Raw genomic sequence first — 72,089 nt, 5'->3', positions numbered from 1 at the left:
TGCAAGCATACCAACTAACAACACACAAGGGTAGGCATTTGGGTGGTTTCGCCAATGTTCATGTGAAGTTTCTGTTAATGTGCTGTCAAACATTGAAATCTTTATTTGCAACATTTTGCGTTCTTGGACAGATTTGTGTGTACCTTTGGAAGTGTAGGGGGTGGCGGCGGTGCCGCCTGTTGTCGCCTGGTGCGTGCGTGCGCCCAGTCAGTTATGCCTCTGACTGTTTTGTGAGCGGTTCGAATCACTCCCACACCCCTGGGTTCTAGACACTGGACTTAGGTACAAGACGGTGGTACAGAGAAGACTCGAGTAGACAGGTGGTTGGATGTAAAGCAAAACCAAGATTTTATTGAAGAGGAAAACTTGATACAATCTTATGGAAAAATTACGAGTGTACATTTCTACAGGCAAAAATTACAAGAGAATCATAATAATACTTATACTTATACAGGGAATGGGGAACACACAGCACATCAAGAGAAAACAACTATCTTAACAATCCCCTTATCCTTATCCCACCCCCTATACCTAATTAGGTTAAGCTATGAGGGGTCAGAATTCATGCTCACCAATCAAAAGGGTTTGTTAGACTCAAAACAGCGGTTGGGTTCGGGGTTCGCTCTTGGTGCTCTCTAGAGCCTGCCATCGTCACGTGGGCTCCGGGCGCTGCAAGGGCGTTGTCCAGGTTCGAGTACCCCAAAGTTAAAGTCTCTGCTTGGGTACTTTACCTTGCAGGGATGGTCCTTCGTCGACAGCCGACACCTTGAGTTTGCATGAAGATACTCACAGGTTGGCTGAGGCTGAAGGCCCGATGATTCGAAGCCTACCCTCAGTTGGTCTTCCTCGGTTGGTCTTCCCTCCTCCCCTCGTCGCGTCCCGCCTCGCCTGGCCAGAATTTGTCCGTGTCCGCTCGCTGTAACGCCGGGGCCGATGGAATGGCAACAGGCACGGGCAAAGGCCAGGGGGTAAGCGCGGGACGGGGAAAGAGCGGCAGCCACGAGGGCGGGCAGAGGGAGAAGAGCACCAGCACACACAGCGACAGAGAGCGAGATTGCTACCTGGGGGCCTTCAATTATACCTTTGTCGAAAACCCTTATCTGCGCGCCAAATCAGGTTAGTTCTTTGTTTTAATTTTGGCGGGCTAGTTTAAAATAATGGTAGCAATTCATACTAACTGGTTTTTAGATGGCCGGTAATCACATCTACCGGCCCGATAATTGACTTGTATTGTCCTGAAAGTTCCTCGATGGGCCTGTCCAGCCTCGATGGCTGTGTTAATCTGTTTCCAATAATATATGCAAACTGTTGATGGCCTTCACTATAGGCCTAACTGAATTTAGATTTTGTCTCCAATTCGGTCTAATGCATAATTCAGAGTCCTGTCTGGTTCCAAAACACAAATGCTTCTTTTCACAGAAAAGCCTGCAGCCTTAGTTTCGATTTCTCCCAAGCTGTCTGCGTTGCAGAATCCATTTTGGAATCCCACCAGCTTTCTGCCACGAGGCATGGACGCCATCTTGGGTACCCTTTTTAATTTAAAATGTCCATGCAGAGTCCCGTTTATTAATAACAGCCTTCGGGGAAATGCAGAAATTTTGTGAATCTTACATTCCCCCTGTGATACTAAAATTTGCTTGAAGTATCATACATCCAAAGTGAGCAAAAATTTTCTGGCCCTCCATAGTCAACCTTCCCCTGTAATTATCTATCTAATACACCCATGACACATGCACCTCCCATTCTGCGAAAATGTAGCGTACATCAGCATACAGAGAGTAAAATTACAGACTTTACACACACATCCAAGCATGGAGGGGATCTAACACCCCTGCACCACTTGGTACACATATCTTTATTAAACCGCGTCGCAACAAAAACAGCAAAAGGAAAACCTTTAATTAAAAATAACAAACACAAAGAAACAACAATTCTTTAATCAAAATACAGGGAAAAAGACTTAAACCGACATATCTTCCTCCACCTTTACATAGTGTTCTTTCCAAAACTTCTGGTTTCAGAATTCTGACCACTGACCTTTTCCCTTACACTGAACACAAACTAAATACAACACTATCCCTAACTGGCACACCACGAGAATGTGGGAAGCCAGTCTGATCCACGAAGGGACCTCTATATTACTGAAAATGTTCCACCAGGGTGGAGTCACAATATCCACTATCTTCTTTCCTATCTCTACTGTTTTCTGTTCGAGTGTATAAAAATGTTTCTGCGAAACTATAACGGCTTTGAGTATTTTGGTCAGATGTTCAGGGAGAGGGGGAATTTCATAGCCAAAGTGCGCTACGTACTTTTGCAAGTTCGTAAAATTCTCCTTCACAGTGAGGTGAAAAGTGGAGGGTTCAGGAATGGGGACAATTCGCACCTGGCCACTTGAACTTTTGCCTTGGGTTTGAAACAGAAACTGCTGTCACTAACCAGACACCAGCTATGCTGTCCATGCTGGTAGTGGGACGCGCCGGTGGTGACACAATATGTCCCACCCCCTATATATGCTACCTGCGGGGGAACATGACCTTGTGCCATTGCCTCCATGGTACAATTTATAGGCTTCGCGTCAGCAGCTCTGAACCCACACTGCGGTTTTGAAAAGGCATTCAAGTGCTGGGGACACAGGATTATGTGTGCTCCCCAGCTCCGGCACCCTGAGAGGTCAGTACCTGTCATAGCGTGCTCCCACTTAATGACGTAAGGCGGGACCACTGTGAAACGAATGTGTGCACCCCCTTTAATGACTCCAATGTTCTCAACCCTGTATACCGGGGCGGGTCGGGCTGTCCTACCCATGACCGGCATCCTAACTACTACTCCCATGATTGTGTGGTTGGACCGCCCACAATCCACGGGGACTGGATAGGCTTCGGAGGCTAGCCAGAGTTGGCATGGGCTCAATGCATTCTCAAAAGGGTGGAGGGCTGCGAGGTGCTTGTTGCTAATCCAGGAGGGGACCAAACCTTGTTTTAAATCCTCCAGATTACAGCAGCCCTCGCCCAGTTACCATGCCCCGTATAACACGCACACCTCATTCTGCGCAGCCTGGTCAGAAGCATTTCTGTCCTCCCTTATGAGAGCATTTACCATCTTTGCATGCTTTTCCAACCCGGCTATGATCTCCCTTAAATGGACCGTCATGGCCTGGTCCTCATGCAACTCCGAGCCCACTAACTTGTTCTCATCCAGCAATATCCTCTTTAACTGTGTTTTTAAACCGTTTATCTGGGTCTGCAGCTCTATGTCATCCAAGCTGTTGATGACAGAGGACCCAGTATTAAACGCAGTAAAAACATCATTCCATACACCCCTTCTTTGTCTCCCTGGGTTACCCAAAAATTCTCGGTGTGTGGTGTAGAGTTCGGTCTTGTCCACGTGGGCAAAATCAAACTCGTAAAACTTTCTGAACATGTCCTTTAATAGGGCCTGGTATAACTGCTCTGTTTCTGTGGGGCACCACTCTGGTAAATGTACCTCCGTGAGGTTTAAAATCACGGGGGCCACCGCGTAGTGTACCCCTGGCACAGCATCTGATCGGTGGGGACGAGTACCAAACCATTCCCTGGTCCCTTGGTGGCGGTGGGGCAATCTTCCTTGGATAACCTCGCTGCCTGCGCTATGGGCGGGGCACAAGTTCAGTGGCATTAACTGGGATCTGGGTGTATGGGACTGCACACACCTTCAGGCTGGTATCCCACCTTATCCCCTCCCCGGCGTCTTGCCACTGTCGGTGGAAAACAATGGATATGCCTGCGAGACAGACCTTCTCTGACCCCCATATACAGATGTAAATCCCTTGATCCGGCTCCCACCATTTGTCCCAACACACGCTTAGTCCTCCATGAGTCCCAGTAATTGCCCGATGGGTGTTGTTACCCAAACGTTCCCATTTGACTTCAGGGTTCCTCGTGTCCTTGCTCAACTTCCTGAGCCACCACCATCTATCCAGTGGAATGTGTCCTTTACACGTCAAACATATTCGCTTTCCAACGGTAATGCTGACCCTCGTGGTAACGACTCGCACCCGGGGGCACAGGAGGGAGGCTTCCCCGTACGTGAATCCGGTTTGGCTGGAGTACTGAGACGAATTGGACCCCAACCATCCTGGCCACCTTCCCTCGTGGAAGTAAATGGCGGTCTCCTCTGCATCCCATTCACCGCTCCCATCGATCGCCAGGGGCGCCGTGTCTCCCGAACACCCGTAGATGTGGGAGTCCTGGACGTCGCCCCTCCTCTCCTTACTCATCCCGATCAGGGCGAATAGGATCACGATCCATTCCACCCTGAAAATCTTTCTGCAAAAAGATGTAAAAACACGCAGCCAGGTCCCCAAGAGACTCTCTGGCTTGGTGAAGCATGGTCGGGTCCCGCGACCTCGACCCAAAAACACACTCTTAACAGATTACTTACATAAGACTACCCATCACCTTATTTAACTTAAATTATAAACCCTCAAACCTAAGCTAAATAATTACACCTTAAAACTTAAACTTAAACAAACTATGTACATCCGCCACCGGTCTCCGGGCGGCCAGGCTAATCCCTGGTCAGACTGCGGCTCGCCGCTACCCCTGGCGTGACCGCACCGCCCTTGACTGTTGGTCCCCCGCAGCCCGTGGCTGCTGGCTGAGGACCTCTGTCCTTGGACCTCTCCCTGGCTCGAGGGGTGGCCCTTGGTAACTGGAGGGCTGGTGACCATGGCTTTCTCGGCTGGGGCGTCCGTGGGGATCTTCTGGGGGCTTTGGCGGGTGGGGCTGTCTTGGCCGCTGGGCCTTTTACCTGGACCGCTGCTCCCCCAGGCTTGACCCCTCCCGAACCTGGGCTGGGGGCAGGTAACTTTTCACAGCCTGCTGCTGCGAGCTGAGAGTCTCCGCCCCCAGGTCCCATGGCTGGGTCCGGGGCGGGGTTTTCGACCTCAGGTCCCTCCCTCTCTACACCTGGGTTAGGGGCGGGGTTTTCGCCCTCAGGTCCCTCCCCCTCGTCTGGATCCTAAAAGAGTGGGGGAGTGTCCCAACCGATGGGCGGGATGGTCCCTCCCTTCAGGCAAGCCACAGCGCCTGCCTGTGCAGTCTGTGAACTCGCTCCTGCTGCGGGCTGAGGATCTTTATCCTCAGACCTTTTTCTAACTGGCTGTTTTCCCCTTTCAGGCTGAAACAGCTTACACTGGTTGATCTAACCAGCGGCTTGCTTTAAAACCTGTGCTGAAGGCGCGCCCGCTGCCCCGAGCGGATCTTCAGGGTGCTGTCTTTTCTCCTTCCTCACCGGGACGGTCTTACAGATGGGATCTTGGGTACGGGCCCGCTTTGGGTCCAGGGCCAAAACTACCCCCTGTCTGCCTCCTTTGTCCCGGACTGCGGCTTCCGGACCTGCCCGATAGGGGTCCTGGGACTCTCCTTTCCCAGCCTTACCTATGGCCCTTTCTCCAGCGCGCACGGTCAGGCCTAGGAATTTCACCTCCTGCTGGCCGATCTGCGCCTTCTTGGGATTTACCTTGAAACCCTTCTGTCCTAACAGCTCCAGCAGTTCGGCCAATAGTGGGCCATGCTCCTCTTTCGAATCAGTGAACAGGAGCAGGTCATCCACATATTGGGACAACTGTCTGGGCTGGCTAAATTCCTTCAAACTGTCGGCCATGCACTGATGGAAAATGCTGGGGCTGTTGTGGAAGCCCTGTGGCAAACAGTTCCACGTGTACTGTTGCCCTTTAAACGTAAAGGCAAACTTGTACTGGTCCTCCCTTCTTACAGGGATGGACCAAACCCATTTGAAATATCCAGCACCGTGAAAGTGGTCGCGGATGCTAGAATACTCCCGATGAGGTCGGCAACTGCTGCTACTGTGGGTGCGCAGGCTGGGATGTTGCTATTGAGCACCCGATAGTCCACCGTGGCCCTCCAGGAATTGTCCGGCTTTCTGACCGGCCATAACGGAGAATTCACGTGGGTAGCTATCGGTCTCAGAACTCCCTGCTGCACTAACGAGGACATGGCTGCTTCCATGTCAGGCTCTGCTTCCCTGGGGAGGTTATACTGTTTCTGTGGTTGGGCCATGGGGTCCCCGTATACGCTGGACTGAAACCCTGTGACCCTCCCGCAGTCGTGTTTGTGAGTGGCAAATGTGGCCAGGTGGGCCTGCACAAATGCCTGGAACTCTGGTGGGGTGTTGCTGACCATTAGCCCAAGGTTATAATCCTCTTTGGGCTTCATGGTGCAGAGGGTCCCCTTCCCTTCCTTACCCGGGATAACTACGATCTCACCATCCTTTACTTTTCCTGCCCCCGAAAGGCAGTGATTCCTCAAATCCACTAGGATCCCGTGACCTACAATAAAGTTGGCCCCCAGGACCCCTCTCCCATCCTCCACATCCCATTTCAGCAGGACACACGTCCACTTGGAGCGGAGCGGTCCTATCTGAATGGCGAGCGGGATGGAGACCGAGCCAGCCTGTTCCCTACCCATGAACCCCGATAGACTGTATGGGACCCCGCTGGAGAGCGGTGAGGCGATGGGATTAGCTGAGTAGATCACGGTGCGTGATGCCCCCGTGTCCAACAGATAGGTCTGAAATAAAGAATAGATTTGCCTTTCTAATCTAGGCTTTATTAACTTAAAAATCCTGTAGCACATCTTCAACACCCAGTCCCAACTAAAGGCTGGAAAGAACTGAATTTAAGATGGCCACCACAAATCACATGACATCAACTACCAATGAGATTACAGCATATATCCCAAGGCAGGAAACAAACAACCAATCACAATACTTCTTGCTAAACATAGAGAATAATCACCACATTCACCCCTCCTTTTAAAATATACTCCAACCTAAATAACCTTTACAATTTATAATTAATTATTTACAGCTAAAACTATGCACAGACAAAATAAAACTATTCAACATGACACAATACTAAGTGAGCAACAACAAATAGTAACATTGCACATAAGTATTAAGTATCTCTCAACTAAAACAATATAATATAATATTTCAACAATTTTAAAACATTACTATCAATTTAAAAGTCCATTTTCAATCGGTCGACCGGATATCTTGTTCGTGTCGACCTTCTTAACCTTGGTGAAATTCCTTGCCCTCCCACACCAGGAGACACAGAAGTATCTTCTGCAGGAAGGCTATCCATATCCCAATTTTCAACGGTTTCTGGATTAGAAATCCCATCAGGAGGTAAACTGGGACGGTCATGAACATCCATCGAGGGCTGACTAATAGAAGTATAATTATCTGCAGTCGGATTGGAAATATTCATAGTATCTGTAACAGCATCCACATTATCTGAATCATGACTATTGTTAATATCCTCAGAAGAGGGCTGGCCACCACAAGGAGCCAAGTCTTTAATTGAAACGGTACTTTCTTTCCCATCTTGGAATCGAATATGAGCATATTGGGAATTTGCCTCCAACAGCTCCACCTCCTCCACTAAAGGATCATATTTTGACAATCTAACATGGCGTCGAAGCAGCACAGGTCCCTGCATAGTAAGCCATGAAGGTACCGAATATCCCATAGTAGATCTCCGTGGATAGTTAAAGAGCCTTTCATGGGGGGTCACATTAGTAGCCGTTGAAAGCAATGATCTAATGGAATGCAGGGCATCAGGCAGTACCATTTCCCACTGTGTATTCTTAAGGTTCCGGGATGTCAAAGCCAACATAACTGCCTTCCAGATCACCCCATTGTATCGTTCGCACTGTCCATTACCCTGGGGATTATACGGGGTAGTTCTGCTAGTAGAAATTCCCCGACTCTGAAGGTATTCCTTCAACTGGGAAGACATAAAAGAACTTCCCTGATCCGAATGGATATACGCAGGCATCCCAAAGATGACAAAAAGTTGAGTCAGACATTTGATAACTGTAGCAGCTGATACATCTGCGCAAGGAAAAGCAAAAGGGAACCTTGAAAACTCATCCACAACAGTAAATATATATCGGTTTTGAGTAGTTGAAGGAAGAGGCCCCTTAAAATCAACACTCAAACGTTCAAAAGGAGAAGTAGCCTTTATAAGATGAGCTCGTTGAGGCTTAAAGAAATTCGGTTTACACCGAGCACAGATAGAACATGATGAAGTCATCCGCTTGACGTCTTCAACTGAAAAGGGCAAATTCTTACTGCGTACGAAGTGTATCATCCTCATAACCCTAGGATGGCATAAGGCATTGTGAAGATTAATAAGCGTATCTCCGTGAATCACAGAACAATAAGCCCCTCGACAGCGCATCAGCAGCAACGTTATCCTTCCCCGGACGATAAACTATATCAAAATGGTAACATGCCAACTCAATCCTCCACCTCATTATTTTATCATTCTTAATCTTTCCAAAATGTTTGACATCAAACATAAAGGACACAGACTTTTGATCAGTTACCAACGTAAAATGTCGCCCCGATAAATAATGTCTCCATTTACGCAGTGCTTCTACTATTGCATGCGCCTCTTTCTCTATTGAAGAATGCCTTTTTTCACTATTGTTCAAGGTACGTGAGAAAAAGGCCACAGAAGCGTCCGTCTCAATCACAAAAGGAACCTGCTCATCAATAGAATGCACAACTGCTCCAAGGATATCCTTTTTAAAATTATCAAAACACGTCCTGGCCTCCCATGATAGAGGATATGTCGTAACCCGAATAAGAGGCCGGATCTTCTGTGAAAAATTTGCAATCCAATTAGAATAGTAAGAAAACAGTCCAACAACTTGTTGCAAAGCCTTAGAATTAGTAGGACAAGGTAAATCAATCAATGGTCGCAGACGTTCTGGGTCTGGTTTAATCTTGTTTCCCGAGATAATGTACCCCAGTAGATTTACCTCAGTGGTCGAAAAGGTACACTTCTCTTTATTGAAAGTTAAACCAACTTTTTCCGCAGCTTGAAGGAATCTTTCTAAATTAGAATCATGCTCCACCCTTGATTTGCCACACACCGTGATGTCATCTAAGTATGAAAAGGTGTTAGAGAGAGAGTTATCACTTATAAAAGCATCCATTGCCCGTTGAAAACAAGCAACACCATTAGTAACACTAAATGGTATTCGGCAAAACTGATACAGCTTTCCACCAGCCTCAAAGGCCGTATATGGTTGATCCTTCTTAACAATAGGAATCTGATGATAAGCACTCTTTAGGTCAATAGTGCTAAAAACCTTATACTGAGATACTTTATTGATACGCTCACCAATCTTAGGCAAAGGGTACGCATCTAATTGAGTATACCTATTAATAGTTTGGGAATAGTCTATCACCATTCGTTTCTTATGTCTCTCGTTAGTCGTGACAACTACCTGTGCCCGCCAAGGCGAACAACTAGGTTCAATGATTCCTTCCAATAAGAGACGTTGAACTTCAGAATTAATAAATTCTCTATCCTGACTGCTATACCTTCTTGACTTGGTAGCAATTGGCTTACAATCCGGCATCAAATTGGAAAAAAGTGATAATGGAGAAATGGATAAAGAGGTTAATCCACAAATAGATAAAGGTGGCTTAGTACCTCCAAATGAAAGACTAAGAGACTCGTGTAACTGAAGCACATCATGACCAATCAAAATATCCGCACAGAGATTAGGCAAAACAGATAGGCGTATATCAGTATACATATTACCTAGAAGAATCAATTTCACACGGCAACAACCAGCTACTTGTGAAGTGAGAGTCGTCTGAGCCATACACACCTGATAGGAAACAGGCGAAATTTTCAAATGCTTCTCCTTTGCAAACTGAAGACTTATAAAACTCTCGGTACTGCCCGTATCTATAAGGGCCTTCACTTCCAACCCATTAACTTGGGCCGTAACTATAGCTTTGTTTAGGCCATGAGCAAATGCAGCAGAAATTGATGCAATAAACGCCCTATCTAAAGGCTGAATAGTCACAGAGGAGGTAATTGAACCTGATGATTTACACACACGTGTGTAATGACCTCTCTTGCCGCATTTACTACACACAGCCTCCCGAGCAGGACACTTCAGACGAGGGTGCCGGACGTTCCCACAAAAATAACACTTCTGAATCCTAGAAGCAACAGCCGCTGAAGTAGAAACTGTTTCAGAATCTAGTAAACCACTCCTATTAAGTCCACATAATTCCTTTTCATCCGGAACTGCTGAAACCACAGTCACAGGCCGATTAAAAAGAGCATAAGAATCCGAACTTCTCTGAGCCACATCCAATGTAGAAGCTTGCTCAAAAGCACTCTTAAGATCCAAAGTCTTATTTTCTAACAACCGCTGACGAATTGATCTAGACAGTAATCCATTAATAAAAGCATCCCGTACCGATTCTTCCTTATATTCTTCAGCTGTCACGGCCTTATAATTACAGTTAACACTAGGGCACCGAAGTGCTTGTAAATAAGTATCCAAAGATTCTCCCACCTGCTGCCTACGGGCAGATAGAAGGTGACGTGCAAATACCTCATTCTTTGGTTTAACAAAAACCTTTTCCAATGTAGAAATAGCCACTTTGTAAGTTTTACAGTCCAAAATATACTTATACACATCCGGAGCAATGTAGTTGATCAGCATATTCAGCTTATTTAGAGACTCTTGATCCAACACACCCAAAACGTTTTAAAATGTACAATACCAATGTTTCCATTTATCATCCACTCCTGCAGAATTAGGGTCAGCATTGAATCGTTCTGGTTGAAGATATCGCTCCATTCTGACATAAAGTTAATAAATTGAAATAAAGAATAGATTTGCCTTTCTAATCTAGGCTTTGTTAACTTAAAAATCCTGTAGCACATCTTCAACACCCAGTCCCAACTAAAGGCTGGAAAGAACTGAATTTAAGATGGCCACCACAAATCACATGACATCAACTACCAATGAGATTACAGCATATATCCCAAGGCAGGAAACAAACAACCAATCACAATACTTCTTACTAAACATAGAGAATAATCACCACAAGGTCCCTGTCACCTTTTCCACCTCCATCTCCAAAAGGGGTCTCCTCCACTCATCATATCGGAGCGAACACAGATACACAGGCTGCGCCGGCTCTAGTCACGGTTGTGGGTTGGATGGGGCTGATGGGGTGAGAGCACCGGTGGTGGCTGCTACTCTCCCCTGGCCAGTCAGTAAAGACCTCATGGCGTCCAGAAGTGACTTGACCTCTGCGGAAGGGGTCGCTACCCCCGCCTTTTGGGCTGGGGCTGTGGGATGCTTTCCCTTGTTATCCTTCCAGGGGTTCTTACACTCCTTCCGCCAGTGACCATCCTTCCCACACCCGTAACAATCGGTCTTAGTGTTGGGGGGATTACTCCCTTCCTGGTGCCATTCCTTTCTATTCTGCACTCCTGGTTTTATCTCATGCACCTTCCCCTTGGGTGGGTGTGCATCGGTACCCCTGACATTTTTGTAGGCTAGGGTTAGCTGCCTGATTACCGTGAGCTCCGTGGTCTGGGGATCTTTGGGGTCGAACCAGGCTTCTGCCTTGGCTCGGACCTGTGGCAGGGAGTCCCTGTTCAGGAACGTCTGGCCGGGCATCCCCGGGCAAGCCTTCCGGTACACCAGCCACAGCCGGTCCGCAAAAGCCTGCGGGGTTTCCCCAGAAAGCTGGATCGTCTTCTCCACGCAGGAGAAGGGACTTTCCTCATCCATCCCCATGGCCTCTAGAACTCCATCTCTAAGCTCCTCATACCTGCTCTGCCCCCTTTTACACTCATCAGAGAGGGATTGGAGGAGATTACTCTCCAGGGAAAATAGCAGCATTTTGGCCTTCTCAGCGTCATCACAGTCGTTGACGCTGGCGGTCTGCTGTATTTCCCTGAAGTGGATCGAGGGGTCTCCCTTGGCGGAAAGCTTCGGGATATGGTTGACCATAACCCTGAGCTGTTGGGTGTTAAAGGGTAATACGAACTGGTTTTGGAGGGGTCCCTCATTGTCGCCATCGGCGGGTGGGCCGAACCTCCGATGCCATGCTGGGCACATCGGTCCTGGCTCTGGCCTCTCGGGCGGGGTTTGCTCTACCTCCGCCTCCACCTCTGGCTCCGCTTCGGGTTCCACCACTGGTTCCACCCCCCCTTGCTGCCAAACCTCGCTGAAACTTGGCGCTACGGGTGGTGGCCGTGAGGTCTCCTCTCTCTCAACCGGGTCATCCCTAGGCACCACCGGTGACGTTGGAACTGTCCTCCCCTCATTCCCCATAAAATCTGCCTGGCCTGCCTTTGGGCTTATGAGGCATACCATGTCTTTTGCCCTCCGGAGGGCCCGGCTCAGATTTTCTATCCTCTCTTTACAGGGGCCGTGGTCTGCCCCCTCAAACCCCTGTTCATTAGTTAGCTTATAAGCGACTTTTACCTCCTGTACTCTCTCTTCCTGTTCCCTGATCTGTCTTGCCAATCGGGCGTTTTTCTCCCGCAACCTTAACTCATTTCCCTTGGCCTCGGTGACTTGGCACCGTAGGTATTCCAACTGGGCCTTGTGTTCTCCTACTAAATGTACAGGAAACTTTGTGTTATCCGGAGGCTAAGTGTAAAGTCTGTGGGTTGTTTAGTTAATTAATACACAGACTACCAGAGTAACTTAAAACAGGACTTTACTATTCGAAGGTCAGGGCGAATCTGCCAAATAAATCCTGACACAGCACTTATATACCGGTGTGGTCACCGTCAGTATTACAGTATACAGAAGCCAACAAAGTAGTGCCACACCTAAAATAGTTCTCTTAAAGGTGAACGGTTACATACAATGGTTTTCTTAAAGGTAGACAGATACATACACTACAATCCTCCCTTTTTAGCTTACAACATACTTAGTCCCCCATTAAACATAACGGCCTAGAAATTCAGTTGCGTTTGCACCCACTTATTGGCTATAAAGTGGTTTGCGCCTAAAGTTTTTTACTGCCCGAAATTCAGATGGACCCTAACATCGGCGTTAGCCGGTAGCGTTGCGCCGGCACCGATGACGTCATCGGTGTGCGCAGTGCCCCGGTTGCAATGCTATTCCGGCCCGATGGCCAAATTCAGTTGCGGCCGCCTCGCCTGTGGCAGCCGCAAACAGCGTTTGTGAAACGGGGTCTTGCAGCTCCGAAAGGCCGGCGCATAAAGGTGGAGCGGCGGCCGGCCGCTTTCCCGGCGGCCGCCTGCCCGCACCTCCCTCCCCGGATTCCTGCACCACCCCCCCGTGGCACTGATGTCTGTGTCCCGTGAGCCCGGCACTCCTCCGTGGTGCCGGGCTCATTTGCCGGGGGAATCCACCGGTGATCTGACGACTGCAGGCAGCTCCTCCTTAAGAGAAGGAGGAGGCCTGCAGTACCCCAGCCTGCCGCACCGCATCGGGTGCCGCAGCGGGAGCTGAACGCCTGAAAGTGACATTTAACGCCCCTAGCGAGGCGGCCAAACCCTGCAATAGCGCCCGCCGCCGTCTTGGCCCGTCGCAACTGAATTTTAGGCGGGCGCTATGGGAATCCTGGCGAGCGCTAAATTTCGGGCGCAAAAGACCTGGCGGGGCCATACCGAATTTCTAGGCCAACATATATTCAACTTCATGTAAAACAATTCACAGGTATAATCTATGCGGGAAACAGTTTACAGATTCAGTCTCTGCGGGAACAGTTCACAGATTCAGTCTCTGGTCTTGACTCGGTCCGAACAACATCTCTGTGGTGTAGCCGGTTCACATTGCTAGCGTGACTCATCCAATAGTCTTTCCCTTGACTTAACAGCTTGAACTTCCGTCCTGCTGAACCAGCAGTGCTGACTTTTACAAACAGCTGGACTGCCTTGGTAATTTTTCCTACTTGCCAACTGATTTGGCTCCCTTCGTGGGGCCCACGTACATGATCTGGTAGAAGTGATAATGATTTAGATGGTTATCACCTTCTGCTTCGTCTTTTTCTTTTCTGCTTCTTGGAGACTCTCGGGGCTCCCTTATCAGCTGCCAGCTGTAGCGCCACCATCTCCCTATGTTCCTTAGACTTTAAGTGCTTCATCCTGATTTCTGCACTTTGGGAGTTTTCATCACAAGCTGGGCAGACCAAGTCCTCGTAATATTCCGTGTCACTCAACAGGTCATGGTAATATTCGGTGTCGTCCTGAACTAGTCTAGCGAGAGGGCCTGCTACTTCTTCCTTACCCAACTGGATGTTAGCCGACTGTTGTTCCCTCCCTAGACATCTTTCCTGAAGAGACTTCTTCATGCGTTCATATTCATCCCGCTCTTCCTGGGTTTCCTGCAAATCCTTCACTAATGACCTCATTTGTGATTTCAATACTTCCCCTTCCATCGGGGATTGATTGATCGGGCTATTCAATCCTTCTACTGGAGCAGCTGTTTCAACATTCTATTGTTCACATAGACGTGATTCAGCGTACTTTTGGCATCCCAGTAAAATCTGTGTTGCAACCTCAGCTATTTCCATAACTTTTGAGAGCTCCGAACTCCTTCCCTTTGAAGATTGAAGCTCGTGTTCAGATTGTTCCCATTGCAGTCTTGTCCCTCAGCATATGAAGGAGTTGGCTGACCGTTAACTCTTCCACGGGAACACTGTGGATCAGAGTCTTCTCCATTTCATCCACCTTTTCCTCCAATGCTTTCACCTTCTTTTCCTCTTGTACTTTGGCTTTCAGCGCTCGGAGAAGTTGCGCCTTGATGCTCTCTAGCTCATGTTCAGGGGCCATTCTTACAGTCTCTGTGTTTCTTACAGTTTCCTTTTCTTCCACTGAAAGGATTCCCAGTTGAATCTGTTCTTCAAGTTGTTGAACCTCGGTCATTGCCGCCTCATATTTGTCTTGGGTTTCCTTCAATATTTTTATGAGTTCTTGGACATCTTGTCTTTCATGTTCTGCCATGTCTTTCACCTCTAATTTCTCATCTATGGATGGAACTTCTACCGATGAGTCTGTCTTGGCCTTGAGCTCATCAAGAATTTCCTGCAGCCTTTGGACTTCTTGCTCATGTTCAACCTTTAGTTGCTCATATGCTTCTACTGAAACTAGCTTTTCGGAGGTTGCCGAGTTAATCCCCTCCAGGATTGTAGCCTGGGCCTGTTCATACTGTTCCTTCAACTTCTCAAACTCTGCTTGTAAGGAGTCGTAGAGAAGAACGGGAATAAAATCCTGGCTTCCTGAAGATTCCTCTTCATTTGCTCTTTCCTGCAAATATTCTAACTCCTGAACAGCATAAGGGAGATGTGATCGGTAATTGGTCACAATGGCTCTATGGTCGCTCTCTGCTTGAGCTAGCTGCTTCTGTTGTCTTTCCAGATTCTCCCATTCGGTGTCATAGAACTTTTTCATTGTTTTCATCTCTTGTTCGAGATGGTAACTCACTTGTTCTACTTGCTGTCGTAATTTGAAATAAAGTTGAGTCCGAGCTTGGTGTTCGTCAGTCATGGATATGTCCGTAAACTGAACAGACTCAGAATTCTCTGTCAAACTATGTTGTCGTTGTTCGGTGGAGTTCTGTTCTGAAACTTTGTTCTTCTCTGGAGCATAAGCCTTTATGCATGCCTTCGTTCTTCCAACCTTAGTCGGCAAGTCCATTTTAGCCTTGTCTTTCATATTTGGGTTGGTCTTATCGTCATCCGTTTCAGAATCTGAGCTGATTGTCTGCACCGAGTCCTCACTCGTTATGGCTTTTAGATAGTGCCATTCCATGTCTATTTTCTTGATCCACTCCTGTCCCAGAAGTGGTGGTCCTCCCTCAGGTAGTACGTATAAGTTCATTCTTGGGTGTTCTTTACCCCCATCTCTCACCTTGACTCTTATCTTCCCCATGGGGTATACTTTATGCCCCGTGTATGTCTGCAATACGAACTTGGTATCTCTTAAGGGTATATGTGAGAATAGCCGGTGGTAATCCCTTCGATTTATGACTGATAGAGCTGATCCAGTGTCCAACTCCATTTTCACTTGGACTCCAGCTATTTTTAGCATGACCCAGATAGTTTGTAGGTCAGCTTCCTTACTCACATTGTGAATTCTCAGACTGCCCAGCTCCTGGCCGTTTGGGTCTGAGTCCGAATTCTGTTCGTCTGAACTCTTCTCAGCCACCTTGTGTACCTTGTTGTACTTTTCCTGTGATGGCTTCCTTTGGTTGTTGGTCTTCTTCCCTGACCAGCATACCTTAGCTATGTGACCCAGTTTGCCACATTTCCTACATTCCTGGTTCTTAAACCAGCATTGGTTCTGGTCGTGCGTTGTCTTCCCACAACGATAGCATTTTGTTGTACTCGAGGTAATTTGATCCACACTGAGTGCCGCTGCCTTTAGCTGCATTTCCGCAGTTCCCTTCGCTGCGGCTTCGTGCGATGCTGCAATAAGGACAGCCCTGTCAAGTGTAAGGTCGTACTCTTCGAATAGTCGCTTTTGCGTTCCTTCCTTTGACAACCCGCACACGAACTTGTCTCGCAATGCCTCTGTCAGATTCCCTCCAAACTGGCAGTGTTTCGCTAGTCTATGCAGTTCGACCAAGTATTCTGCGTTGCTTTCATCTTTCCTTTGCGTTCTCGCATAGAATTTGAATCGTTCCGCCAACATCAACGGTGTGGGGTTCAAGTGATCCTTCAGAACAGTCACAATATCATCGAAAGTCTGATCCGCCGGTTTAGCTGGTGCTAGTAGATGCTTCAAGAGCCCGTATGTCTTCGCGCCCATCGAGTTTAGCAAGGTTATAGCTTTGTCATCTTCTTCTATTTTATTGGCCTCACAATAGATCTCAATGCGTTCCACATATGTGGCCCAGTCTTCTACCTCGGAATTAAAATCGTTGATGTTACCACGCTTAGGCATCTTCCTCTCTTCCTGATAACACCACGAATTATTTCTTTAAATTTTCTTTTCTTTTTTTTCCAAGATGGCGGTTCCCGCGAAAATGGCGGTTTCCCGCGCTTATCTTCTCTCCCCGCCCACTTCAATGGCGGTTTCCCGCTTCTATCTTCTTCCCCGCCTAATGGCGGCTTCCCGCGTTTCTTCCCTAGCGGGAGGGGTACACTTTCCCCACGGGCGACGGCCGCTGGCTTTCAGGTTCACAGCCTACGCGTCGGCTTCAGTGCTTTCCCTTTTCTCGGCAGGGCAACCGGCGCTGGGTACACCCCGTTGACGGCGAACAGTTTCAGCCGCTGGGCTGGCTCTCGCTCAGTTCCCCTTGCTCGGGCTCTGTCTCTCTCCCGCTCGCTTGGCTCTACCGGCGCTGGGTACACTCCGTTGACGGCGAACAGTTTCAGCCGCTGGACTGGCTCTCGCTCAGTCTCCCTTGGTCGGCTCTGCCTCTCTCGCTCGCTCGGCTCCCAATCGCGCCTCCCAGCCCTCTCGCAGTCCGGTGCTTCCCTCCCCGGCTGCGGCTGAGTTTTTATATCTTCCCGCGCCTACGCTCCCGGTCGCAGCGCTTCGTGGCTTCGGTCGCTGCCCGGCCTTTTTCGCCGGTCGTGGTCTAGCTGTCTCACGACGCCGTTGCGTCCCCAGCCTGTCTGTACCGCGGCTTCCTTGCTCCACGCTGCCACAGTCTCAGCGCCTCTGGGCCCGACTTCTGTCCGGCTCCTTTCCCCCTCAACCGTGGTCGAGTGCACCGCCGTTATCCTCCGGTTATTCTTTTTACTTTTCCCTTACTCACAGTCACCGTGGCCGGCTTGCTTCTCGTGCTGATCGGCTCACTCCTCACCGTGGCAGAAGGGACAGTCAGTGCCTGTTGCTGATGGAAGTCTTTGTCTCTGAATTCTTCCTCCTTTCCAGCTCTGCAGACTCGAGTTTTCTCCCAGCAGAATGACGAGGGCAGTTGCCTCTTCTCGACGCTCGTTAACTGCTTCGGAAGTATTGTTGCCGCAGGGTACGATCGGACTCGTCGCCACTGTAAAGTCTGTGGGTTGTTTAGTTAATTAATACACAGACTACCAGAGTAACTTAAAACAGGACTTTACTATTCGAAGGTCAGGGCGAATCTGCCAAATAAATCCTGACACAGCACTTATATACCGGTGTGGTCACCGTCGGTATTACAGTATACAGAAGCCAACAAAGTAGTGCCACACCTAAAATAGTTCTCTTAAAGGTGAACGGTTACATACAATGGTTTTCTTAAAGGTAGACAGATACATACACTACACTAAGTGTCTGGCAAGCTCGAGCCACCGGCAAAAATCAGGAGCCGTTTTGTTAGGTTTTTTTTCTTCTCGTGGTTCTCGTGGCTTTTTTTTCAACAGTCAGGCTCTGGAAAGTCTCTCTGAAGCTGTTGCTAAGCTACAGAGACGCTTCCAAGGTACGGGCCGACTGTTTAGAAGCTGTTGCTAAGCAACAGTGTTTGTTGTCAGATACGGAGATGAAAAGCTCCGTATACTTCAACATTAATGCTGGTGTGTCCGGCAGTTTTGAGGGAACGGCAACAGCTCGGTCCCGTCAGTGCCGGATAGCACAAAGTTTCCTGTACTCTCTCTTGGTTTAAAGCCTGCAAAGCTACCAATAACTTTTCCCCTGTGAGAGCCTTATCCTGGATGTCCAGAGCTGACTCCCTTAACTCGACAGCGGGCTGACTCCCTTAATTCAACTGCCTGTGCTGCAACGAGCCCGTGCAAGAGCTGGACCTGCTTTTTAAAGCACATCAGCCAAACTGCCTTCTCTAAGGACTTCTTGTGTTCCTTTCCCTCTGTCCACTTAGCTGCTGCATCTATCGAAAGCCCAGCCCTTAACAGAGTGGTGATCCACTTCTTAGTGATATTCACCTTGCTAAACACATAATCAGAAATCCTTTCCTCCATCACGGTTCGCTCATCCGAACCACTGTCTACTGTATCGCAACCTTGTTGCCGGTGTCCTGCCGCGGTTGCCATTTCTGTAGGGGGTGGCGGCGGTGGCGCCTGGTGTCACCTGGCGCATGCGTGCGCCCAGTCAGTTATGCCTCTGACTGTTTTGTGAGCGGCTAACAAGGAAAGGGACTACACATTAAATGGTAGGGCACTGAATAGTGTAGAGGAACAAAGGGACCTTGGAGTGCATGTCCACAGATCCCTGAAGGTAGCAGGACAGGTAGATAAGGTGGTTATGCAGGCATATGGAATGCATGCCTTTATTAGCCGTGGCATAGAATACAAGCGCAGGGGGGATTATGCTTCAACTGTAAAAAACACTTCTTAGGCCTCAGCTAGAGTACTGCGTGCAGTTCTGGTCACTGCATTACAGGAAAGATGTGATTGCACTAGAGAGGGTGCAAAGGAGGTTTACAAGGATGTTGCCGGGAGTAGAGAATCTTAGCTATGAGGAAAGACTGAATAGGCTGGGTCTGTTTTCCTTGGAACAGAGGAGGCTGAGGGGAAACCTTATTGAGGTGTATAAAATTATGAGGGGCATAGATAAAGTGGATAGAAAGGACCTATTTCCCTTAGCAGAGGGGTCAAAAGCCAGGGGGCACAGATTTAAAGTAATTGGTGGAAGGTTTAGAGGGGATTTGAGGGGAAATTTCTTCACCCAGAGGGTTGTGGGGGTCTGGAACTCACTGCCTGAAAGGGTGGTAGAGGCAGGAACCCTAACCACATTTAAAAAGTACTAGGATGTGCACTTGGGATGCTCTAACCTGCAGGGCTATGGACAAAGAGCTGGGAAGTGGGATTAGGGTGGATAGCTCTTTGTTGGCCGCCGCGGACACAATCGGCCGAAATGGCCTCCTTCCATGCTGTAACTTTCTATGATTCTTTCTATGACGATTAGAACAGAATGACCAAGCAGGTAGATGCGATGCTCTTCATTGGTGTTGTTTGAGAAGCCAAATAGGATTAGAGCACCCGGTCTGAAAAAAGAGACTTTTTATGGACTATGGAAGTTGAAGGACTCCTTTTGAATGATGGGTTATAACATTTTATGATATTATTTCATTAGTTTTTTTGAATTAGTTTAGGTGGATTGAGTAGTTCTTCTTGATACTGCATTTAATTAGTAGGGATATATCTCTTTATTATGAGCAGCTTTGTAAGACTTTAATTGTGCACTGTGGCTTTGGGAGAGAGACTTTTTAATTGATAAAGATAATCTTAGTGTAAGCTATTCACGGATCATTCGACTTACTGAAGAATTGGTAGCTGAATATACAGGGGTCGGTTTTTATCAATTAACATTCCCAGCATGGAGCTTTGTGGCAGGAACACGCACCTGGAATTTGGCTATGGAGAGCAACACCTCATACAATGCATGAATAATGGATGGGAAATCATGCAGGGTGTATTGACCTTGACACCCAAGTTCCCAATATGCACTCCCATTGCATGATTTCCTTTGCTGTGACCATTAATTTGTAAAGTCTATCCCACTCCAGAGACTTGAGCACATAATCCTAACTGACACTCTAGGACAGTGCTGAGGGAGTGCTACATTGTCGGAGGTGCCGTCTTTTGGATGAGGTATTAAACTGAGGGCCCCGTCTGCCCTCGCAAGTGGATATAAAATATCTCATGGCATTATTTTGAAGACAAGCAGGGGAGTTGTCCCCGGTGTCCTGACCAATATTTATCCCTTAACCAACACCACAAAAACAGATTATCTGGTCACTACAACGTTGCTGTTTGTCGGACCTTGCTGAGCGCAAATTGGCTGCTGCGTCTCCTCCATTACAACAGTGACTACACTTCAAAAGTACTTAATTGGCTACAAAGCGCTTTGGGATGTCCTGAGATCGTGAAAGGCTCTATATAAATGCATGTCTTTCTTTATATTCCTGCGCTGTACAGCTAATTATTAAACAATGAATCTAATATAGTAAATTTGCCAACCATGAATATTTCCAACTCCTTTTGCCACTAATTAAGTTTGCCAATATAGTTAAATCAATATGGTAGAAACTGGCCAGCCATTACACTCCCCACCCGATATTCAATTCCATTGACTTGAATAGAACTGAATATCAAGCAGGGCGTATTACAGGTCATTGCGATATCACCTGTTTAGCGCTACTGCCCAGGATTAATTTCTACCCCAATATGTTTAATATATTTTTATTTTTTAAAGCTGGGATGGGCTTCCAATATAAATTGTTTTAAAATGCCCGATGCATTATAATTCATCTTGAAGCAATACAAATGATTCTTTCACACACTGCCACTTTTTCCAATTTGTGTAACAGACATAGGGGCACATTTTATGAGGTGGCACTCCTGGCACACAGCTTCGCATGGTGGGAATTGGGCGCAGTGGTTAGCACCCCAGGTTCACAGCCTCCATGATGTTCCATCCATTCAAATTAATTTTCCAAGTTCTAGCTTGCAAAACCTCCCCCATATTGTGCTTCAGTGTATTGCGACCATTCATTAAACTTCAAACCTTAAAATATATCAATTTTTTCTGCCAGAATAGTAGTGCACACATATGTCGTTATTTTACTATCTGAAATAGAAGTAAAGCGCTATCTAAATCAGATGCGTCCTTTACATTTGTGAAGTTAATTTTCAGTAAAATTGAAGTGACGTCAAACTGTAGGATCCCAACGGTGCAGGTCATCAGTTATTGGTAGACATTTTTGTAGTATCATCACCTACAGCGTTACGTTCAACCTGGACAACCATCTGCGGTATTGAGTGTCATCTCCACCAGCCTATGCTCAATCATTGTGGGCCTTGAACCAGCCTTCTCCACTGTCCTCTTTGTCACCTTCATCACACTGTCAGCCTTTGTTCCTCCTATCTCCAGGTTCTTCAGAAACTCGCCATCCATGCTCCCACAAATCCTCAATACTCCACCTTCACCATATGCATCAAGACTTAGGTCCTGCCTCCTTACACTCGGCCACCAGCCCTAAATATTTTAGCAGCTTGCTGGAATGCACGTCCTCCAAACTTCAGTCTAAGCTGACATTTCAGTGCAGTACTGAGGGAGCGCAGCATTATTGGAGGTGCCATTTTTCAGATGGGCAGCTACACCAAGGCCCATGTTGTCTGCCTGTTCCCATTGCACTTTGTTTCCTTCCAGGCCACGCTGGAAGACAGTATTAGCACACCTCACCTGAACTCAGCTCAGATTCCAAATGAACTAACTAGATTTATTTACAGAAATAAATCAAGTATACAAATAGCACGAGGTTCTGTACAATAGCAGCAGTAAATGGCCTGATCTTTTAAACCTACACTGTGCTTTTGACAGCAGTGAATGCAATGACAACCTCTTAACCAACACATTCCAGCACCCGCTCCGCACTTTCATTGATCAGTCGCTCTAGTCTTGTTCGTGTACAATGAATGAGAATTGTGCCTAGGTTTTCCAATCATAATACAAACAGTAGCTCGTTCATTTTATTGAGTCGGTGATAAGATAAGAAAACCTAGGCTGGTATGTCTGTGATTCCATTACCAGGCGTGTCGAAAGCTTTAATATATAATGCGACTTTTTCCAACATTTTGGCAGAATTTAGATGAAGGGGGGTGAGCCTGGTGGCTGGAGCTAGTTGAGGCTGCTGTGTGATTTGTCTATCCTGGGAGCCTTGATCCGTCTCATTACGTTGCAGTATTTGCACAGGCAGACTGCATCATATCCGGGACTGCTGAAAAACACAATGCAATTATTGCGTTACCTGGTTGCTATGGGTAACAAAAGGGAGTATGCAAATTGTAAAGAGGACCGGGGACACACAACTACATTCGTATTCATTCTATTAAGGGTGCACTGAAAAGACTTCTCATGATAATTTGTACACAGTTGACAGCTGGTGCAGAACACTTTACTGGCATAATGTAGCAGCAAGAGTTTATAGCCCTAGAGATTTAAGCATAAGGAAGAGCCAGCTCAACGCGTATTTAGCATTGCTTTATTGCTATGGCTTAATGGCTTTGCTTTAGGTTTATGTGCATCCAGATTTCATAGCAACCTGAGCTAGATTTCCCTTCATATGATTGCACTTCTGCCTTCAGAGTGATCCTGACGCGATGTGCAAGATCGCTGGGGGAGAATGTAATCCTTACATTCTTTGAAAGAGCTATTCAATTCGTCCCCTTCCCCTGCTCGTTCCCCGCAACACGATAAGGAAAAAGCAGGGGAGTGGGACTAATACAGTTCCTTTCGTTATATATTTTTTATTTTGAAAAGAAAACGTTATTTCTCCCCCAAAAATACACGCCTGGGAGGGGTAGAGGTAGATTGATCAAGCTGAAATCACTGCCGGAGCTGTAACCTTTACAATGCTTTTGCTCTGGTAGTTTTTCCTTTGAGCACACGTGGAGCTCACAACGTGAACCATTGAGACAGAGTCAAATCCTTAGATCAAAAATCAGAATGTATCTAAAATGGCAGAAGTTACTGTTCTTCCTGGAAAAAAAATAGGGAAAAGTGGGCAGCTTAGAAAGCAAATTCATGTTCACTGCCTCTCCAACCATTCTAAAACAAGTATAGCTTTACAGTTTATATCTGACAATTGCTCGAGTTCAGATGGAATAGAGTGTTAAACCAAACTTTCATCTCTGTAGCAGACTCATTTTATGAAGAAAGGATCACCAGGAGGATGGCAGACATCGCCCTGTCAAAAAGCTGCATTGACTGCATTGATCTGCAGTACTTACATACTCAAATTCTGCAGCATTATCCTTTATATGTCAGATACAAAGGCCATAATGTGTCTGCTAAAATCATTCTATAATTCTGCTGCTCAAAAGAAAACCGGAATTACTGTTCATGATATTAGCAGATGGACACAATCATATGACATTCCTCGGTTTGCCATTTTAAAGGAAGTGTTAACCCACTGTCCTCAGTGACTGTAACTTTAAACCTTGTATGCTCTAATTGACGCTACTGATAGTAGAATGACTAACAATGTTAATTAGCAGCGACGTGGCACCCCTGCCATCCTGTCAAGAGTGGATATTTTGAACATAGGAAGTGTTATGTTCATTAATAACTAGTCGTTTGCATTATGAACAGCTTGCTTCTAGCTAGACATTTATTCAGTACACGTTCTCTAGGTACAGCATCTGTAGAGATTCAGCATGTGTGCTTCTGTGTGCAGGCAGCCATCTTGACTACTGCCTTCTGGGTAGCCTAGTGCATCGTGGGTAGTGTAGTCTTAAACACATACAACTAAGTCCTTTGGATCCATGCATATTCTTAGATCATTCGTACCGAACCCGATGGCAGCAATGTAGAGTTCAAATTGTTGTTTGAAAGTCCGCCAATTGTAGTCGACATTTCCCGTGAGATTCAAAAACTCCGGTGGCTTCAAATTCTCCATGTCGCATTTCACAATTTTGAGCAGATCTTCACCAATCCTGGTACCATGTTATGTTCATTAATAACTAGTTGTTTTTATTAAGAACAGCTAGCTTTTGCTAGACACTTTATTGAGCACATGTGGACTAGGTACAGTATCTGTAGAGGCCTCCATCTTGACTGCTGCCTTGTGGGTAGCCTAGTGCATCGTGGGTAGTGTAGTCTTAAACACATACAACTATATACACAGCAATACAGCTCTACAGCTCCATCTAGTGTACCACTCTAGAATGACATGTTATTGATCATTACAGGAAGGGTGAGGGAATGATTTAGATTACACGTCCCAAGGTGCTGATTTATACATATATATATATTTTTTTATATTCGTTCCTGGGATCTGGGCGTCACTGGCAAGGCCAGCCTTTATTGCCCATCCCTAATTACCCTTGAGAAGGTGGTGGTGAGCCGCCTTCTTGAACCGTTGCAGTCCGTGTGCTGAAGGTACTCCCACAGTGCTGTTAGGGAGGGAGTTCCAGGATTTTGACCCAGCGATGTTGAAGGAACGGCGATATACTTCCAAGTCAGGATGCTGTGTGACTTGGAGGGGAACTTGGAGGTGATGGTGTTATAAATTGGCCAGGTAAGTATTACGATCCTTTGTGTATCCATCATTTTATCACAAGTTGCCTGGGAATCGGGGTCAGGGCAAAATTGCACGTGGAGTAACAAAACTGATAATTCAGTTGAATCCATTGTAACATTATTTTGTTCCCTTGGTTTGAAAGGGCTTTGAGAAAAGGCTGCCGCTGTTTGGAACTGGATTGCTGGGATGGACCTGAAAATGAGCCCAGAGTTTATCATAGCTACGCCTTGACTTCTAAGATTCTGGTCAAGGAGGTTATTGAAGTTATTAATATGCATGCATTTGAGGTGGGCACTATTTAGTTTTATAACCTGCAAGTTTGATCCCTCACTGGAAAGTCTAAAAGTGTTATAAATAGGTACACTACAATAAAGTTAGTGCAACTCATTGCTGAAGTTGGGGAGTTCTGGCTCAGTGCAGCAAACCAATGTAATTTGTAACCTGGATATGCAGGACAGCCATCGGATTTCTAGGGGATAAAAATAATCAAAGGTGAGTTTAAGAATTGCCGTACTTAGGGGTTCCACGATGGCACAATAAGTTTATTTAGAGTGTAGAGATCAGCAAAGTTCCAGGTTTGAAACCCTTTCTGTCCCGAGTTAACTCTCAGCTAGGCCAGATGTTGTGGTGCTATAATAACAACAGAAAATGCTGGAAAAACTCAGCAGGTCAGGCAACATCCGTGGAGATAAATTTGAGTTGACGTTTCGGGTCGAAACCCTTCTTCAAAACTGGAATGAAAATAAAATAGATCGAAGGCAGGGCTGCGATCGAACAAAAGAAGTAAAAGAGACAATAAAAAGTATTCGAAACCAGACGAGATGGTAATAGGCCAGTGAAGACAAAAGACAGCTGAGATTAGGTGTGAAGTGTTCTGGCAGGATAAGAGATAGCTGCCAGGTGGTGCTATAATTGGCCAGATTGCCCTTAGTTTAGGGAGGAGAAAACTGGCCAAGGTTTTCCCTCTTGATCACTATCTAACAATCTTTGTTAGAAGTATGTGTGTGGCTGTTGGATGAGGATAGGATCTGCCTTGGTGAGGTTTCATCCAGTTGAATAGCCTGCTGACAGTCACTGTCAAGGCTCATACATTCTATGATGCTGTGTCTTGTCCAAATGAAAGATGACTTCCTTGCTTTTATATTCAATGTCCCTATGTATAAAACCAAGAATCCCACTTACCTTTTTATGGCTTTTTCTACCTGAGAGGGTGGCAGAGGCAGACTCAATCGTGGCTTTCAAAAGGGAATTGGATAAGTACCTGAAGGAAAACAATTTGCAGGGCTACGGGGAAAGGGCGGGGGAGTGGGACTAGCTGAAGTGCTCTTGCAGAGAGCCGGCACGGGCTTGACAGGCCGAATGGCCTCCTTCCGTGCTGTAACCATTCTATGATTCTATGATTCTAAACCTCTGTACTTGTCTCTTAAAACATGGGATGTTGACTCACAAATGTATTTTTAAAAAGCTATAAAATATATGACAGCTGTTGTATCTAAATGTGGAAGGATTATTCTGAAGTGTTGACAGGAGTTTGTGGTATACATCCTGATGTAGAATGTATCCTCTTTGGACTGTGCACCAATGAACTTGAATTAATCCCGTGCCAAAGTTCCTGCTGTTATTTTTGTCACAGACATCCGAATACCATTTGATACTTTCCCTGGAGATTAATTGCAACCCAGTTCAACAACGTGTAATAGCCAACTATCTGGTCAATATCCTGGAAGACAAGTTGATCACCATGACCTATGCTGATGATGACCCAACTCCATTATCTTCTCCTGAGGTAAGAAACTATCAGAACTGATGTATACCTGGGTTGAATTAAATATGGAAAGGATCAAAGGTGGTGTATATGACATAATTACTACAAGATAAGGCCTGTATGATACATATAAAATCAATGATATGCACCAGTGATCCTCTATTATAATCTGATCATTGTTTCTCCTGATAGTAAGATGATACAATCATTTTCCACTGTATTTAGGAGTGCAAACAATATATTCAGGAGAACAATTAGTGATTATGCCATGGATAAGTAGATTAATAGGCTTTAGCCTGTTAGAGAACAATGCGTGGAGAAGAGGCAATGGAGTACATTTAAATTTGGCGTGGGTTTCAGAGAAGGCTTGATCTGGTTTGGCAAAGATGGACTACTTCCAAAGTCAATGCGGCAGACCTCGATAAATATGAAAAGAAATCTGCAAATATTTTAACTGGAAGGAGAAAGATGAAAAGGGCTAAATTGGATAACATAGCAACTAGATCTGTGAATAGAGGAGATAAACGGATAGAGATCAGTATAATACTGATTAAAGTAATTTTACGCAAATCTAAAAGGAGCAATAGCGTACATGGTACTGGAGCTGGAAGACTGAGTGTGGCATCAAAATATGGCCCAGTGGGAGGACTGATTTGAAAATGGAGGACAAATTTCAAATAACCAGGGGGGTGATTTTCCCAGCCCCGAGGAGGCGGGTTTGGAGGCAGGACAGTTGGCAAAATCGCAAAAAGTGAGGGCGGGTTCGGAACCCGCCTCCAACCCGCCTCCGCGCAATTTTGCCAGGTTTGATGGGTGTGATTCGTTCCCGCCTCCATCAGTCGGGAGAGGTAGTTAAGACCCTTAAATAGTAGTTAAGGGCCTTTATAATCCTATTTTGACAGGCCTTTGTTATTTTGCCACATTTTGCGCGTGTTGCACGACTCCCCTAAACCATGCCAGCTAATCCTGGTGGGTTGACAAGTGGGTAGCCTCCTTACAGCTGCAGCTCCACCATTAAAACAGAGCTTTCATCAGGGAGCAGTTGCAGGTGGCAGAACTTTTGTTCCACAGGTCTTTCAGCACTTTTAGCAGGCCTACCGAAGTCGGATGTGCTGCAGCTTCTATCTCTCAATTGTGGGACCTCCTTGGAAGACCGTCTCCCCGCTTGGACTGAGCACTTCCCCAACGGAGGTATCTGCCAGCAGCATGGGAAACATTTATTTCCTTTCACCATGGTCCTCAGATTCGGATGAGAAGCAGCCAAGGCAGCAGCAGAACCAGGCAGCTCAGCAGCAACAGCAGCAGGAGCGCCAACCTCCTGCTCACCCATCTGATGCTGCACAGGCCAGAAGGTGCCAGCGCATGGAAGCACGTTGATGTAAGAAAAAGGATTCTAACACATCAAGTAACTTTAAAGTAAGCTTTAAGTAACTTATAAACACACTATATACAAGAGAGGCCTTTACCATGCCTCTGGTAGAAGCCTCTTACAATACTGAACAGTCCAGTATTTATACCAGTGCAACAGGAAGTGACATATGACAGGAAGTGAGGTATGTACACAGTTCATAGTTCATAGTTCACAGTTCACAGGAAGTGATGACATAACTTCCCGGAAGTTATTATTATTATCACATTCTTCCCTCCTGCAGGATTAGGAGGCTGTGGTCTACCTTTTGTTCCGCAGCCGCCGAACGAGGAAGAGTCGCACCCGTTTGGGTTCCCGTCGTAGAGGGTCGCTGGTCCGCTTACATGCGGTTGGCCATTGGTCAGAGTCTGTGTGGCCTGGATTACCCTGTGAAGGGTCGGGGAGATCATGGCTCCGTGTACGAGCCCCAATAGGTTCAAAGTTGGACTGCCTCTGTTCAGAGGGAGGTGCAGAGCTGGCCTGTGGCGGATCAGTACTTTCATGCGCGGTACTGGGAGGGTCGCAACTTTGAGTACGGGGTTCTACCGGCACCAAACTAGTTGGTGTCCGATCAGGATCCTGGAGAGGGGTACCCGATAGGTCCCAAGAGTTTCCTGGTGAAATGCCATCACCCGATGTCCCACTAGGCCCTGGTGGGCAGGGAGCCAGATCCCGTAATGATACGGTAGATTCTCGGCCGTCGGAATATCGTATGTTTGCATAGGTGGGGTTGGCATCGGTTAGTTCGACCTCGTCTACGAGAGGGTCATTTTTACACGTCCGAACGTATCTTCGGAGTAATACAGGTCCAGGAGTAGTTAGCCATGACGGGAGTGATGTCCCATGAGATGAGCAACGCTGGAATCCAAAGAACCGCTCATGAGGTGTAGTATTTGTGGCTGTAGAAAGCAGGGACCATATAGAGTGCAATGCATCCGGAAGCACTGTTTCCCATTGCTGGTCTGGTAGGCCCCGAGATCTTAAAGCGAGACGTACGGAATTCCAGATGATACCGTTATACCTCTCTACCTGCCCATTTCCGATGGGATGGTATGGTGTTGTTTTGCTTGTAGCAATTCCCCGTTCTGAGAGGTAGTCTTTGAGTTCCCTTGACATAAAGGATGGACCCCGTGAATATAAGCCGGCATGCCACAGAGAGAAAATACCTGCTCAAGGCAGCAGATTACTGTGGACGCCAGCATATTGGAGCAGGGGAAGGCAAACGGAAAACGTGAATATTCGTCGATCATGGTGAGCAAATATGTGTTCCGAGTTGAAGAGGGCACTGGGCCCTTAAAATCGATGCTAAGTCGTTGCATCGGTTGGGTTGCACGTATGAGTATACCATCTGAGGGGCGGAAGAACTGAGGTTTTAATTCCGCACAAAGCCGGCATTCTGAGCATATTTTCTTTACATCTCCAGTGGAAAAAGGGAGATTCCGTGATCGTACGAAATGTAGCATGCGCGTAACGCCAGGATGACACAATCCATTGTGGACATCCATGAGAGTAGAGGACGACATAGTGGAGCAGAATGCCCGTGTGAGGGTGTCCGGGGCCATATTCTCCTTGCCAGGCCGATAGAGAATGGTATAACCAAAAGAGGCCAGTTCCATCCTCCAAAGTTGTATTTTATTATTCTTAATTTTAGTTCGTTTTCGATTATCGAGCATGAAGGCGACTGATCATTGGTCCGTGATTAATGTAAAGTGCTGGCGAGCTAGAAAATGGTTCCACTTCCGTACTGCCTCTATGATGGCTGTGGCTTCCTTCTCAACCGGAGGATAATGTAGCTCGGCACCTTGTAAGGTCCTGGACATAAATGCTACAGGACGACCTTCCTGATTCAGAGTAGCCGAGATCGCCACCTCCGAGGCATCACATTCAACCACGAAAGGGAGATTCTCATCGATGGAGTGAAGAGCCGCTTTCTCCAACTGTTTTTTGAGAAGGTTAAAGGCTGCAACAGCCGCTGTTCCCAGTGGAAATGATCTAACATGCAGCAAGGGTTGGATTTTGTCCGAAAAATGAGGAATCCATTTAGCGTAGTATGCAAACAGACCGAGAGCCCGACGTAAAGAAGCCGGATTCTTAGGTGACGGGAGCTCTTGGAGCGGGCGAAGTCTTTCTGGGTCTGGCTTAATGATACCATTGCCTACGCAGTAGCCAAGGATGTTGATGGTCGGTTGCGACTCAACAGATTTGGATTCATGCAGGGTTAAATTACGGCGATGGAGGGCATCCCGAAATTTTTGGAGGCTGGCGTCGTGTTCCTGTTGATCGTGACCTGCAATGGTAATGTTATCAAGATAGGGAAAAGTGTCCCTTAGGTTTTCCTGTTTAACCAGGCCATCCATTGCCCGTTGGAAGACAGCCACTCCATTAGTAACCCCGAATGGGAGGCGACAAAATTGGTACAGCCGTCCATTAGCCTCAAAGGCCGTGTACTGCTTATCTGAGACCTTCAAGGGTACCTGATGATAGGCACTTTTTAAGTCGTAAGTTGAGAACACTTTGTATTCGGCCAGTTTATTAACCATATCATCAATGCGTGGCAATGGGTAGGCGTCCAAGTCGGTATATTGATTGATGGTTTGCGAATAATCAATGCATAGCCATTGTTTGTGAGGTTTTAGAGGGTTCTTGACAATGACGACTTGAGCCCGCCAGGGCGATGAACATGGTTCGATGATATCCTCTGCTAGAAGTCGAGAGATTTCAGCCTCAATAAAAGATTGGTCTTCCTGATTAAAGCGCCGCGATTTCGTTATTATTGGTTTGCATCGAGGCGGAATACTGGCAAATAATGAGGGTTCATCCAGTGAAGCTGCTGATAATGCACAAAACGGTAATTTAGACGGTATATTAGAAATAGTAAGACCAGGTTTGGATCCGCTGAACTCAATAGTGAGTTTCTTATGCTGTTTCTGGAAATCCAGCCCTGAGAGGAGATCACTATATAAGTCCTTGAGGACCGAAAGTCGGGTGGAGGGATACATGCGACCATTAAGTGTCATATCAACAATACAAAAGCCGAAGATTCTGGTATTCAGTGATGACTGAGCCATCGCAATTGCCTGGTCCGATGGGAAGACATGTAGTTTCAATTTTGCAACAATCTGTTCCTTAATGAAACTATCAGTACTTCCTGAGTCAATTAAGGCATCTAAGGTATGCCCTTTAATTGAAACTTTTGTAGCTGCATGAGACAGGTTCTGTGGGCAAGCAGCTGTAATTGGTGTCGTTGCACAGAGAGTGGCTAAAACTCTCGGTGTGCTTCTTCGGGAGAGAGCTCGAGAGGAAGCTTGATAGGTCCTAGCTGGAGCATCTTGATAGGCCCTAATTGGGGCAGTTCGGTAGGCCTTAGCTGGATTGGCCCTCGTAGAGGCCCTTGATAGGCAAACTTTAGCAAAGTGTCCTTTTTTTTTGCAATAACTGCAGATTGCATTGCGAGCAGGGCAGGTTTTCCTAGGGTGAAAAGCATCTCCACAGAAGAAGCATTCCTTCCTAGATTGCCAAGAGGCTGCTAAAGTGGGGTCATATAGTTGATAAGTATCCTCAATCTAGTAGGAACATCCGCTTCACATTCATCCAGAAAATTCTCAAAAGTACGGTACCAATGCTTCCATACCCTGCCAGCTGCTGGTGTATTTGGGTCCAAGTCCAGACGAATAGGTCCAAGGATTCTCTCCATGATGGGTGGTTCCCTGGATCCTTAACTCCGAGTTTGTCCGAAGGTCTAGTATTTGTGAGTGTAAATTTAAGTTACTTAAATTGATGTAAGAAAAAGGAGTCTTACACATCAAGTAACTTTAAGGTAAGCTTTAAGTAACTTATAAACACACTATATACAAGAGAGGTCTTTACCATGCCTCTGGTAGAAGCCTCTTACAATACTGAACAGTCCAGTATTTATACCAGTCCAACAGGAAGTGACATTTGACAGGAAGTGAGGTATGTACACAGTTCATAGTTCATAGTTCACAGTTCACAGGAAGTGATGACATAACTTCCCGGAAGTTATTGTTATTATCACACACGTCACCGCAGAAGATACCCCCCTCTCGGGGTTTACAGACAGAGGACGAGCTACCTCAACACGAGTGAGCAGCAGTGCCAAAGGAGGCTGAGACATTCGTGACAGGTTGTCGGAGATATCTGCGCACTGCTGCACCAACACCTGGAGCCCAGAGGAGCGGGTGGACACCCCTTACCAGTGGCTGTCAAAGTCACCACTGCACTCACTTTTTTGCCTCAGGCTCCTTTCAGGGATCATCAGCAGACATCAGCGGCATCTCCCAGTCGGCCACCCACAGTTGCATCATGCAGGTTACCGATGCCCTTTTTGCAAAGGCCCACAATTACATCCACTTCTCAAGGGATCAAGCAAGTGTAACCGCACGTTCAGTTGGCTTTGCAAATATGGCAGGCTTGCCAATGGTGCATGGCATCATAGACTGCACACATGTGGCCCTTAGGGCACCCCATCACAACCCAGCTATCTTTGTCAACTGCAAGGGCTTCCACTCCCTCAATGTACAGCTGGTGTGTAACCACAAGAAGGAGATTTTGCATGTTTGCGCCAAGTTCTGTGGTAGTTGCCATAACACGTTCATCTTGCGGCAGTCTAGTGTTCCTCCGCTCTTCAATCCGCCAAACCAACTTAACGGATGGCTCCTTGATGACAAGGGCTACCCCCTGAAGAAGTGGCTAATGACGCCAATCAGGAGGCCAGCTAATGAGGCTGAGGAGCGCTACAACACCAGCCACATTTTGACCAGGTCCATCATCGAGCAAACCATTGGCTTGCTGAAGATGCGATTCCGCTGCCTTGACAGATCAGGTGGAGCCCTGCAGTATTCAGTAACCAGGGTCTCCAGAATGGTCATGGTCTGCTGTGCACTGCACAACATGGCACAGCATCGTGGCTTGCAGCTTCCTGATGAGCAAGTGGCTCAGTTCATAGCCTCCTCAGATGAGGAGGAGGAGGAGGAGGAGGTCGGAGCGGTGGCGTATCGATCAGCAGCAGCGGCAGCACGCGAGCAAATGGCTGCCTGTGATGCAAGGGATGCATTCATCCTGGCCAGATTTGCATAGGTTGCCCATTGTGGCACATGTGCTTGGCTCCTTCTTAACACATGATAGACAATGGACATGACTCTTTGGCCTCCTTTCACTCTGACCACCAACTTGATTACGCAAGTGTCGCAGAGCCCGCAATGTGGAGCTGGCTAAGCGAAATAATAGATGCCATCATGCCAACAGTTTGCCGTCATCTAATTTTAATACATTCACACAGGAATGGCATTTCATCAATAAACAGAAACAATCACCCAATCTGCACACAGATCTGGAGGTTATATCCCTTGCCAGCTGGACCCACACAGCCTTGTTTTCTTTGGGAGGCCTCTTTCTCCCAGATGAGGGGAAGAGCACCTCCCTGCTAGCTCTCGCCCTCTCAACCAGCATACCCAGCGCCTCATCCGAGAGCCTCAGGGTTGCCCTTGCCTTGGAGCTGGCCATTCTTCAAGGAGATAAAAGTTTGGAGGTGGTGCACCATCGACCAAAAACCAGTGGAATGAGCCAAGGCAGCAAGCAGCCCTTAAATGAAACTGGATAAGTGACGTCAGCAGAGGCGAGTTTCAGTCCCAAAACACTAATTGGGCCAGGGAAACCTACACCTCTGAAATTAACTGGCCAATTAGGGGAAAATCGCAAATTTTTCCCACCTCACAGTGGAGGCGGGTTTGGAACCCACCCAAACCGAAACCCGCCTTCAATGGGAAAATCGCGCCCCAGGTGTATAGTATTTAAAAAAAACAGAAGAAGCTGAGGAAGAGATAACTTGGTTGCGAGGGATGTCTCAAAAATCATCAGAAAAGGAATCTTAGTTTGAGATATACAAAATCTGATAGGAAAAGGAATAAAATGAATAACCGTGAATTGCTATAGACTGCTGAGGCAGGAGGAAGGTTGAAGCTATAGGGTGGTAGAGAATTATTTGAACAGATAGAGATAATTCACACTGAGTACAGGAGAGTTATAATTATCTAAAGCGTTAATTATACTTATATGAAATAAATGGAGAAAGGCATCATTCAAAAAGGAGGAGGCAAGTCCCTGAAGCTAATTTAGGACTGGTTCTTAGCAGAGCAACAGAAACCTGGGAAGGATATTTGAATTAGTGTTTAATGGTGAGCTGCAAGTGGTTAGATGGGAAGATTAGAGAAGGGAATACTTGAGCATTAACACTTTAGTACGTTGGGGGAGGGCGGATTAGAAACCATAGACAATGAAATGAACACCCCTGGGGGGTTACAGGAAAACAATATCCTAAACCAGAAATAAGATAGAGACATGGGGAAATTATTTGAGGGGCAAAGGCATCTAACAATATAAGAAGGGCAATTAAATTAACTGTATATTATATTGAAGTAGAAGTTTAAGGGGGTAATTTTAACCTAACTCGTTGGGCAGGGAATCCATGGGATCAGGTGGAACTTCGATGGAGATTAATTGGGGCAGGGTGTGAAACCCGATCCCATCAGTTTCCCGACAGGCGGTTGAAGTTAAAATTGCCCCCTTAATGTCAAATCCTAGACCTAGGTTGCTAAATAAGGAAGTGTAAAATATGTCTTTAATGATGGTGGGAAGTTGGACAATATTTAGTTAAATTAAAACTTCTAGAAAGATAATCTAGATGAAAAGCAAACAAATGGAAAACACAAATGTCAAAGGATATCAATGAGAATGAAAAGAATATGTATAAAATGGGGCCTGTTAAAGATTAGAGAGATGAGATGGTAATGCGGGGGGGCGGGGGGGGGGGAAGTGTGTACGTGTTTTAAACTATAACGTTCAGCATGGTTTCCATGCTAGATAATGGCTCGGATTTTCCTCAGAGTTGATCCCGTGCTGAACTTCGCCAGATGTGCAGGGGTAAGGCCATTTTTTACACACGTAAGCGGAGTTATAGTAGTGAAGTGGGAGCAGCTCTGAGAAAATTCCCGGCCATAGGTTGCATGACAAAGAGTAGGGAATGAATCCAAGTTGAGGCAAAAATTAGTGTGGAAATTATACAATTCAGCCCTCTCAGCAAACAGCTACCTGTGACCGAAGCATCCATTCGGATACAGAGGTCGGTGCGTCCAGTTTGCGGCCTGCATGATCTTCCGTCCATTTACATGGATGGAATATTGTGTGTGCTGCAGATCAGGTGCGCTGACTTCCAATGTTCCCTCGAAGGTGCGCACAAACGCGCAGCAATCTAAAATGTACCGCGCATTGAAATAAATAGGCCCCTCACAACTTCGCCAGTTGATAGCTGTGATATAAATATAAACTGCCCATGGACAAAAAAGTAGTGCTCAGAGGAGTTTGTAGACTGCCCAGTACAAAGAAAAATTATTGGGAACATTGCTGACTTCTAAGAGTTAGCCTTGGCTCAGTGGTAGCCCTCTTACCTCTGAGTCAGAAGGTCATGGGTTGAAGACACACTCTAAAGACTTAGGGGAAAAATTTGGTTGTTTGCGCCGCCTGTTAGCGCCTAAAGAGGCCGACAAGTGGGGCGCTAACCAACTAGCGCCCAGGCGCAGCGAACCCTGCACCTCTCCCCATATTGAGCGGACATTTTGCGCCGACGCTAAACCGTAGCGCCCGCTCGCCGGCGCATGCAGATCATGACGTCATTTCAGTGTGCAATGCCTTTGGGGTGCCCCGGGCCACAAATTCAGTGGCGCCCCCCTCCGTTCCGCCTGGTGCTAATAAGGACAGCTTACCTGGAACGTTTCCCAGTCGCTGTCGGGCTGGGGGGGCGTTCTTTAAAGGGGACTGGTGTGGTTTAAAAGCGGCAGCCATTTTTGGACCACAACTTCTTAGAGAGATGCAGAGAGTTGCTCAGCTGCAGACGGCGAGGCATTTCAACATTGAGCCAACGCTGGCAGAAGAACTTCAGTCTTCTGACCATTACCTTTCTGTTGGTGAGCATCTGAAACGGCAAAACTTTCTGTGCACACTTAATATGGGGGCTGCATTGGATGGGAACATCCTGCTTCTGAACCATCTTGACAGGGCACAGAGACGCAGGGATAGAGGGGCAGGCATGGCCAGACGGAGGAGGGCCAACAGACGTCGCCACACGAGACTTTATGCTGCCAGGGTTTTCCGACAGCAATTTTCATATTTGAACATGTCGGAGGAGCAGTGTTTCCGAAGGCTGCGCTTTAGTAGGGAGGTGGTGACTGAGCTGTGCCACCTGCTTCAGCCAGATCTGCAGCCTCAGCTAAGGTGCAGGACATCTCTGTCAGTGGCTGTGAAGATCACTGTTGCTCTTAACTTCTATGCAAGCGGCTCCTTTCAGGCCGCAACTGGGGACATAGCCAACATCTCGCAGTTCGCGGTGCATTGCTGCATCCGACAAGTGACTGATGCCCTCTTTAAAAGGAGGCGGCAATACATCTCCTTCCCAATAACCCCGGACAAGGAGAGGGAGCGCGCAGAGGGCTTCGCAAGAATAGCGGACTTCCCCATGGTGCAGGGCGCCATTGACTGCACGCATGTGGCTTTGCGGGTGCCTGTTGAGAATGCGGAGGAGTTCCGCAACCGCAAGGGGTTCCATTCATTGAATGTACAGCTGGTCTGTGACCACCGACAGCTGATCCTCACTGTGAATGCCCAGTTTCCAGGTAGCAGCCACGACGCCTTCATCTTGCACCAGACCTCTGTGGCAGACCTTTTCGAGGCCCCGGCTCACCCAGGAGGCTGGCTTCTCGGGGACAAGGGCTATGCTCTGTGCCCGTGGCTGATGACCCCGCTCCGTTCGCCCAGCACCCCTGCTGAAGAACGCTACAATGCGAGCCATCAAGCGACCAGGAACATTATTGAGCACACAATCGGCGTGCTGAAGCAACGGTTCCGTTGTCTGGACCATTCCGGAGGTGCGCTTCAGTCCTCACCTGAGCGAGTCTCCCACTTCGTGGTTGTGTGTTGCATGCTACATAACCTCGCCATCCTGAGGACCCAGCCAATGCCACCAGACATTGAAGCACCAGCAGAGGAGGAGGAGGAGGAGGAGGAGGAGGAGGAGGAGGACCAAGAGGGGAGGGAGACACAAACAGCAAGGGCCGTCCGTCAGAGGCTTATCAGAAGTCGCTTCTAGGCCCCTCTCAGGGAATGCTTATAGAAACATAGAAACATAGAAACATAGAAGATAGGAGCAGGAGTAGGCCATTCGGCCCTTCGAGCCTGCTCCGCCATTCAATGAGATCATGGCTGATCCTCCAAATTCAGTACCCTGTCCCTGCCTTCTCCCCATATCCCTTGATCCCTTTAGCCTTAAGAAATATATCCAACTCTTTCTTGAATATACTTAATGAACTGGCCTCCACCGCCCTCTGTGGCAGAGAATTCCACAGGTTCACCACTCTCTGGGTGAAGAAATTCCTCCTTATTTCCGTCCTAAATGGCTTACCCCTTATCCTTAGCATATGACCCCTGGTTCTGGACTCCCCCGCCATCAGAAACATCCTTCCTGCATCTAGTCTGTCCAGGCCTGACAGAATTTTATAGGTTTCGATGAGATCCCCTCTCAACCTTCTAAACTCCAGTGAGTATAAGCCCAATCGACACAATCTCTCCTCATACGTCATTCCTGCCATCCCAGGTATCAGCCTGGTGAATCTTCGCTGCACTCCTTCCATGGCAAGAACGTCCTTCCTCAGGTAAGGCGACCAAAACTGCACACAATACTCAAGGTGTGGTCTCACCAAGGCCCTGTACAATTGCAGCAAGACATCCTTGTTCTTGTACTTGAACCCTCTTGCTATGAAGGCCAACATACCATTTGCCTTCTTAACCGCCTGCTGCACCTGCATGCTTACCTTCAGCGACTGGTGTACAAGAACACCCAGGTCTCTATGCCCTTCCCCTTCTCCCAATCTATTGCCATTCAAATAATAATCTGCCTTCCTGTTTTTGCCACCAAAGTGGATAACCTCACATTTATCCACATTATAGTGCATTTGCCATGTTTCTGCCCAATCACCCAACCTGTCCAAATCGTGCTGGAGTTTCATGACATCCTCCTCACAGCATACCCTCCCACCCAACTTTGTGTCATCTGCAAATTTGGAGATATTACATCAAATTCCCTCGTCCAGATCATTAATATATATTGTGAACAGCTGGGGTCCTAGGACCGATCCTTGCAGTACCCCACTAGTCACTGCCTGCCACTCGGAAAACGACCCGTTTATTCTAACTCTTTGCTTTCTGTCCGCCAACCAGTTCTCTATTCAAGTCAATACCTTGCCCCCAATCCCATGTGCCTTAATTTTGCACGCTAATCTCTTATGCGGGACCTTATCGAAAGCCTTCTGAAAGTCCAAATACACCACATCCACTGGTTCTCCCTTATCTATTTTACCAGTTACATCCTCAAAAAATTCCAGTAGATTAGTCAAGCATGATTTACCTTTTGTAAATCCATGTTGACTTTGTCCGATCCAGTCACTGCTTTCCAAGTGCTCTGCTATTACATCTTTTATAATGGACTCTAGCATTTTCCCCACTACCGATGTCAAGCTTACCAGTCTATAATTCCCCGCCTTTTCTCTACCACCTTTTTTAATAGTGGGGTAACATTAGCTACCCGCCAATCCATGGGTACCATTCCAGAGTCTATCGAGTTCTGGAAGATGACCAGCAATGCATCTACTATTTCTAGGGCCACTTCCTTAAGTACCCTGGGATGTAGATTATCAGGCCCTGGGGATTTATCGGCCTTCAGTCCCATCAATTTTCCTAACACCATTTCCCTACAAATACTGATTTCTTTCAGTTCCTCCCTTTCATCAGACCCTATGTTCCCCGGCATCTCTGGGAGGTTATTTGTGTCCTCCTTTGTGAAGACAGAACCAAAATATGTATTTAGTTGGTCTGCCATTTCTTTGTTCCCCATTATAAATTCCCCCGATTCTGACTGCAAGGGACCTACGCTTGACTTCACCAATCTTTTTCTCTTCACATATCTATAAAAGCTTTTACAGTCAGTTTTTATGTTCCCTACAAGCTTACTCTCATATTCTATGTTCCCTTTCTTAATTAATCCCTTTGTCCTCCTTTGTTGAATCCTAAACTGCTCCCAATCCTCAGGATTATTGCTTTTTCTGGCCAATTTATATGCCCTCTCCCTGAACCTTATGCTATCCCTAATTTCCCTTGTTAGCCACGGTTGGGTCACCTTTTTTGTTTTATTTTTATGCCAAACTGGGATGAACAAATTCTGTAGTTCATCCGTTCGGTCTTTGAATGTTTGCTGTTCTGGACCGATGGACTATTTTATGTGTGCAGGTAGCACCCTCTGGTGGTGGTTATGTGTTAGCAGTGTGTTTGTATGAAACAGAGGTCATTTAACCTTCGTTCCTTTCTTCCTGTGTGAGGTCATTTGACCTTTGTTCCTTTCTTCCTGTGAGAGGTCATTTGACCTTCGTACCTTTCTTCCTGTGTAACACAGGAAGTAGAATTCCAGGAAGAACCTGGCAGTAATGGAGGATTCCATAAGGGTTTCACAATCCAATGTAATCTGATTTCATATGTTAGGCCAAGCGCAATATCTGTGAGTATCTTTGTTTCTTAGCATAATAGCAACGTTGTCAGTGTAGTATTTTGATAACACTATGTTTATAAAAGGTTAATATTTGATAGTTATAGAAGTTAGTCCAAATGTTAGTTAGTTATACAATTAGTCTATTCTACTGTTGTAAATATGTTTATATTTTATGTAATATCGAATGTATAGTACTCAGTTTATGTACAAAACATACTTTGGCCTATAAATTCGGTTGGTAGCGCCGGCGCTGAGCACCTAAAGAGACCTAGAATTGGGGCGATACCCTATGTTGGGGCGGTCGCTAGGAAGATAGCGACAACTCAGATATTGACTATACATTTAACGCCTGCGCTAAGTGTTTGTGCGCGCCCGCGAGCGCAAGCAGAGCATGACGTCATTTCAGTGTGCAACGCCTTTTAGGAGCGCCTGAGCGCATATTGGGTGGCGCCCGGAGCCTTAATGCCTAGTGCTATTAGTGACAGTTCGAGGGAGGGCTAGCAGGCCCTTCTTGGTGTAGGGGGACGCTATTTAAAGGGGACAGCTCTAGTGCAGAAGCTTCAGCCACTTGGCCTGCTCATTGCGATCGTTGCTGGAGCGAGTTGGCGAGCTACTGTGGAGCAGAGTTTTGGGAATTTAGCTTTAGAGTACTTGGGACCTTCAAACCTGTCCGAAGCACTTGCAGCACTAAACCTAAAAGCCTTTTGACCAACTGGCATCGGAATGGGAGCTGCTTTGGAGGGCGACGGCCTCATGGCCCAACACTGTGAAGGGGCAGAGAGACGGCGGGAGAGAGGGCCGGGATTGGCCAGAAGGAGGAGGGGCAATGGAGGTCGGCTAATCCGACGGGATGGTGTGAGGGTCTTTAGGCAGCAGGTGTCAAGCCTTGACATGTCGGAAGAGCAGTGTTTGCGACGGCTCCGATTCTGGAGGGACATTGTTACTGATCTGTGCCACCTGTTTGGTCAGGATCTGCAGCCGCGTGAACGGTGCAGAACCTCTCTGTCCGTGTTCGCTAAACTGACTGATGGCCTCAATTTTTATGCCAACGGATCCTTTCAGTCAGCCATTGGGGACATTGCGACTATCGCTCAGGTTGCAGTCCACTGTTGCATCCGGCAAGTTACAGATGCCCTTTATAGGCGAAGGCGTCAATTCATGACCTTTCCTCTGACCCTGCACAAGCAGGCAGAGCGCGCGCAGGGGATCGCTTCTATTGTGGACTTCCCCATGGTGCAGGGGGCGACTGACAGCAGACACATGGCTTTGAGGGCGCCATGTCAGCATCCTTAGGACTTCCGCAACCGCAAGGGGTTCCACTCCCTCAACGTGCAGCTGGTCTGTGACCACCGCCAAATCTTCATGGCAGTCACCGCGCATTTCCCAGGGTGCAGCCACGATGCCTTTATCCTACGGTTGACCTCAGTTTGTAACCTTTTTGAGGGGCTGGCTTGAACACGAGGCTGGCTTACTGGGGACAAGGGCTATCCTCTCTGCCCATGGCTGATGACAACACTCCGTGTGGCCGACACCCCAGCAGAAGAGCTGATCAGCAGCGGCCATCAGGCGACCAGGCACAGTAAACAGCACACTATTGGTGTTCTCAAAAAGCGTTTCCGATGTCTGGAACATTCGGGGGGATCCCTGCAGTACTCGCCGCAGGAAGTGGGACACATCGTCGTCGTCTGCTGCATGCTCCACAATTGGCGAATCGACACACCCAGCCAATTCCACCTGTCCCTCAACGACCAGCAGAGCAGGCGGAGGAGGAGGAGGATGAGGAGGAGGAGGAGGAGGAAGAGCAGGTGGAGGAGGAGGAGGAGGAAGAGCAGGCGGAGGAGGAGGAGGAGGAGGAGGAAGATGGAAGGGCTCCTGAAAGTGGAAGGGCCATACGTCAGAGGCTCATCAGGACTACTTTCGAGACCCCTGTGGCGGAATGATGAGAGTCTTAACTCCTGCGCACTTTGGATGTTTGACGGCCTCTGAATGCCAGCATTACTGAAAGTAGTCACGTGCACCATGCCACATTGAAACTTCTGTTTATTGTCACAAAAATCTTTCATTACAGCAAAACAACGTAATGTCAACAGAAACCATAAGTAACAAAATAATTGTGAACTCTTCGGCAAAGCCGCAAAACTCAACAAACCTTCTGCAAATATAACAACAGGTGAGGGTGTCCTTGAATTTGGACAAAGAAACATCTCAGCACCTCCCTCTACAACTGGCCCCTTGAGGGAGAACGACTTCTCTTTCGCACCCAGCCCCTACCCTCCCTGCTGCTCCTACGTAATTGGACCCCAGTGGCGGGCTCAAGGCTGGGGGACGCCTGCTGACTGTGTGGGACTGCAGAAGCCCCTGAGGGATGGCCTGGCCAACCTCTGGGCTTGGAGGGTGCGGACGCAGGATGCTTGATGTGACCATGGTTGGAAGCAGTGTGCCCTGCAGGTGGTGGCAGCTGCACTGCAGACGTACCAGCGCTGGCATGTACAATGGTCTCCTGCCGAGAGAGGACAACTGCACCATGGTCGGACGACACACTGGCTATCTGAGGGGAGCGGCTCGGCTCATCCGCCACAATCGCATGCTCCACTGATTCCTGGCCTTGTATGGGACTGGAAGAGCCCGGGGTGATCCTAACTGATGCAGAGAGGGTGGCTGCAGTGAGAGATCGCGTTGCCTCAATCTGGGTGTGGAGGAGTCCAGCAACTGACTGCATGGCAACAGTGAGGACCTTTGTGCCAGGTGCCAGTGCTTCGGAGAAGCCCTGGACAGTTCTTCCCATTGCTTCGGACAAGGCAGGGATTGTCCGAAGCCGTGAACAGTCCTTTCCATAGCGGCCTCAAAGCCCTGGACAGTCCTCTCCATTGTTGGGCCGAAGCCCTGGATAGTCCTGTCCATTGTTGCCCCGAAGCCCTGGATAGACCTGTCCATTGTTGCCCCAAAGCCCTGGAGAGTCCTGTCCATTGTTGCCCCAAAGCCCTGGAGAGTCCTCTCCATTGTTGCCCCGAAGTCCAACATACTCTTAGCCAATGAATCTATTGACTCAGGCATCTTCTCCACTGCAGCCATCAGCTCCGTGTGTCTGAGCCGGGCCTGTTTGCTCATTTCAGCCAGGCGACGCACCTCCTCTGCACTCTGTGCAGCAGTCATCACTACCTGCCTTGCCCTCCGGGGAGACGGTGGCCGAACTTGCCTATCCCCCTTGCGTTGCTGCATGCCGCTTGTTCCGGCAACTGGTTCATCCTCAGAGCCCCCCCCTCCCCTCCAGGGGACTGCGATCCCCAGTCTGTAGATGTGTCCGCTCCCCGGATTCTGCAACGGCTGGTTCAGATTCCTCCTGCTCCTCGCCTCCGGTGGCACTGGCACTGGCAGCTTCAGTGCGTTGAGCCCGAGTTGGTGCTGATTCATCTGAAAGCAGGGAGGTGGAAGAGTGGCTTTAGCAAAAGGACAGGTTTGCGGAAAGGCATGCCAGATTGCGACAAGGCTCTGACATGGCTGCACACTGAGGAAGCATGCTGGCGGGGGGACCAAGTGGAAGGCAACAGGTGAAAAAGGTGAGAGTCTTACTCTCGCTGTCGGAAATGGGGTCGGCAGATGCAGTGGTCACAGGACCAGACAGATGTCCTCCAAGAATCTGGTGCACTCTCTCCTCCAGATCCGTGAGAGTCACCACTTGTGGAGGTCCGCCACCGGTTCGACGCTGCTGCTTTCGGATCGTCGCCAGCTTGGACTGCAGGGGAAAGAAGGGGAAGTTCTGTAACATGATGCCTTGAGAGATCATCTCATGCCCCCCATGGTGCAAGAGCCCTTACATGATGCCTTGAGAGATCATCGCATGCCCCCCATGGTGCAAGAGCCCTTACATGAGGCCTTGAGAGATCATCGCATGCCCCCCATGGTGCAAGAGCCCTTACATGAGGCCTTGAGAGATCATCGCATGCCCCCCATGGTGAAAGAGCCCTTACATGAGGCCTTGAGACATCTGTCCACGTGTGTGCCCAGGAAGGGCCATGGGTGCTTGCTGACAGATGGCCATTGGGCATCATGGCAACAGGGTGCCCGAAGTCAGCTGCAGATGGAGGGAATCAGAAGTTTGCTTAACCATCACTCACCCTAACGATCCATGTGAGGTCGTTGAATTTCTTCCTGCACTGAACAAGGGTCCTGGTCACCATGCTGCTGGAGTTGACCCTCACAGCAACTTCCCTCCAAGATCGTCGGTAAGCCTTCTGATTCGGCCTCTTGCCATTGTCCGGATACAGGACATCTCGACGGCGCTCAACTGCAGCCACCAACTGGTCCAGAGCCTCAGTGCTGAAGTGCTCTGCTCTCTGTCTAACCTTCTCCATGCTCAACAAGTTTCTAATGGCAGAGAAGGGCGAGCGCCGAATCTGAGGCCTACAGGGCGTTGGGTGTGGAAGCTCAGGCTGACTGACCCACCCCTTTAAGAGCCGGCCGGCGCCTGGAAGTCTCGTGCTTTCCCGTAATTGAGATCACCTGCGCTGCGCCCGTCTGCGTCGATATTGAGTAGCGCCTGAACTTTTGCGCCTTAGGAGCACTGTGCAATGGCTGAATTAGCGCCTCAATCCCCTTTGGGGGCGATGCAACCCAATATCTCGCCAGGCAGCGATAAGTTTCGTCTGGCTATAAACTTTGCGCACCGCCAGTTCTAGCGCCTCAAGCGGGGCTATACCCAATTTCTAGGCCTTTATCTTTGTTTACAGTTTCACAAAATTTGTTCAAGTAAAGCTTCAAAACAGCAAACGGCTTCACGAAGAATTATTTTTGAATAAGTGTTTAACTTGCTGGATAACTAGATAGGAGCACGTCTAGCGCGGCCAGTACAGTGAAAAGATATCAGTGAAAAGATATCAGTGAAAAGATATCAGTGAAAAGATAGCAATATGGCTAGCAGTGAAAAGATATCAGTGAAGAGATATCAGTGAAAAGATAGCAATACGGCTAGCTGTGAAGAGCGGAGCAGGAGGAACCCAGAGTAAGCCTTAACCTCGTACAGCACATCTATCTCACATCAACATGTCAGAAGATAATAACGAAAATGCTTTGCAGCAAGTAGAAGACCTTAAACAGGCAGGCGAAACTGTAGAACGTGACAATCGGTCTATAAGCTCCGGTTACTACAGATCGCAAGTTGGTTCACGGTCATCGGATGGTTCTAGAGTAAGCATAGCCATCGCCAAAGCACGGGCTAAGCTAGTAGCAGCTCAAGCCAGAGCCGCGCATGCGGACAGTGAAATAGAAATAAAAGTAAGACAGGCCCGTCTCCAAGCTGAATCACAAGCCGAACAGGCCCGACACCAAGCTGACCTGGCCCGTCACCAGGTTGGACGGCAAGCTGAACAGGCCCGTCTCCAAGCCACATTAGACGCTCTGCAGCAACAAAAAGAGATAGATGCTGCATTAGCTGAGACACAAGTATTCGAGGCAATTTTGGAGGGAGCTGCTCCCGAGACAGCTTACAAACCTTTAATTCCCGTTCCGTGGCAGAGTCCACGACAGCGCACCATAGATTACGTGAGCGACCATGCCGACATACAGTTTACAGGAGAAAGGGATGGAGGCCCGCACATCTCTACAGATGCAAACACTTCGTATAACATGCCACAAGTTGCCAATCAAGGTCAAAGCAGACGGCGTGCCTCAAGCCGCAGAGTCTCCCCTAGCAGAACGGAAGACACGGTGCAGAGGAATAGGACGCCGAATAGATAAAGTCAGAGGCAAATCCCCTCTCGGTTCCTTGAGACCCCCAACAGAGCCCCCAGCCAAGGCAACCCTGGCACAGGTCCCAGCACCTACGACCTCGCCAAATACCTTGCACGCACCCAGCTGGTGACTTCGGGGTTAATTAAGTTTGATGACAGGCCAGAGAATTATCTGGCTTGGAAGTCCTGCTTCCACGATGCCATATCGGGCTTAGACCTGTCGGCAGGAGAAGAGCTCGGCCTCCTTATCAAATGGCTCGGCCCAGAGTCCGCCGGACAGGCCTGGTGGATGAAAGCGGCCAATGTGGGACAGCTGCCAGAGGGGTTGAAGAAGGCTTGGGTGAGGCTGGAAGAAAGCTACAGCTTGCCTGAAGCCATTGAAAGGGCTCTCTTTGATAGGTTGGAGAACTTTCCGAGGTTGACGAGTAAGGAACCCCAGAAGCTCCGCAACCTTGGAGATCTGCTGTCGGAACTCAAAGCCGCAAAGCAGGACGGCTACCTACCCGGTCTATCGTACTTAGACACTTCCAGAGGGGTAAGTCCCATCATTGAGAAGCTTCCATTTAACCTGCAGGAGAAGTGGATAACGTTTGGATCAAAGTTCAAGCTAAAGCACAACGTGGCGTTCCCACCATTCTCTGCGTTCGTTAAATTCATCTGTAAAGAAGCCAAAGCCAGGAACGACCCCAGCTTCAACTTCTTCTCCGCCCACCCAGCACTTGCCAGAAGAGACAAGTTCGACAGACATGGAAAGACACCAATATCTGTCCACAAAATGCAAGTGTCCTCAACTGAGCACACAAAGATTCAGAAGAAACCTGAGGATATGAGCAAACAATGCCCTATCCACAACAAGCCCCATCCTTTAAAGCAGTGCAGAGGCTTCAGGGAGATGTCCCTGGAAGATCGGAAACAATATCTTAAAGAGAACTCTATATGTTTCAAGTGCTGCTCTTCCACGAGCCATCTCGCCAAGAACTGCAAGGTAGATGCAAAATGCACTGAATGTGAAAGTGATCGGCACGTTTCAGCATTACACCCAGGCACAGCTCCTTGGAAGTCAGAGACGCCTCCTCCCGCTTCAGAGCACGGCGGGGAGAGAGAGGGAGCTGCTGGTCCGGAGACTACATCCAGGTGCACCGAGGTGTGTGGAGAAGGAGTGAGCGCAAGAGCATGCTCCAAGATATGCCTCGCTAATGTGTACCCTGTAGGATGTCGCCAGGAATCTGAAAAGATGAAAGCACACTTCCTAGAATTTGTCAAGAAAATGCTTGTCAACGATCATGCAGAGATAGCTCCTCCACTCCAGGAAGGCCAAGAGTGTTGGTACCTCCCTTCCTTCGGAGTCTATCACCCCAAAAAGCCGGAACAGATCCGCGTGGTGTTTGACTCCAGTGCACCATATCAGGGAGTCTCTCTCAACGACGTACTCCTCACAGGGCCCGATCTTAACAACAGCCTCTTGGGAGTGCTCATGAGATTCAGGAAAGAGCCCGTTGCCATCACTGCCGATATCCAGCACATGTTTCATTGCTTCGTGTTGAGAGAAGACCACAGAGACTTCCTCTGCTTCCTGTGGTATCGGGACAATGACCCCAATAGAGACATTGTGGACTACAGAATGCGTGTCCATGTCTTTGGGAATAGCCCATCCCCTGCTGTCGCCATATACGGACTGAGGAGGGCTGCCAAGGAAGAAGACGACGACTTTGGCAGCGATGTGAGAGGGTTCATCGAACGAGAGTTCTATGTCGATGACGCACTGAAGTCATTCCCGACCGAAGCAGAGGCCATCAGTACCCTCGGACGAGCCCAGGAACTACTTGCACTATCCAACCTCAGGCTGCATAAGATAGCCTCTAACAGACCAGCAGTGATGGAGGCATTCCCCCCTGAAGATCGTGCTCAGGACGTCAAAGACCTAGACCTCTTCACTGATCTCCCCCTACAGCGTAGCCTAGGGGTGTCGTGGAACATAGCAACAGACACATTCACGTTCCAAGTCTTAGACGTCAAGAAACCCTTCACACGTAGAGGAGTGCTCTCTATAGTCAACAGCCTATACGACCCTCTCGGCTTCTTAGCCCCTGTCACCATACAAGGCAGGCTGCTCCTCAGGGAACTCTCCACACGCGCTGAAGAGTGGGATTCACCTCTCCCTGAAGAGATGGAAGCAGAGTGGGACAGATGGAGAGACTCACTCCAAGACTTACAGGAGATCCGAATACCTCGCTGCTCTTCGTCTTTCTCTCCTTTAAATGCCCAATTCAAAGAGCTTTGTGTCTTTGCAGACACATCCGCCAAGGTCATTGCAAGTGTGGCTTATCTGAAGGTCACCACTCAAGAAGGACAAAGCAAAATCGGCTTCGTTTTTGATAGAGGCAAGTTGGCGCCCCAGCCAGACCCCACCATACCCAGGTTGGAACTGTGCGTAGCAGAACGCAACCTACCTCCTCACAGCAGTCTACGGAAGCTGCATCCTATCATCGACACCGACGGACCGTCTCTGAGGTGGTTCTTCTTTTGTCGCCAGAGGACTCCAGTGACAAGTAGAGTTCGGACTTTGTGGAGTCGTTAACGACCCCAGACGGGGAGTGTTCTGGACCGATGGACTATTTTATGTGTGTAGATAGCACCCTCTGGTGGTGGTTATGTGTTAGCAGTGTGTTTGTATGAAACAGAGGTCATTTGACCTTCGTTCCTTTCTTCCTGTGTGAGGTCATTTGGCCTTTGTTCCTTTCTTCCTGTGAGAGGTCATTTGACCTTCGTACCTTTCTTCCTGTGTAACACAGGAAGTAGAATTCCAGGAAGAACCTGGCAGTAATGGAGGATTCCATAAGGGTTTCACAATCCAATGAAATCTGATTTCATATATTAGGCCAAGTGCAATATCTGTGAGTATCTTTGTTTCTTAGCATAATAGCAACGTTGTCAGAGTAGTATTTTGATAACACTATGTTTATAAAAGGTTAATATTTGATAGTTATAGAAGTTAGTCCAAATGTTAGTTAGTTATACAATTAGTCTATTCTACTGTTGTAAATATGTTTATATCTTATGTAATATCAAATGTATAGTACTCAGTTTATGTACAAAACATATTTTATCTTTGTTTACAGTTTCACAAAATTTGTTCAAGTAAAGCTTCAAAACAGCAAACGGCTTCACGAAGAATTATTTTTGAATAAGTGTTTAACTTGCTGGATAACTAGATAGGAGCACGTCTAGCGCGGCCAGTACATTTGCCATTGCCTATCCACCGTCAACCCTTTGAGTGCCATTCCCCAATCAGTCCTACCCAACTCGCTCCTCAGACCATCGTAGTTTCCTTTATTTAAATTGAGGACCCTAGTCTCCGATTCAACTATTTCATTCTCCATCTTAATGAAGAATTCGGTCATATTATGATCGCTCCGACCCAAGGGGCCTCGTACAACAAAATTGCTAATTAATCCTTTCTCGTTACATAATACCCAGTCTAAGATGGCCTGATCTCTGGTTGGTTCCTCGACATATTGGTCCAGGAAACCATCCCGTAAACACTCCAGGAATTCCTCCTCCACAGTATTGTTACTAATTTGGTTGGCCCAATCTATATGTAGATTAAAGTCACCCATGATGACTGCTGTGCCCTTATTGCATGCTTCTTTAATTTCTCTTTTAATGCCATCCCCAACCTCTGCCTTACTGTTTTGAGGTCTATAAACCACACCCACTAACGTTTTTTTCCCCTTAGTATTTCTCAATTCTACCCATACAGATTCCACCTCATCAGAGCTAATATCCTTCATTACAATTGTGTTAATCACTTCTTTAACCAGTAATGCTACCCCACCTCCCTTTCCTTTTTGCCTATCTTTCCTGAATATCGAATACCCTTGGATGTTGAGTTCCCAGTCCTGGCCTTCCTTGAGCCACGTTTCCATAATCCCAACCAAATCGTATTTGTTTACTTCTATTTGCGCAGCCAATTCATCCACCTTATTACAAATGCTCCTCGCATTAAGACACAAAGCCTTCAGGCTTGCTTTTTTAATGCTCTTAGGCCTATTAGAATTATTATTTACTGTGGCCATGTTTGATTTAAACCGTTGATTTCTCTGACTGCCACTTTTGTTTTTCTCCTTACTATCTTTTGCTTTTATCCTTGTTTCCCTTTCCTCTGTCTCCCTGCTCAGGTTCCCAACCCCCTGCCATTTTAGTTTAAACCCTCCCCTACAGCACTAGCAAACACTCCCCCTAGGACATCGGTTCCAGCCCTGCCCAGGTGCAAACCGTCCGGTTTGAACTGGTCCCACCTCCCCCAGAACCGGTTCCAATGTCCCTGGAACTTGAATCCCTCCCCCTGGCACCATTCCTCTAGCCACGTATTCATCTGAAGTATCCTTCTATTTCTACTCTGACTAGCACGTGGCACTGGTAGCAATCCTGAGATTACTACCTTTGAGGTCCTGTTTTTTAATTTATCTCCTAACTCACTATATTCCGCTTTTAGGACCTCATCCCGATTTTTACCTATATCGTTGGTGCCTATATGCACCATGACAACTGGCTGTTCACCCTCCCCTTCCAAGATGTTCTGCAGCCGCTCGGAGACGTCCTTGACCCTTGCACCAGGGAGGCAACACACCATCCTGGAGTCTCGTTTGCGGCCGCAGAAATGCCTATCTATTCCCCTTACAATTGAATCCCCTATTACTATAGCTCTACCCCTCTTTTTCCTCCCATTCTGTGCAGCAGAGCCACCCCTGGTGCCAGGAAGTTGGCTGCAGCTGCCTTCCTCTGATAAGCCATCCCCCCAACAGTACTCAAAGTGGTGTATCTGTTGGAGAGGCGGATGGCCACAGGGGACCCCTGCACTACCTGCCTGTGCCTAGTACTCTGCCTGTTGGTCACCCGTTCCCTTTCTTCCTGTCCAACCTCTACCTGCGGTGTGTCCAACTCCGTAAATATACTATTCACGATGCCCTGAGCATCGTGAATGCTCCAGTATATATCCAATCGCAGCTCCAGTGCCGCAATGCGGTCTGTCAGTAGCTGCAGCTGGATGCACTTCCTGCACACGTAGTTGTCAGGGACACAGGAAGTGTCCCTGAGTTCCCACATATCGCTGCCATTCCAAGAACAGGAATGGAACCGTTCTGATACCCCAAAGCCTGTGAAGGGCAAAATGTATGTAAAGAGCAGACATGGCCATTGTAAATAAAGAAATTTGTTTATTTAACAAAATGTGCTTCCTTCCCGCATGACAAAGCAATGGCAACAAAAAGCTAAACAAACAGACTGCCACATAAGTGACTCACACACCCGGGAGACTGTCCAAAATATCACTAACATTCAGACCAGCATCCTCGGCCTTGAATTCTACAAATAACAGGTAAGAGCAGCACCTTCTACTTTCTCCCCCTCGATGGTGATCTGCTTCGCTTGCAAGATTGGCCCCTTCCCTCCCTGTAGCTCCTCCGTAATGGGACCCCAGTGGCTGCAGCAAGGCTGGGGGAGGCCTGCTGACTGTCCGAAAGCGCAGATGTCCCTGAGGGACGGCCTGGACGAGCTCTGGGCTTGGAGGGCCCGGCTGCTGACTGCTCCAACTCTGCATGGGTGGAAGCAGTCTGTCCTACAGGTGGTGGCAGCTGCAGTGGAGACATGCCTGTGGTGGCATCAGGAATGCTGTCATCCTGAGAGCGGACAGCAGCTCCCTGGTCGGCCGACACACTGGCACTCTGACGGGGCAGCACCGCAGCATGCGCAGCAATTGGCTGGTCCACAGATTGCTGGCCTGCTGTGGTGCTGCAAGGGCCCCGGGTAATCCTGCCCGATCCAGTGAGGGTGGCAGCAGTCAGTGCTCGCGTGGCCTCAATCTGCGTCTGCATGAGACCAGCGAGTGACTGTGTGGCACCACTCAGCACTTGCGTGGCAGGTGCCAGTGCTTCGGTGAAGCCCTGGACAATCCTTTCCAGTGCTGTCCCGAAGTCCTGTGCACTCTTTCCAGTGCTGTCCCGAAGTCCTTCGCACTCCTGGCCTGTGCTGCGCCAAAGTCCTGCGCACTCCTGGCCTGTGCTGTCCCGAAGTCCTTCGCACTCCTGGCCTGTGCTGCGCCGAAGTCCTGCGCACTCGTTGCCAGTGTCTCGATGGATTCAGGCATCCTTGCCACTGCAGCCATGAGTTCAGTGTGCCTCAGCCCAGCCTGGGCACTCATTTCTGTGAGGGCACACACCTCTTCTGCGCTCTGTGCAGCAGCACTCGGGGCCCGACTCACCCTCCGGGGAGATGGCCCCCGAGCTTCCCTACCCCCCTCGCGTTGCTGCAGGCCACTGGTTCCTGTAACAGGGGTGGGGAGCCACGGGGCCATATAGATACGGAGCCGTGCTCTCCGGGTAATGTAGGTTCTGGACCCAAGTGCAGAAACGAGGCGAGAGGCAAATATACAGTACTTTGTTTGAACTTTACTAGATTCACACATAACTAGATTCACACAAGGAACACAGCAACAAACATAAGAACTCGAGACAAGTTACAAAACAGCTAGTCAAGATAGGAACTCAGGACAGCTTCCATGAGGCCACCCACTTGTCCATACTGAGCCTGAGACAAGCTACCACAAGGGCAACCGGCTTGCCGAGACGAGACTCGAGACAAGCTACCACAGGGGTAATCGGCTTGTCAATACAGAGCTCAAGACAAGCTTCCACATAGCAACACGCTTGTCCAGCCCAGCACCTTATCAAGACTAAGAACAACAAGAACACAGACTTAGATACATCTTAAATACAGAGCTTAAGAACCATGGCAGCCAGCTAGTCAAAGCCAGCAGCCACAGAGCGAAGGCTAGTCCCCGGTTCCCCGGTTAGGACTGAGCACAGAGAGAAGCAACCACAGAACTTATATACCAAGAAAACCAGGTGAAACCCATGAACAGCTAACAGGCCGTTGAGAATTAACACAGGAGGCTAGGAACCATTAACAAAGGGCTAGAAACAATTAACAAAGGACACAAACAAGTGAAGGTGCCATCTAGAGGTTACAGAAGGAACTGACTGGCACCCTCACAGTTCCTGGAGCTGGATCCTCCTCAGAGCATTCCCCCCCGCTCCCCTCCAGGGAAGTAGTCTCCCCAGTCTGCAGATGGGCTGGCTCACCTGAGGGTGGTTCGGATGGTCCGGCTTCCTCCTGCTCATTGCCTCCCGAGTCAGTCGCAGTGGCAGCTTGAGGGCCCGGCTCCTGAGCTGGTGATGCAGCATCTGAAAGCAGGGAGGTTGAAGAGTGGCTTTAGCGAAAGAACAGGGTGGCAGCAAGGGATGCATGTGTGCTGCAATGCTCTGACTTGGGTCCAGAGTGAAAAAGCATGCTGGCGGGGGGAGCAAGTGGAAGGAGAGAGTTCAAAAAGGTGATGACCTTACCATCGCTGTGCACAATGGGGTCGGCAGCTCCAGAGGTGACGGGACCACTCATTCTGCTTGCAACGATCTGGTGGACTCACTCCTCCAGGTCTGTAAGGGTCTGCAGGTGAGGCTGGCCTCCTCCGGTACGAAGCTTTTGCCTGCGGTTACTCGCCAGCTTGGCCTGCAAGAGAAAGGACGGGGTGTGATGATACATTATGCTGCCCTGAGCTGACATCACATGCCTCCCATGGTAGAATAGCCCTTACATTATGCTGCCCTGAGCTGACATCACATGCCTCCCATGGTGGAATAGCCCTTACATTATGCACTGAGCTGAATGTGCGTGTGTGTTTCCAGAAAGGGCCATGGGTGCTGGATGACAGCTGGCTATTGGGGCTTTGCGCACCCTCTGGTCATAAAGTGAGGTGCAAATGGAGGGATGAAGATAAATCTGAAAAAGGCACTCACCCTAACGACCCGAGTGAGCTCGTTGAACTTCTTCCTGCATTGCACAGGAGTCCTGGGCACCATGCTGCTGGAGGTGACTCTTTGGGAAACCTCCCTCCAAGCTCTGCAGTATTCGGACTGATTAGGCCTCCAACCAGAGCATCCAACGCCCCCTCGCTGAAGCGCTGCGCTCTCTCCCTGACCCTCTCCATGTCCTTGAAGTTTTGGCCACCACAGGTAGGTTGCCGTCGAGTTTGAGGCCTACAAGGCGCAGAGTGTGGCTGCAGATGAGAATTGATCCGCCCCTTTAAGGGCTGACCGGCGCCAGCGTGTCTAGGTCCAATCGATTATTGACAGCACCTGCGTTGCGCCTGCCCGTGGGGAAATTGCATTGCGCCGCCGGGTTAGCACCTTAAGATTACCATGCAGCGCCTGATTTAGCGCTGCAATCACCTTCAGGGGCGCTACAACCCAATATCGCTTGAGGTGGCGATCAATCGCGCCTGGCGCTAAACTTTGCGCACCACCAGTACTAGCGCCCCAAACGGGGCGATACTGAATTTTTCCCCCTTAAGCTTGCAATCTAGGCTGACACTTCAGTCTATTTAAGAAGGAGATAGATAGATTTCTAGACTCAAGAGGCATCAAGGGGTATGGGGAGAGAGTGGGAATATGGTACTGAGATAGAGGATCAGCCATGATCATATTGAATTTTTCTATGTTTCTATGTTTCATACTAAGGGAGTGCTGCACTGTCGGAGGTGCCATCTTTCAGATGAGACGTTAAAGCGAGGCCCCATCTTCCCTCTCAGGAGGATGTAAAAGATCCCATGTCACTAGTTGGAGTAGCGGAGTGCTCCTGGTGTCCTGGCCAATATTTATCCCTCAACCAACAGCACTAAATCATATTATCTGGTCATTTAATTCATTGCTGTTTGTGAGACCTTGCTGTGCGCAATTTGGCTGCCATGTTTCATAGATTACAACAGCGACTCCATTTCAAAAAGTATTTCATTGGCTGTAAAGCACTTTGGGATGTCCCGAGGTCATGACATGCACTGTGTAGAATTACATAGGATATACGGCACAGAAACAGGCCATTCAGCCCAAGCAGTCCATGCCGGTGTTTATGCTCCACTCGAGCCTCCTCCTGTCTTTCCTCATCGATATCTATCAGCATAACCCTCTAATCCCTCCTCCCTCATATGCTTGTCTAGCCTCCCCTTAAATGCAGCAATACTATTCACTTCAAACACTCCCTGTGGTGGCGAGTTCCACATTCTCACCACTCTCTGGGTAAAGAAGATTTTTATGAATTCCCTATTTGATTTCTTGGTGACTATCTTATATTGATGGCCTCTAGTTTTGCTCTTCCCCATAAGTGGAAACCTGGGCTAGAAAGTCGGCTTTGTAGCGCCTGGTTTTTCAGTGCTACAGGTGCCGTTTTGTGTCCAAAATGGCGTACGCACCGTGCGCGCACAATTCTGTGCCAGACACCATCTTGATAAAGGCCAAACAAGAGGTGTCCTTTACCCATGTCTGAAGCAGGCGTTAGGCCATTAACATAAGCAAAAAGAGGCCTATCGCCTGCTTCTGCTCCTTCTTGCAACTTTAGTTTGCGTTTGCAACAGTCAGCACAAGAGCTGATTGCCTCTGGGAAAACCAATGCTAAACAGCATGGAATTTAATAAAAAGGTAATTACTTACCAAAATCACCGCCACTCCTGATCCTGAGATCTCCAACCTCACTCCCGATTCTGACATCCAGGTGCCCTCCCGATCTCCCCCCCCCAGCCCCAGCCCCGACCTCCTAGCCCCCCTGACAGCACTCTCGCCCACCAACAATACTCAGACTGCCACGATATTCTTCCCCGACCCTCAACAGCCCTCCTCCAGACCTCTGCGATCTAACCCAATCACTTACCTGACAATTGGTGCACGAACCTGTACGGGCTCCTACCGCTGCACCATCTACGTGATAATGAGATCTGAGGCCCAAAATCCAGGGCTCCTCGGACCTCCACATTTGAGCGCTGTTAGCACTCTGCAGGTAAGGTGCCCAAAAGTGGACGCTACTGAATTTCTAGGCCATTCTCTCTGTGTATACTCTATCAAAACCCTGTCATAATTTTAAAGACCTCTATTAGGTCACCCCTAAGCCTTTTCTTTTCAGCCTGTTCATCCTTTCCTGATAGGTATAACCTCACATTTCTGGTATCATCCTTGTAAATCTTTTTTGCACCCTCTCCAGTGCCTCCATATCCTTTTTATAATAAGGCGACCAAAACAGTACACCTTACTTCTTGTCTGGTCTCACCAAGGTTTTTTACAAGTTCAGCATAACGTCTCTACTTTTCAATTCTATTCCTCTAGAAATAAACCCCAGTGCTTATTTTGCTTTTTTTATGGCCTTGTTAACCTGTGTCACTACTTTTAGTGATTTGTGTATTTGTACTCCAAGATCCCTTTGTTCCTCTACCCCATTTAGATTCTTATTCTCCAAATAATATGTGACCTCCTTATTTTTCTTCCCAAAATCCTTATCTATGTTGAAATTCATTTGCCAATTATATAACCATTCTGCAAGTTTATTAATGTCTTCTTGTAATTTGTTGCAGTCCTCCTCAGTATTGACTATTCCCCCCAATTTTGTGTCATCTGCAAATTTAGAAATTGGGTTTTTGATTCCAAAGTCTAAGTCATTAATATAAATTGTGAACAACAGTGGTCCCAGCGCTGATCCTTGTGGGACCCCACTTTCCACCTTCTGCCACTCTGAATAGCTACCCTTTACCCTTACTCTCTGCTTTCTGTCTTGTAGCCAGCTAGCTATCCATTCTGCTACTTGCCCCTGACTCCCCTTGCTCTGACCTTGCTTATTAGTCTATTATGTGGCACCTTATTGAAGGCCTTTTGGAAATCTAAATAAATTACTGCATTACCCTTGTCTACTCTCCCTGTTAACTCTTCAAAAATTTCATTGAGGTTGGTCAAGCAAGACTTTCCCATTTGAAATCCATGCTGACTATTTTTGGTTTATTTTGGTTTTATTTTTCCGATGTTAAGCTGACTGGTCTATAGTTCCCTGGACATATTCTATCTCCCTTTTTAATTATAGGTATTAAGTTAGCTATCCACCAGTCCTCTGGCACAACACCTTTTTCTAATGAATTATTAAATATGTGTAATAGTGCCTCTCTTCTCTGGATTCTTTTAAAATGCACAGATGCAACCTGTCTGGACCAGGGGTTTTATCCTCTTTGAGTTTGATTAGTTTACTTGCTTGATTTTAACTCAGCCGTCAGGCGGGCTTTGAGGCATGTGGGGGGTTAAAATCGCAAAACCTGGGGGTCGGGACCCCCCCGCCTGGTTCCTGACACCTAGCCATTTTAACCCAGGCGTGTCTGATGGTCCTGAATCAGTCCCGCCTCCAACAGGCGGGACTGGTCTTTAAGGCCCTTAAACAGCACTCATTGGCCTTTATAATCCCATTTTAACAGGCCCTTGCCTGTTTAACCCTTTTCCCACGTAAAACACACCTGGTGGGGATCACGCCTGTGAAACCTGGCGTGAGCACTATTGGCTTGCTGACTATCAGCTGCAGGTCAACCATTAAAGAGGAGATTTGATCAGCCATCATTTGCAGGTGGCAGGACTTTGTTGTTTCAGGACTGGGGCAACTTTTACCAGGCTTAACCACACCTGTGGAAGGTTGGAGCCTCACACACTTCTCCAGTGTGACCTCCTGCGAAACCCCTCTCGCCACCCTCACTCAGCGCTTCCTCAACTGAGGCATCTACCAGAAGCATAGGAGGCCTTTTTTTCCTTCTCTTCTTGGCATTAGAGGACCTCCAGCCCCATTCGCGAAATGACACACGCCACAATTGCAGAAGTTGCCATCAGAATTTTTATGCAAAACAAACTGATGGCATTTTTACAAAATACACAACATTTCACCTAAGTGACTACCCTTGTGACTATTTATGCTTTATTTTCCTCTTACGCATGCTCCTACATAGTGGTTCCCCTGTGGCTTCAGCAGATGTGGAGGCCGCTTGCTCACTTTCCTGCTACTCCTGTCTCAACACCTTTGGCGGGCGTCCTCTGGGGTGGCGAGCCTGTGAGGGCTCGTCAGCAGTCTGCTGCTCCTGCAGCTGTGCAGGAGTTGAGACGTCAATCTCAGTTGGGTGTGGACTCCGGCGGGGCTCTGACCGAGGGCTCTGCAGTGGCATGGAAGTGTGAGCGCTTGGAGAGGAGCCCCCACTTCCTTGAGGTCTGCCACCAACCTCCCTCTCATGGGTCAGGTCCCCCTCAGTGCCTGCAAGTGGCTAGAGAGCACCTTGCTGCACATCAGGGGGCCATGGGGACCCGTATCAACAATGACAGTCCTACTCAGAAGGACTTCCATGAAGGTCTGGTTTCTCTGTTCAATAGATGCCCATCGCTCCTCAAGAGATGTCATTCTATTCTGAACACTCACCATGTTTTCCATACCCTGGCGACTAACCTCCTCCATGGCCATAGCCCTCCTCTCCTCAACTGTAGCCCTCCTCTCCTCTACCGTCGCCATCCTCTCCTCTACGGTAGCCAGCCTTACCATGGAGGCAGCAATAATTTCCACGTAGGTAGCCATCCTTTCCGTGTTGATGCGTTCATGCGCCACTGACTCCACAAAGGCTCTACTCATGTTCACTATGGACTCCTACATTCGCTCCACACTCGCAGCCACCCTGGAGCCAAAACCTGCCAGAGACTCCTGCATCTGTGCATGGAGTTCCATCACCTCTGATCTTATGGATGGACCCAGAGGCAGAGGTTCGACATGCAGCTGAGCCGAGCTGGCAGAGTCCTGCGCCCTCCGGCAAGGACTCTCCACTGCTCCCCTGTCTCCACAATCTGCTGATGCTCACTTGTGAGCTGTGATACACCAGGTGACAACTCTACTCTATGTCCCGAAGGTCCCAGCGAGGTGTGAGTGTCTGCGCTGGTGCTGGGTGCGCTTATTTCTGCTGACGCTGCGCCCTCAGAGGTTGCAGATTCCTCTGAGGTGTCTGGCATCTCGGGCTCTTCCTCCTGCACACTGGGGATGGGGGCTCTCGATGGTCCTGTGGGGGAGTCAAGGAAAAAGTTAGAGATGTGATGCCAAGGTTACATGCACATTGCATTTTGCAGATGATCATAAGTCCATATGATGTAGCTTCAGAATCATTATCAGCGACTCATGCAATGCCAATGAGAGAGATGGAAAACTATTCTGTCACCAGCTTGCGGGGATGCACCTGTCTGTCCTTCCCCAACTTCCGCATCTCTGTCAGCCCTGACAATCTCCAGGACACCTTCCTCCCAGGGGGTGAGCTGGGCTAATGTGGGTGACCCTCCTCCTGTCCTGGCTCGCTCTCTCCTGTTGTGAGCTCTCTTTTCCTGCAATGAGGGAGACAAGTGGAGGTTGAGTGAGAATGAAGGAGTGAGTGCAGAGATTGCATAGCATAGATACTTAGAAGGAGACAAAGATGGAGTGAGGTTGTAATGATATCAGCAAATAGAGATGGTATTTGCCTGTTCGATTATGATGCCTTAATCGCATGTTTGCATGTATTGATTGCTTGTGCCTGACCAGCAGAGGGCATGTGACCGAGAGAAGCAAGGCAGTTAGTTTTAGTTTCAGTTTTGTTCTAGATGCATCACTAGCTTGATGTCTCCTGTAAATGCTGTATAAAGAGTTGAACAAAGCTTTAGATTAAAAGACATTCTCTTTCATAAATGTCTCGTCATTGAACCCACAAAGAAATCAATACATGGTGTCAGAAGTGGCTGAAAGAGATGAAGAGGAAAAATCTGAAGTTAAATCAGCTCTCCACAGATTAGCAAGCCAAAAGAGAACATCGTTACTTACCATTAGAGAATAGCTAACGAAGTGAAAAATGGAAGGTTTACTCCCACCGGCGACGCTTCAGTTGACAGGTAATGTGGCTGAAAATTGGAGGAGATTCAAACAACGTTTAGAGTTGTATTTAGCGGCAATCAGAGCTGACGAGAAAAGTAATAAAAAGAAATCATCACTGTTCTTACATGTCGTGGGTGATGAAGCGCTGGAGGTGTATAATAACTTCACATTCGCTGCTGATGGAGACAAAATGAAGTTAGATAAAATAATGGAACAGTTTGAGGCCTACTGCATACCTAAACGTAACGTGACGTTTGAGAGGCACAGATTTTTCACATGTGTACAGAAAACGGGTGAGACTATTGATCAGTATGTGACTGAACTGAGAAACAGAAGCAAATCGTGTGAATTTGGGGGACTGACAGACTCGCTGATAAAAGACAGACTGGTGTGTGGTATTCCAGATAATGGTCTAAGGGAAAGACTGCTAAGAGAGCAAGATCTAGACCTGGGAAAAGCCATAGCACTGTGTAGGGCTACAGAGACTGTGAAGTCGCAGGCAAAGGAGCTGTTCAGTGACAGTAGCTGCAACGTGGATGCAGTGAGTAAGAACGGACACAAACCGTTTAACAAAAAGAGCGCCAATGTGAAAAAAGAGGCGTGGCCAGTGAACGAAAATGAAAGGGACAATCGAAAGTCATGTAGTCGATGCGGTACACAGCATCCACCAAAAAATGCCCAGCATATGGTAAAACATGCAATAGTTGCAACAAAAACAACCATTATGCCCATTGCTGCAAGAACCAAGTGCAACAAAGCAAGGTCCATGCAGTAGATGAAAGCGACATAGAGGAGTTCTATGTAGATGTTGTGTCTGAAAACAAAAAAGAAGAAAGAGACTGGATGTTGACACTAAAAGTGAATGACATACACATTCCATTTAAATTGGATACTGGAGCACAAGTTAATGTGATATCAGAGACTGATTTTAAGAAAATTAGACCCAGACCAAAGATACATGGAATAAAAGTGAAAGTGACAGGATACTCAGGTACTGATATACCAGTGAAAGGAAGATGCATTGTCAAAGTGACACACAAGGACAGAGAGCACACGTTAGCATTAATCGTGGTGCCAAAGGATGTGCAAGCCATACTAGGTTTAAAAGCCTGTGAGAGACTGAACCTGGTAAAGAGAGTCCTCGTTGTGGAAAGCGAAGGAGAGACAGTCTATGATGAACTGAATGTTGCGTACACACCGGGTAAGCTGAGGTATACAGCAGACACGTTGTCCAGAGCTGTTGACCCAGGAGAGCCCGCAAACACAGTGAAAAGACTGAAGTACAAGGCAAAAGACAGTGGAACTGACTTCTACCAAAGCATGCTTGTATACCGCACAATGCCGCTCGAGTGTGGTAAGTCAGCAGCCCAACTCCTGATGGGACGTCGGCTAAGGTCAAACCTACCCATCCCGGAGAACCTCCTGAAAACAAAAGAGGGGGAGAAAGTGAGGAAGTTCAAAGAACAACAGAAAGAAAAGCAAAAGTACTACTATGACAGAGGAACACAAGACCTACCTGAACTCCACACTGGTGACCAAGTAAGGTTGAAAGACAAAACAAACACATGGACTCAGAAGGGAACTATCCTGAGTGAAGTTCAACCAAGATCATACACCATTCAGACGGAGGAGGGTGCTGTTCTGAGAAGAAATCGTCGAGATCTTCTCATGGGACCAGCCACAGCAGGTCAAGAGACTGATACTGTTGAACAACCTGATCACACAGCTGAGAACCAGTCATCTGAGGCAACAACTCAGATTCAAGGACAATCAATCAGAAAATCCTCAAGACACGTGAAGCCTCCTGAGAGACTCATTGAGCAAATTTAAGGACTATTGTTATAGAAGGAAGTAATGTTATCTTATTCTTTCTTCAAGTTCTAGTGTATTGACATATTTCATGTGAACACACAAAGCAAGGTTAAAAAACCTTGATCATGATAATGATAATGTAAGTTCATTAAGTGTTACAGTTAAAATGCAGATTAATACAAAGAAAACGTGTTGTTAGTTAAAGTAAAATACTGTTGTTTTAAGAAAAGGAGATGTAATGATATCAGCAAATAGAGATGGTATTTGCCTGTTCGATTATGATGCCTTAATAGCATGTTTGCATGTATTGATTGCTTGTGCCTGACCAGCAGAGGGCATGTGACCGAGAGAAGCAAGGCAGTTAGTTTTAGTTTCAGTTTCGTTCTAGATGCATCACTAGCTTGATGTCTCCTGTAAATGCTGTATAAAGAGTTGAACAAAGCTTTAGATTAAAAGACATTCTCTTTCATAAATGTCTCGTCATTGAACCCACAAAGAAATCAATACAGAGGTTGCAAGACCAAAGGCCCGCCCTGTGTGTTGTCAGTTGTGTTCAAAGCATCAGAGTGAGAGGGAGTGTGAGGGCTGCATGGTGGAATAGTTATGTGAATGTGAGCATAGAGAGAGAGGGAATGGGTAAGGGTGCATGGATGTGAGTGTCTAGTGGGATGTGGAGGAAGAGATTGCTAAAGCTGAGTGCTGGTGAGGAAAGGCAATGGGGATCAGATTGAGGGTGATGGAAACTTCATACAGTACTTACTTTTCCAGTGCGATGAAAGCCATGGAATCTTTTCCTGCACTGCATCCAGGTGCGCCTTATGAGCCCCAAGGAGTTGATTTGACCAGCCACCTGTAGCCACACAGCCTTGGTCTGACTGGGAGGCCTCTTCCTCCCTGAAGAAGGGAACAGGACCTTCCTGTGGGCCCTAGCACCATCCAGCAATGCCTGGAGTGAAGCCTCATCAAATTTGGGTCAGCTCTTGCCCTCCCGCTGGCCGTTGCTCCTGCAGGCTCCTGTGCCATCTTAATGGTGAAGTTTGGAAGCCTGCAGAAGAAGCAAGGCTTGCTGTGGACCTTGAAAGCAGCAGCAAAGATGATGTCATATTCTGCGACTTTCTGACTGGAAATACTCAATTGCCAAGGCTTCCCACACGTTGGAAATCAATTGGCCAATTGAGTTAAAATTGCATCAATCTCACAGACCCATTTAGATTCGTGTGGGAAACACTAAATTTGGGGAACCCGCCAATTCCCCGCACTGAGTTAAAATCGACCCCAATATTTCTCCTCTTTTTATTTTAAATGCAGCTATATTATTTCTAATCTCATCTTCCGATGTCATGTTCACTTGATCTGTTCCCTGGTAAACAGTGAACCAAAGTAATTATTTAATATATCTGCCATTTCACTATCGCTGCCTGTGATTTTATTCAGTTTTCATGGTCCATGTATTGGCCTCTACTGCCTTCTGTGGTAGAGAATGCCACAGGTTCACCACTCTCTGGGTGAAGAAATTCCTCCTCATTTCTGTCCTAAAAGGCCTACCCCTTATCCTTAGACTGTGACCCCTGGTTCTGGACTCCCCGACCATCGGGAACATCCTCCCTGCATCTAGTCTGTCCAGTACTGCCAGAATTTTATAAGTTTCAATGAGATCCCCTCTCATTCTTGTAAACTCCAGCGAGTACAAGCCCAATCGTCCCAATCTCTCCTCATACGTCATTCCTGCCATCCCAGATATCAGCCTGGTGAATCTTCGCTGAACTCCTTCCATGACAAGAATATCCTTCCTCAGATAAGGCGACCAAAACTGCACACAATACTCAAGATGTGGTCTCACCAAGGCCCTGTACAACTGCAGCAAGACATCCTTGTTCCTGTACTCAAACCCTCTCGCTACGAAGGCCAACATACCATTTGCCTTCTTAACCGCCTGCTGCACCTACATGCTTACCTTCAGCGACTGGTGCACAAGGACACCCAGGTCTCGTTGCACTTCCCCTTTGTAATGTATGTACCTTTAAGGGGGAGAACTACTTTTTACAGCTCCTGTATCCTGTAGTACCGGCCGTGACCACACCTGTATATAAACCCTGAGTGGTGATCTGTACAGTCAGTTGCAGTTTGAACCCTCATTCAGTAAACACCTGTTGATCGTTCCCTGCAGTCTGTTGTCTGATTATTGAAGGGCACAACATTAAGATACATGGATATAACATTGGCGACAACGCAGATTTGAACCTACCTGCAACTCTGCATCACCTCCCAGGGATTTGCTCCTGGAGAACAGTGGAAGGAGGTCAAGTCCAGAAGCACGGGCGTCGACCACGGGCAACCGCCCAATCATCCAGCGGAGATTTGAGCATCGCAGGGGAGGCTGTCGAGAGCCAGGCTTGGCTTTCCAGTCATGGTGGTCCAGCGAAATGGGCTGGCAACAGGTACTGCGCAGACCCTTCCCGGACAGCGGCAGCTAGAGCCAACCGAGCGGCACAGAAAAAGGCCGAGCAGCGTCGACGGGGGAGAGAGAGAGGGCAGAGTGCACAGGGCACAGCCGGTGTTCAGGACCGAGCGGCGTCAACGGGGAGAGAGATGAGAGAGAGCAGAGCGCAGCCAGTGTTCAAGGGCCGAGCAGCGTCAATGGGGGAGAGAGGCGCGCAGGAAAACGCGAGGCGCTGCCATTGCCATGAGGACCGCAGAGAGCGGCATTGGCAGCAGCGCAGGAGCAGCGCATGAAACCCACAGGGCGTCGCCATTTGCCACGAGGACCACCGAGAGCGGCGTTGGCAGCAGCGCGGGAGACGCCATTTTAAGCCGCAGCGTGGAAGAAAGGAAAGCACGGGAGACGCCATTTTAAGCCGCAGCGGGGAAGAAAGGAAAGCGCGGGAGATGCCATTTTAAGCTAGTCTAACCACACCCAAAAATGCCGAAGAGTGGCAGTATCACAGCGTTCGACAATGAAGTTGAAGATTGGACGGCATATGTCGAACGCATAGAAGTATACTGCAAGGCGAATGAAGTGCCAGATGACAAGAAAGCGCTGGTATTGTTGAATTCAATGGGTGCAAAAATGTATGGCTTACTACGAAACCTAGTAACCCCAGAGTAGCCAGTAGAAAAGGATTTTGAAAACATAGTGTCAATCCTACAGGACCACTTAAACCCCACACCGCTGCTGATAGCAGAAAGATTTAAGTTTCACAAAAGGAACCAGCACAAAGATGAAAGTAATGCTGAGTATTTAACTGAACTGCGCAAGCTATCGAAACACTGCCAGTTTGGAACGGGACTAGCAGATACTTTAAGGGACAAGTTTGTGTGTGGGCTTCAAAGTGAAGGAACCCAGAAACGGCTTCTATCAGAAAAGGATCTTACGCTGGACAAGGCTTTCAGCATTGCAGTATCACACAAAGCAGCAGCACGGGGCGCTGCAGAGATACAACGGAGACCGCAAGAATATGGCACAAATGAAATGTCATACGGAACAGTGAAGTGCTATCGCTGCGGCAGAACAACACATGACCATAATGATTGCTGGTTCAAGGACAAAGTGTGCAGACAGTGTGGAAAAGTATGACACATAGCAAGAGTCTGCAGGTCGGGAAAGAAAACCAGCAGCAAGAAATCTCCACAGGAGAAGTACAAGAAGGTACATAAGGTGACGGAGAGTAGTTCAGACGAACAGAAGAGTGATACAGACTCCGGAAGCAAGGAGCTGGGTTGTCTGAAACGACATAATGTGATCAAAACGGAGGATCACCAAACTATCTGGGTCACGCTCAAGATAGCAGGAGTCCAAGTGAAAATGGAATTGGACACAGGACCAGCCCTAACAGTCATAAACCGAAGGGACTACAAGCGGCTATTCTCACATATACCCTTGAGAGATACAAAGATTGTCTTGAAGATGTACACGGGGCAAAAAGTCTACCCTGAAGGAAAAATAAGGGTGAACGTGATATATAACAGCAAGGAAACACCAAAAATGGACCTATATATATTGCCAGATGGAGGACCACCACTACTAGGACGTGAATGGATCCGGAAGATACAGCTAGATTGGCATTCCATACAAGCACTGACTGTAGATGCCAAAAAGGATGACGACGTCACACGTGGACGACTGTCAAAAATGCTAACTGACACACAAGAAGTGTTCCAGCAGGGACTCGGAACACTAAAAGGCATAACAGCGACGATCAAAATAGAGGAAAATGCAAGCCCTAAGTTTTTTAAGGCCAGACTGGTACCTTATGCGATCTGCCTAGCCGTCGAAGTAGAGCTGGAAGGTTTGGAACGTTCAGGAGTACTGTCCAAAGTGGACTGGAGCGAGTGGGCTACACCCATCGTTCCTGTAATGAAGAGGTCCTTGTGTAATACGCCTGGGGAACCAAAGAAGGTTCGCATCTGTGGGGACTTTAAGGTGACAGTGAACCCAGTCCTTCACACGGTACAATATCCGCTTCCGCGGATTGAAGATATTTTCGCCTCATTATCTGGAGGGAATCCCTTCACTAAGATTGATCTGGCCCAGGCGTACCTGCAAATGGAGGTAGAAGAAGCCTCGAAACAGTACCTAACGATCAACACTCATAAAGGTCTCTACCAATACAACCGGCTGGTGTTCGGGGTAGCATCAGCTCCGGCTATTTGGCAAAGGGCAATGGAACAAGTCCTGCAAGGGATTCCAGGGACCCAGTGTTATTTGGATGACATCCTGGTCATAGGCAAAATGACAGTGATCACCTCGCCAACCTGGAGCAGGTGCTCACTAGATTGAAGGAATATGGGCTCCGAGCTAATCGCCACAAATGCGAGTTTTTCCAGAAGCAGATCTCGTATTGTGGCCACGTTATTGATAAAGAGGGGTTACATAAGTCCCTTGAAAAGATTGAGGCAGTAGTCAAGGCTCCAGCACCGGAAAATGTGTCACAACTGAGGTCGTTCCTCGGGCTGGTGAGCTACTACCATAAGTTCTTGCCAAATTTGTCTACCGTACTACACCCACTGAACACCCTACTGCAAATGGGGGTACCATGGAAGTGGAGTAACAAACGTAAACGAGCTTTCCAGAAGAGCAAAGCATTTATCACATCAAAAGAGGTGTTGGCTCATTTCAACCCAGCACTGCCAATTCGGTTGGCGTGTGATGCATCACCCTATGGCAATGGAGCGGTGCTGTCGCACAAATTCCCGGACGGCTCGGAGAGGCCAGAAGCCTTTGCGTCTCGGTCACTAACCTCAGCCGAGCGTAACTACGCCAAGATTGACAGGGAGGCCCTTAGCCTAGTGTGGGGAGTGAAAAAGTTCAATCACTATCTGCACGGGCAGAAGTTCACCTTGCTGACTGACCACCAACCACTTGTCTCCATCTTTAATCCAAAGAAGGGCGTTCCGGTGATGACTGCGCAACGACTACAAAGATGGTCCCTTTTTCTAGGGGCGCACCAATATGAAATAGAGTATAAGGGCACGAAACAGCATGGAAACGCTGATGGGCTATCACGCCTGCCACTGCCTACTGTGGAGGAAGCACCAGCAGTGGATCCTGTCGAAATATTTCATTCGACTATAATTGAATGCTTGCCAGTAACTAACGCTGGTATAGAGAAGGAGACCCGAAATGACCCGACACTGTCTCGGTTATATGATTTGACGGTGAAGGGATGGCCAGCACATGGCGACTCACTGTTGCCAGCATTCTCATCCAGAAGAGAACAGCTGTCAGTATGCCAGGGGACCTTGATGTGTGGATCCCCAGTGGTAATTCCACCCAAGTTAAGGGAGAGAGTGCTCAATGAGCTTCACGAAGGTCATCTGGGAGGGGTGAAAATGAAAAGCCTTGCTAGGGCTTATGTGTGGTGGCCGGGGATCGATCAGCAAATCGAGGACCTGACAAAAAGCTGCTCAGGATGCCAGAAGGTCCAAAATGCACCACCACATGCCCCTCTACACCCATGGGAGTGGCCCTCATCTCCATGGCAACGAGTGCATATTGATTTTGCTGGTCCATTCATGGACTCAATGTTTTTAATAGCCGTGGATGCGCACTCGAAATGGCCTGAGGTGATCAAAATGTCCTCCACCACCACGGAAAAAACGATTGCAGTCCTACGGACCATTTTTGCCAGGAACGGCTTGCCAGAGCCGATTTGCTCTGATAACGGACCACAGTTTGTGTCCGAAGAGTTTCGAAGATTTATGAAAAGGAATGGGGTAAGGCATTACACATCCGCCCCGTATCATCCAGCCACAAATGGATTGGCTGAGAGGTTCGTACAAACCTTTAAAAAAGCAGTAAAGGCCATGTGCGATGACGACATTCCACTGCAGCATAAGGTGGACAATTTCCTGTTAGCCTACAGAAATGCGACACATGCAGTCACCAACCAGGCCCCGGCCATGATGTTCTTTAACCGAAGGTTGAGATCTCGTCTGGATTTGCTCAGACCAAATGTACGAAGAGATGTTGAGAGTAAGCAATTCCAGCACATCAATGAGAAGCCGACAAGGAGCTTCAATGTAGGGCAACCAGTCTTGGCCCGCGACTACCGAACAGAGAAATGGCAACCAGGAACGATATGCACACGGCAGGGGCCACTAATGTACACAGTGGATGTTGGGAAGAACATTGTGAGATGCCATGCTGACCAGATCCTAGAGTCACAGGAATGAGTCAACCCCATGTCTCGGCCATACGTACCTGGTGAGGAACCCGACGTACAGGTCGCATCTACCTCAGAAACAATAGCATTGGAAGCTGATGAATCAACTGACGACAGGGTGTTAGAATCGCCTCTGCACCAAGAGCGAGACACTCGGGAAAGGCGTTATCCAGAAAGAATCAGGAAGCCTCCCCAAAGACTGAATTTATAAATAAACTATTTTCAGTTAATGTTGCATGTTATAAGTGTTAATTGTAATTAGTTTGATATTTAATTGTTAAATGAGTGTTATGGTACTGTTAATCTAAAAGGGGAGGAATTGTAATGTATATACCTTTAAGGGGGAGAACTACTTTTTACAGCTCCTGTATCCTGTAGTACCGGCAGTGACCACACCTGTATAAAAACCCTGAGTAGTGATCTGTGCAGTCAGTTGCAGTTTGAACCCTCATTCAGTAAACACCTGTTGATCGTTCCCTGCAGTCTGTTGTCTGATTATTGAAGGACACAACATTAAGATACACGGATATAACACCCTTCTCCCAGTCTATTGCCATTCAGATAATAATCTGTCTTCCTGTTTTTGCCACCAAAGTGGATAACCTCACATTTATCCACGTTATATTGCATCTGCCATGCTTCTGCCCAATCACCCAACCTGTGCAAATCATCCTGTATTTTCTCGGCATCCTCCGCACAGCACACACGCCCACCCAGCTTTGTGTCGTCTGCAAATTTGGAGATATTACATCTAGTTCCCTTGTCTAGATCATTAATATATATTGTGAATAGCTGGGGTCCAAGGACCGATCCCTGCGGTACCCCACTAGTCACTGCCTGCCACTCGGAAAGGACCCGTTTATTCCAACTCTTAGCTTTCTATCTGCCAACCAGTTCTCTATCCAAGTCAATACCTTGCCCCCAATCCCATGTAGAAACATAGAAACATAGAAGATAGGAGCAGGAGTAGGCCATTCGGCCCCTCGAGCATGCTCCGCCATTCAATGAGATCATGGCTGATCATCCAAATTCAGTACCCTGTCTCAGCCTTCTCCCCATATCCCTTGATCCCTTTAGCCTTAAGAAATATAACCAATTCTTTCTTGAATATACTTAATGAACTGGCCTCCACCGCCCTCTGTGCAGATAATTCCACAGGTTCACCACTCTCTGGGTGAAGAAATTCCTCCTTATTTTCATCCTAAATGGCTTACCCCTTACCCTTAGCATATGACCCCTGGTTCTGGACTCCCCCACCATCAGAAACATCCTTCCTGCATCTAGTCTGTCCAGGCCTGACAGAATTTTATAGGTTTCGATGAGATCCCCTCTCAATCTTCTAAACTCCAGTGAGTGTAAGCCCAATCGACACAATCTCTCCTCATACGTCATTCCTGCCATCCCAGGTATCAGCCTGGTGAATCTTCGCTGCACTCCTTCCATGGCAAGAACGTCCTTCCTCAGGTAAGGCGACCAAAACTGCACACAATACTCAAGGTGCGGTCTCACCAAGGCCCTGTACAACTGCAGCAAGACATCCTTGTTCTTGTACTCGAACCCTCTTGCTACGAAGGCCAACATACCATTTGCCTTCTTGACCGCCTGCTGCACCTGCATGCTTACCTTCAGCGACTGGTGCACAAGAACACCCAGGTCTCTTTGCACTTCCCCTTCTCCCAATCTATTGCCATTCAAATAATAATCTGCCTTCCTGTTTTTGCCACCAAAGTGGATAACCTCACATTTATCCACATTATAGTGCATTTGCCATGTTTCTGCCCAATCACCCAACCTGTCCGAATCGTACTGGAGTTTCACGACATCCTCCTCACAGCATACCCTCCCACCCAGCTTTGCGTCGTCTGCAAATTTGGAGATATTACATCCCATTCCCTCGTCCAGATCATTAATATATATTGTGAACAGCTGGGGTCCTAGGACCGATCCTTGCGGTACCCGACTAGTCACTGCCTGCCACTCGGAAAACGACCCGTTTATTCCAACTCTTTGCTTTCTGTCCGCCAACCAGTTCTCTATCCAATCAATACCTTGCCCCCAATCCCATGTACCTTAACTTTACACGCTAATCTCTTATGTGGGACCTTATCGAAAGCCTTCTAAAAGTCCAAATACACCACATCCACTGGTTCTCCCTTATCTATTTTACTAGTTACATCCTCAAAAAATTCCAGTAGATTAGTCAAGCACGATTTACCTTTTGTAAATCCATGTTGACTTTGTCCGATCCGGTCACTGTTTTCCAAGTGCTCTGCTATTACATCTTTTATAATGGACTCTAGCATTTTCCCCACTACCGATGTCAGGCTTACCGGTCTGTAATTCCCCATTTTCTCTCTACCGCCTTTTTTGAATAGTGGGGTAACATTAGCTACTCTCCAATCCATGGGTACTGTTCCAGATTCCATCGAATGTTGGAAGATGATCAGCAATGCATCTACTATTTCTCGGGCCACTTCCTTAAATACCCTAGGATGTAGATTATCAGGCCCTGGGGATTTATCGGCCTTCAATCCCATCAATTTCCCTAACACCATTTCCCTACAAATACTGATTTCTTTCAGTTCCTCCCTTTCATCAGACCCTATGTTCCCCGACATCTCTGGAAGGTTATTTGTGTCCTCCTTTGTGAAGACAGAACCAAAATATGTATTTAATTGGTCTGACATTTCTTTGTTCCCCATTATAAATTCCCGTGATTCTGACTGCAAGGGGCCTACGCTTGACTTCACCAATCTTTTTCTCTTCACATATCTATGAAAGCTTTTATAGTCAGTATTTTATGTTCCATGCCAGCTTACTCTCATATTCTATTTTCCCTTTCTTAATTAATCCCTTTGTCCTCCTTTGTTGAATCCTAAACTGCTCCCAATCCTCTGGATTACTGCTTTTTCTAGCCAATTTATATGTCCTCTCCTTGGATGTTATGCTATCCCTAATTTCCCTCGTTAGCCATGGTTGAGGCACCTTTTTGGTTTTATTTTTATGCCAAACTGGGATGAACAAATTCTGTAGTTCATCCATGCGGTCTTTGAATGTTTGCCATTGCCTATCCACCGTTAACCCTTTGAGTGACATTCCCCAATCAATTCTACCCAGCTCGCGCCTCAGACCATCGTAGTTTCCTTTATTTAAATTCAGAACCCTAGTCTCTGAGTCAACTACTTCATTCTCCATCTTAATGAAGAATTCGATAATATTATGATCGCTCCGACCCAAGGTGCCTCGTACAGCAAGATTGCTAATTAATCCTTTCTCATTACATAATACCTAGTCTAAGATGGCCTGATCTCTGGTTGGTTCCTCGACATATTGGTCCAGGAAACCATCCCGTAAACACTCCAGGAATTCCTCCTCCACAGTATTGTTTACAATTTGGTTAGCCCAATCTATATGTAGATTAAAGTCATCCATAATGACTGCTGTGCCCTTATTGCACGCTTCTCTAATTTCCCTTTTAATGCCATCCCCAACCTCCACATTACTGTTTGGAGGTCTATATACCACTCCCACTAACGTTTTTTGCCCTTTGGTATTTCTCAGTTCTACCCATACAGATTCCACATCATCAGAGCTAATATCCTTCCTTACAATTGTGGTAATCCCTTCTTTAACCAGCAATGCTACCCCACCTCCCTTTCCTTTTTGCCTATCTTTCCTGAATATTGAATACCCCTGGATGTTGAGTTCCCAGCCTTGGCCACCCTGGAGCCATGTTTCCGTAATCCCAATCAAATCATATTCATTTACCTCTATTTGCGCAGCTAATTCATCCACCTTATTATGAATGCTCCTTGCATTAGGACACGAAGCCTTCAAGCTTGTTTTTTTAACGCTCTTAGACCTATCAGAATTATTATTTACTGTGACCATGTTTGATTTCAACCGTTGATTTCTCTGACTGCCACTTTTGTTTTTCTCCTTCCTATCTTTTGCTTTTATCCTTGTTTCCCTTTCCTCTGTCCCCCTGCTCAGGTTCCCAACCCCTTGCCATTTTAGTTTAAACCCTCCCCCAGAGCACTAGCAAACACTCCCCCTAGGACATCGGTCCCAGCTCTGCCCCGGTGCAAACCGTCCGGTTTGAACTGGTCCCACCTCCCCCAGAACCGGTTCCAATGTCCCCGGAATTTGAATCCCTCCCCCGGCACCATTCCTCTGGCCATGTATTCATCTGAAATATACTTCTATTTTGTCGTGTATTGATTGCGAGTTTGATACCAGTCAATACAGTAATGTATGTGCATTGTATTATGGGAATTACCCGGGAAAACAGCAGTCGGCCATTTTACGCAATAAAGTGCACATCGCGGTTATAAGCCTGTCTGCCTGACTGATTTAATTCGACGTATCTACATGCTTGATTGAACGCATTAAAGCATAGATACAACATTGGTGACGAGGATAACGAACGGAATCATTTTAGATAGGTAGTTGCCCAAGTGTTAGTTAGCTAGGATGGAGAAGACCGGCAATCAAAATTTTGCATGCTTTGCCGAGCCAGCCTCGTTGGGACCAAGATGGATGAGGTA

This window comes from Somniosus microcephalus, chromosome 10, assembly GCF_052327205.1.
Source record: "Somniosus microcephalus isolate GS21.2 chromosome 10, FLI_Smic_1.0, whole genome shotgun sequence".
NCBI lineage: Eukaryota > Metazoa > Chordata > Chondrichthyes > Squaliformes > Somniosidae > Somniosus > Somniosus microcephalus.
Note: the sequence above shows the minus strand (reverse complement) of the source record.